This window comes from Arctopsyche grandis, chromosome 6, assembly GCF_051622035.1.
Source record: "Arctopsyche grandis isolate Sample6627 chromosome 6, ASM5162203v2, whole genome shotgun sequence".
NCBI classification, from domain to species: domain Eukaryota; kingdom Metazoa; phylum Arthropoda; class Insecta; order Trichoptera; family Hydropsychidae; genus Arctopsyche; species Arctopsyche grandis.
In genome coordinates, this window is record NC_135360.1 from 9,301,132 (window position 1) to 9,372,441 (window position 71,310).

Genomic DNA, 71,310 nt, shown 5'->3' on the forward strand with positions numbered 1-71,310 from the left:
GTTTCTTCAAAACTTATTCGAAATCTAATATATAATTTCGTAAGAAACTTTGTATGTATGTATAAATACTGAGCTGAAATATAAATACGGAGCTGAAATATAAATACGGAGCTGAAATAACCTTCCAATCCCGGAAGGTTATTTCCGCTTCGGGATTGCGGTGCTGGGAATTTTCGATCCCGGGATCAAATCAAATGTATAAGAAAAAAAAATGTTCAATTCCATATTTTCATATTTCAAAAGCGTTCAATAGCATTATACAAACTATTTTGATGTTTCGCGCAAAAAGTACTACCATGTTGGCGAAAGCGTTCTTGTTTCGAGAACTTGGATTGGAAGCCCTAGTATGTAAGGCTTAATGTATGTATGTATGTAAGATGGGTGGTAGAATCCGTGACGTAAAATTTAATAAAAAAACAATGAATATTCAAATAAATTTCAATAAAATAATACTGTTCAAATAAATTTAATACAATGTTTACTATTAGATTAGACATGTTTAAGCGGTTTATATTACAAATACCGAGCGGAGCTGGGTAAAACCATTAGTTATTTAGAATTCAATATCTTATTTCCATGTAGGGGAAGAACCATAGTGCTTGGCCGGTACTAACAACTTGGTTAATCCTAAATTTAAAAACAAACCCTATAACATTGATGAGAAACTTGTTTATCCACAAATCAACCTCAGATTACAATTATCTACAGATATACATATGTACATAAATATATATATGAAAAAAAACCAAAATACGTATGTGACAAAAAAAACTGGTTATTATTTAAATTTATTAGTCATTTGTTTTCAATACCTACAATAGAGTGATTTTATATGTTGCATATACAAAATCCTTAGTTTTAGTACGAGTCCTACTTTCATCTTTTCTCCAGATCTATGTAAGAAAATACAATAATTTAATATTAAAATATTATAACACTTCCTTGGTTCTCCATTTCAAAATGCATAGTACAGATATATGTATGCATTTTACTTGTATTTACATATATGTTACAACGAATCCATGAAATTGTCTATTACACGCATTCGGCAAGAGAATTGCCGAATGCGTCAAAAATCCGTCGTCCAGTTCACGCATTCGGCAAAATCTTTTAGACAGATATAGGCAGTACTTTAACATTAAATAAATACTTTAAATTTGGTGCATTTCACAGGAGTAGTTAAAGTGTAAAGAATTAATGATAAAAAAAACAATGGCCACTAGAAATAATGTACCATCAATTATAATTGAAATGCATATAGCTTGTGGGTATAAAGGGGAAAAGAAAACCTAAAACAAAATTCCAGAACACTGCAAATATACTGATTGTTATTGTGAAAATGTTTATTGAACAGTGTGTGAGGTCCACGGAGAAAGAAGAGCTCCCAAGCTATGTGGCCTTTTACAGTATCAGTCTTTAACTAAAGAGGACAAATACTTGGTGGATTTCCAAAGTTTAACTATGCGTGACCTGGGCGACGTGCTTGCATTTTTCACGCATTCGGCAATTCTCTTGCCGAATGCGTATAATAGACAATTTCACGGATTCGGCGTTACATATACATACATGTAGATATGTTTGAATATATAATTATAAATTAATTTACACGTTAATTATTAGTTATAATTTAATAATTATACCAGAAATTAAATTATATCATACATTAAAAGTCTCATTTTGTATAATATAAATATTTACTAGACCAAACAAAAATGAAGTAGTAATATAAAAATCTGCGTGTATAAAAAATTAGCGCTTTTACATTGGAAAATGGAAATATTTTATCTACATACATATGTATACAATATATAAAAATGAATGTCAGTTTGTCTATCTGTACCGTATAGGCTGCTAAATAACTCGACGATTACGGTGAAACTTTCAGGATTTGTTGTAGGTATGCATGTCCGGGAAGCTTACTATAAAAAAATCGCCCAAAAACGGAAAAGGAAACGGGGAAAATGGCAATGAGTGGCATTGCAACGCAATAATTTCAAATATTTTTAGGGTAAAAAAAACGAACAATGGAATAATTTCAAATGTGTTCGCTTCCTGCATTTGAATGGGAACGGAAACAGAAACGGGAACGAGAACGGAAACGGGAGCGCAACGGGAACGGAAACGTTACTGTGGTATTGCAACGCATACTGGGTTCAGCTAGTAGCATATAAAAACATATTAAATATAAATAATATTATTTCATTATATAAATTACATATATACAACTAAAATAAAAAATATAGATTAAGATATATATAATATAATTTCAATATATTTCAGTAATTTCAATAATATAATTCAACAATTTCAATAATATACATAATTTAAGCTCCAATATATTTTCCACAGAAAATTATATCATCTTTGTTCATCAACATATAGAAGAATGGATGATCAGCCGTGAAGAATACTTCATCAATTCGAAGTGAAATTAATTGAATTTTAAATTCTGAAATAAAAATATGATTTTTGTTGTATCACTTTTTTTTTTTTTTTAAACTGATGCTTTTATTAAAAATACCAGTAACAACACCAGCTTCAGTTCCATGCTCATTCACTTCAATGAAAGCCTTTTGGTTAGCATCTGATACGGAAACTTGTTCGTGGCTTTTCAATAAATTGTGTAAATCCGCCTTTTGTTCGTTGAAAATCAATTTTATTCCAAGCTAAAATAAAAAAAAACTGAATTACATATATACAATTAATAATAAATAATGAAATCAATTGATTACGGCACACACTTCTGGTAAAACGTGTTTTAGATCAATGGTCGATTCAATCTTGAATTTTGGAATGGCAACATGGACTTCGCTTTCTCTCATTTTATTTAAAACATCAACCATGTTGGCATTATAAATTTTTTCTTCTAAGGCTGCGAGTCCATCAACTTTTTTGGGTAAAATTATGACTAAATATGTGTCGTTATTTTTATAAGGCAATGACAAAATCTACATAATATCAGAAAACAGGAAATAAATATAATTATAATACAATATGCACATTTGCATCCACGCATTCAAGTATATACATATTTATGTATCAAATCGAATTTACAAAATAGTAATTACTTCAGAGTCCCATTCTGGTAGATTGGCGTAAGGGAAATCGTCGGTTTGATACATCATGTCAACGTCAACATTGTCAATTTTATTTTTTGTAAATTTGCTTTTATGTACCGAGTCTTTATTGAATGGTTTTTTCCAATTACCCTGAAAGTAATCAAAATATAGTCCACATACAGAAGATACAATTTAGCTAATAAATTCTTCCTCATTAAGAAAATTGATTTTAAAAATAAATTAAATGTACATAACCTGTAAATATTAATTTGCTTTTTAATACCTGGAAATAAATTGCGTTAATTAGCATAACGCGAGTGTTCTCATCAAATATGTCTGGTGATACAAAATCCTTTATTTTATTATTAGTCTTACTCTCAACCTTTCAACAATTAATAATAATATACTATAACACAATAGCTAAAAAATATATCTCCATAGGTTGGGCATTAAATAATGCAAAATTTACCCATTCATTGATTGTATTAGCCGCTCGAGTGGCTTTTGAAAAATCGATATTTTCAACATCAGAAGAAAATTGATCTACAGCAACGGATTTAAACACAGGATTTAGTTTGAAGGCTTCGCCGTCTTTCACATATACTTTATTAGCAATGTTTAAAACTACTCCTTGAATATTGCTTAGCTTTCCCATTGTAGATTGGAAAGTAGATTTTATCTGAAAAGGAAGAACAAATATTAACAATCATTCAACCAGAAAATTATTTGTTGTTATTTGTAAAATTTCGTTAACTATTTCTGGATCCGGAAAATGTAGAGAATCGCTTATTTCCTTTTGGGTGTCACCACGGGCACTTGTAGACAGAAGTCCAAGGAGTACTTCAGCTGAAAGTGGCGACATTATTAAGTTCTTTCCAGCATTTTTATTTGCAGCCTCCTACATAGAAATAAAAATGTAATTAAATAAAAGTATGGCATAAGTTGTGCATAAATTTATTTTATAAGAGCAAATAAATACTTTATAGAATTCCAATGAAAATCGATTTATTGTGTTGGTTGTTTGTATATTTTTGGTTGGTGTTGATACAACCGACACCACCATAAAGAAACATATATAAGCTGAAAAAAATAGTGTGTTAGTATATAATTATAATTATATTATGTTATAAAGCTACAGTAAATGCTATTGAAAACTATAAAATCTTAAAGTAGTACTTGAAAATGCTCTTAGTTATACACAATTTTCTGTGGGGATATCTAAAAGTTAAGGTCATCTGTATGCCAAGAAATCGCAATCATAACCCTGGAAATGATCTGCCAAATTTGTAAGCATTAGACCGAAACAAATGTGAAATCGAAGAAAATGGCATTCCATGCACTTTTAGATGATGAAATATTTGAATCTCATTTACCATGCCTTTTTAATTGTGTAAATTCTAAAATCCGGGAGGATCTATTGCCTCTATTGATATAATTATTTACCTTCAGATATTTTTTTCATGGTGATATTGACTGGTTTACCGCTTGATGTTAAACAATCAACTACAAATGATGTAAAACAATCAAACAATGTTATACATAGACACTTTGTATATCAGTGCTTCTCATACTTATACTATAATAATATTTAACACTTGCCAACATTGCTTAAGTATTTCGCATTTATTTTAACTTTTTTCTTTCTATGTCCTTTTTTTTCGGTCAACTCAACCGAGTACTCGTCTAATCTTACACAAAGCCAGTACTCCGCTGAAAGAACTGGTCGATAAAAACGGACGCTTACTCGGCTAAGTGCTCGTCAGATGTAAACAGAGCTTTATGTATTTTTTATTGTATCTAAATAGGTAAATAATATTTTTAGTTTTGTTTTTGTTACTAATAATACGTTTTGTTACTAATAATACGCTGCCAGATGAGATTATGTATAAATTAAGGTAATATTGATAAATTTCTGATAGCTCTAAGCAAGCCCGACCCGAGAGTATGTATATGGTGGTCCTAGGCATATTAGTTGTCAGCGCTCCCCCTTAATTTTTTAATATATTATATGTATATATTGTAACATCGCAAACTTTTGTTTACACTTTTTCAGCTTCAATATATTGCTGGAAGATTCTAACTGATAATTTCTGAAATTAAAAATAATTTCTCTAGTGCCATAATTGAGGAAGGGAGAAGTCTAATTAGTTTGTATTGACAAGGCGCTAGTGTCCAGCCCTCTTAAATAATAATTAAAAAATTCTAAAAAAAAAATTGCAATACTTTAAGTATGTGAAAATCGTGATTTCTTCTAATTTTTGAAAGTTTTTTTTAATTTAACACCAACTTAGTGTTAAGTTTATTTTTTTTATTCCCCTTATCGTATCAACAGGGTAATTTCATATAAAAAAATCTCACATGATTTGTACATGTCTATGAATATATTATTATTTGTATATAAAGCTATATTTTACATGCATAAATTAATAAATAAATACAGTAAAAGCCTCAGAAAAAATATTGAAACGAGCTCATTTTTACCAGCTTGTGTATGTGAAAAGCTACACCCCGTTATAACTTTATATTATACTTGTTTATAATATTCAAATAAAAAGATGAAACGTACGCTCTGGGTCAATTCACATTCGATCAACTGTCAAATACTAAATTTGGTCGGCTTGCTATAGGAAAACATCGGGTTTATAAATAAATATTGTACCCACACAATTACGTAAATTTTCTTATGATCCTTATTCATATTTTTAAATTACTGCATACATTTTCCATTGATTTGATTTATTTTATAGGTGAAATTTGGGTGGCGACTGCTCAACTTATTGTAAAACATGGAAAAAATAAATTTTGTTTGCCAAAATAAACTAAATTGACTTTTGACACTGTATTATGTGATTAAAATTGATAAACAATTATTTTCATACTAATTGCTTTCTTATCCATTCTTCGACGTTTTTTGACGAAAAGATACTATAGTTTCATCCAAGGTTAAAATTAATTTAATTTTCAATAAATTAGACAGCGTAGACGGAAAGCCAGGCTCCAGCTGCTTCAAAAACATATGTATTTCTCCAGTGCTAAAACGTTTTTCTAACCACTAAAAATAATAATGAAAAATCACATTTGCCCAGCGTTGCTCGGTGTTTTTTCTTTTGCGGTATTTTAACTCCCAAGCTCCAAGCTCTCCCAAAACACGTGTATAATACTGTTGCGTAGGGGTGGGTGGAGGATCCAAGTAAAAGGCCAAAGTCGTTTCACAGCATTTATTGGTGATTAAGGAGATACACGCACCGGCAGTGCTCCGTCCAGAATGTCTTGATATCGCCTAAGTACCGCCTTATAACGGATAGGTCTCTCAGGGCATCTTCGACGTCCAGTTTGTTTACCTATTGTTATGGTCATGTACTCGGATATATATTCCCACGACACTCAGTCCCACGGTATCGGTCACTTCTGAGAAAGGACCAGTAGCGGCCAATTCGGTGGCCATTGTTTAGCTAACATGCACTAAGTCTAGAGATAATCCTTGAAACCAATTATAACGGTCACACAGTCTCTGGGATGCTACTCGGCCTAATCCGATTGCACTTACTCGGCGGTGTACGTAACAATACTAAGCTACATAAATAACCTTGATATATTAACACACTTGTATAGTGCTAAAAGTCGTTCCCAGGATTTGAGCCTTTCCAAAGGGTTACACGACAATTGGTGCAAGTCCAAAATGTTCAACGACAAAATGTACCCGAAAATTAGTGCACTGACAAAATGTACCCGCGACAAAATGTACCCGCGACAAAATGTAAACGGAAAAAATGTTCAAGTGACAAAATGTTCAAAAATGTTCAAAATGTTCAACCGTATCCAATATTTACGTATTTAAATTGAAAAAAAAAACTTTCCGAGCGTATGAACTGCAGATTACATTGCATTAGTTTATATGGCAGGGCTTCTCAACCGTCTCCAAAATTTTCTTTATTTCAAATGAATAATCTACTTTTCATCGTACACATCGCGGGCGTTATTAAATTAGTATAAATGTCAGGGGTTCTCAACCGTATCCAATATTTTCTTATTTAAATTGAAAAAAAAAACTTTCTAAGCGTATGAACTCCAGATTACATTGCATTAGTTTATATGGCACGGCTTATCAACCGTCTCCAAAATTTACTTTATTTCAAATGAATAATTTATTTTTTATCGTACACATCGCGGGCGTTATTAAATTAGTATAAATGACAGGGGTTCTCAACCGTATCCAATATTTACGTATTAAAATTGAAAAAAAAAACTTTTTAAGCGTATGAACTGCAGATTACATTGAATTAGTTTATATGGCAGGGCTTCTCAACCGTCTCCAAAATTTTCTTTATTTCAAATGAATAATTTACTTTTTATCGTACACATCGCGGGCGTTATTAAATTAGTATGAATGACAGGGGTTCTCAACCGTATCCAATATTTACGTATTTAAATTGAAAAAAAAAAAACTTTCTAAGCATATGAACTGCAGATTATATTGCATTAGTTTATATGGCAGGGCTTCTCAACCGTCTCCAAAATTTACTTTATTTCAAATGAATAATTTAGTTTTTATCGTACACATCGCGGGCGTTATTAAATTAGTATAAATGACAGGGGTTCTCAACCGTATCCAATATTTACGTATTTAAATTGAAAAAAAAACTTTTTAATCGTATTGCAGATGTCATTGAATTATATGTATATATATATATATATATATATATATATATATATATATATATATATATATATATATATACACCACCAGCAGCATAAAACGGAACGCTTGTGAATTTTGCGACATACGTGTTTGTTCTAATCATTACTTCGTTATTTGTAAATTTATCTTAGTTATTTCTTCTGTATATTGGTAAAAAAACGTAATTCTCTTTAACCATGTACAAAATACAGTTATCTTGTATGTATGCAAAATAAAACAGACTTAGGTACAAAAAACCCGTAATATACCTGCTAAGGGTACGCCTTTGTTCATTGTGCGTCAAATGCTTTCAAACATTGAAAAGATCATGCTCAGCTGAGACCTTTTGCTGTATGATTGTTCTAAGGGTAATTATGGGTTTAATAGTTTTTATTTTATAAAATTGATGGATTTAATATTTAATTTTGAATTTTTAAATTAACAATATCGATTCTTCAGAAATTGGTCGCTGCAGGGATATTTCCGCCGAAAAAAAACTTTGATTGCTGCGTATTTGAAAGCGAAGAAGGTGTCCATGCGAAAAATTGCCAGAACAGAGTGTTTCGGTAAACACAGTTTCGAGAGTAACTCCGGAGTTTAGTTCTTGTACTAACTTCTCGGTTTTGGCTTGGAGACCTTGAAGGGCTTTCAAGAACTTCCACAGGTTTGGAAATTGGGCTCCAATTGTATAGCCAACTTTCATATGGAAGCCTTCCACTTCGTTGTCCGTTTTTCCATAATTATGTAATATTCGGTCTCGAACATTCCATATGTCTATGGAAGCTACACGAGGTTCACGTCTGACATATGGCCAAATGCGCAAGTAACGGGTTGCTTTTTCCATCTGTCCCAAAGTACCTACAGAAAAATCCAGGAATTGGGATTATCTGAATTTTACGATAATCAGGAAAATGCAATTAAATTTAAAATGGTATTGGCATTAGCATTTGTTCCTCCAGAAAATGTAGTCGAAAGCTGGGAGGAACTCCTCCAAATTCTCAACCCATGGCTATTGGCACAAGAACGAGAAATCCAACAGAAGGTCGATGATTTCCTCATGTATTTTGAGGTTAATTACATTGGGAAAATCATTTAACCAACCCTAACTACATAAAAAATGTTAAGATTCCTAGAAAAAGATTTGGTCGAAGCATATGCGCTTCAATACTTCGAAGACAATAGGTTATTTTGAGCTGAAAAATAAAATTCGATTTACAATCATTTTATTTTAACCATGCATTTTTTTTCTCAACGTGTGAATTTGATTAGCAAAAAGTTGAATTTGATTTACAAAGGAGTGAATACGTAATAAATAATAAATGTAATTATTTAAAAATTCATCATTATCAGTATATAATAAAAAGAAGACAGTAGACATTTCCATGTTTTAATATTCATATAAATTATTGATATATTAATTATCTATTAACATATGTACAGTCCATCCTAAAATGCCGATGTAACACAAAACCGGACTACGGAATCACCTTAAAAACAAAATTAATTATGGTTGAAAATTATAATACATTGCTTGAAAGATAGTCTTCTTGATAAATATTGTGGTTCTAGCTTATTTGCCATAATTTTAAAGCCTATAAAATAATTTTTCGTAAACTGGTCAAGTACGGTTTGCATATTGCAAGATAAGGTTTTTTCTATATTCATTGAAGCTCAGGGTGCTGTTAGTGCTAAATTAAAAAGAACCAGGTCGGTGTTTAATTTTTACGACCCCCCCCCCTCGGTTTTTTTTTTACTAAAAAAAATTCGGGTGTGACCAACCCATGACTTTATCTATGTATTTGAGGAATATAAGAAGGTAACAAAACAAAATTCGATATTGAACTGATGACTATGATAGCGATACAAATTGAGCGCAAATGTATGGAAACTTGCACAAAACAAAAAAAGTTCTACTTCCGGTTGTCAGATTTTGTTCAAATTTTTTTTATTACTAAAAATCACTATCAGTATTATACTCATTAAATATCAAGAAAATAAAAATAATTTTAAGGGTCAAAATAAAATAATGAAATATTGTTTTAAAAAAAAATACTACTTCCGGTTTACAAATTCTGACCAAAACCCTACCAGCTCTAAGTTAGTACATAAAGGATAGAAATATAAATTTTCAGCTTAATACGTTTAGGGGTGTGGACAGAGTAGTGGGCACAACATTTTCAACCTTTCTAAGAGAAAAAAACCCACTTCCGGTTTATAAAATTTAATAATTTTTTTTTCTTTTCATCAAATTGCTACAAGAATTATACTTGAATTTTTTGTGACGAAAACACATGTTTAAGGGGTCGAAAAAAATAGTGGAAGAAAAATCGTACAAGAGTAAACTACCACTTCCGGTTGAAAAATACTTACTAAATTTTATATATAACTTGGTATTAAGCTTAAACTTTTAGATATGAAATTTCAGTTCAATAAACTAAAAGGTTTCTGAGAAAAACATAAAAAACCTCGATTCTCTAGAGTAAAAGTACTACTTCCGGTTCAGATAGAAATATTTAAAAAATATAAAGTTATAAAAATTATTATTTCTATCATATTTAAAAAAAATTCAGTCTGATTCAGTTAGTGGTTTGGGAGATAATTGAATTCAAAAACTTAAAAAAAAGAGGACACCTATAAGGGGAGGTACCATTTCCGGTCAACTTAAAAATTTGAAAAAAAATTACGACGTGTCGATAAGAATTTCATTAACCGATACTAAGTTTCATTTTGATAGGACTAACGGTGCTAAAAATATCCCCAAAATACACACACACACACACATTTTTTCTAGATCATGAATACGTGATCAGCGATCGATTCTGAGTTCAAATCAGTCAAAATCTCGAGTTCGAATTTTCGTATGATCACAAAACTTCATCTATTGTTACTATGTACATAGATAAAGTAATAAGTTGTATCCTAATATTGGTAGTTCAAATATTTATAAAAAAAATCAAATAATAATAAATATTCTCACTTGAACTAATCTCTTCAACATCTTTGATTTTGCCTAATCCTCTTCAACATCTTTGATTTTGCAAAACCCGTGTTTGTGTGTCAACAGTAACATTTCCTTTTAGCAATTCTAAATCCATGTATGTCAAAAAACTATCAATTTTTAACATGTGAATTTAGAGATCACTATTCATTTAAGCTGAGTTCCCTCATTTTATGTATCCTCAAGTGTGTATGGTCAATAATTTAAAGAATGTTTTATTTCGAAGTTTTGGGTGGTTTTAGATAAAAAAGCCAATAAATTTCACTAAACGTCTTTTAAGTTTTGAATGTGCTCAGATTACTATTCGAGTGTTAGAACGAGATTCTGCTCACAATATTTGGAATACAAAATTTTATGTGAAATTTTAGTCAAAATATTTTTTAATTGTACTCGAAAAACAATGTTTATATCAATCAAAGTGCCAGGGTGGCGATTTGATTTAAAAGTTATATTATTAAACTTTCTAGCCATAACAATAAAACAATAACAACAAAATATTTCTTAACAATAACAATAAAACTTGACTCTTATATATAGTTCAATGCACGACATTTTATAAATTATAAATTAATTACATACATATATGTATATTTTTCTATAATAAATGTGATCGAGCTTATCAACTGTGAATAGCTAAAAATTATTATTCCATTGCTACAAACCGACGTTGAAGAGGACATTGAAGAGATTTCGAACCCACCATTTGCCTATTGTCCTAGGGTTTTACGCAAAGAAAAAAATGCATTCAATAGCCTCTAACATGAGGGTAGTAAAATTTTATAACCCATTTGTCTTTTTACATATTTTCGTCCATTTGTGTAGACAATTCATCTGTCAATCATAGAACTAATTTCAAAATATATTATTGTTTTGCCATCTCTATTCAACGCGCGTGATTTTTTTTACATTTACATTTTAATTGTCTTTTACATGTCAAAATTATGCAACTTTGTATGCAACCCTTACGCATAATAGTTAGTTGTAAATGATGCAATATTAATGTGAAACATAAAGGAGGTATGTAAAAATAATTTTAGCTGTAAATTTCTAATGTCTGCCTTTTTTACATACCTCCTTTTTTCTACAATACAATGTCCGATTCATACATTTGTTTTTTTGCTAAACACTAAGTAAAATCTCTCCATCGTTAATCCGAATAGTCGTAATTCGAGACTTGACTGTAAAATAATACATTAAATTTATCTAAATTAATATTTGATATTCTTGCCTTATAATTGTATAATGAAATATTAAGTTTAAAAAAAACTTTCATTTTACATATAGCTTGCGAATGTACACTAGAAGACTTATTTGCAGAAGAAATAAAATAATTGCATTTTTAAACAAAATTTTGGAAAAAAATTATGTGAATTTGATTTAGAGACGCCGTAAAGGTCACATTCAATGTTAAAACTCGAAGAACACGTGACCGCTGGCTGGGAACTGTTTTATCAAAATAAAACGTGGCGTTCAACGTTTATTTATTTATTTATTATCTTAGCTATAAAGCTAATTTTAAAAATACATCTTAATTACTTAACTCTAAATAACTCTAAAATTTATAATTATCTTATATGTACTGTCCCTCACAGAGGTCTTTGCACCTCTGTGAGGGTGTTAAACTAATTCAATGACATACGCTTAAAAAGTAATTTTTTAAATTTAAATAAGTAAACATTGGATACGGTTTAGAACCCCTGACATTTAAACTAATTCATTGACATCTGCAATACGCATAAAAACTTTTTTTTTTCAATTTAAATAAGAAAAAATTGGATACGGTTGAGAAGCCCTGCCATATAAACTAATTCAATGTAATCTGCAGTTCATACGCTCAGAAAGTTTTTTTTTTCAATTTAAATACGTAAATATTGGATACGGTTGAGAACCCCTGTCATTTATACTAATTTAATAACGCCCGCGATGTGTACGATAAAAAGTAAATTATTCATTTGAAATAAAGTAAATTTTGGAGACGGTTGAGAAGCCCTGCCATATAAACTAATGCAATGTAATCTGCAGTTCATACGCTCAGAACGTTTTTTTATTTCAATTTAAATACGTAAATATTGGATACGGTTGAGAACCCCTGTCATTTATACTAATTTAATAACGCCCGCGATGTGTACGATAAAAAGTAAATTATTCATTTGAAATAAAGTAAATTTTGGAGACGGTTGAGAAGCCCTGCCATATAAACTAATGCAATGTAATCTGCAGTTCATACGCTCAGAACGTTTTTTTATTTCAATTTAAATACGTAAATATTGGATACGGTTGAGAACCCCTGTCATTTATACTAATTTAATAACGCCCGCGATGTGTACGATAAAAAGTAAATTATTCATTTGAAATAAAGTAAATTTTGGAGACGGTTGAGAAGCCCTGCCATATAAACTAATGCAATGTAATCTGCAGTTCATACGCTCAGAACGTTTTTTTTATTTCAATTTAAATACGTAAATATTGGATACGGTTGAGAACCCCTGTCATTTATACTAATTTAATAACGCCCGCGATGTGTACGCTAAAAACTAAATTATTCATTTGAAATAAAGTAAATTTTGGAGACGGTTGAGAAGCCCTGCCATATAAACTAATTCAATGTAATCTGCAGTTCATACGCTTAGAAAGCTTTTTTTTTTTCAATTTAAATACGTAAATATTGGATACGGTTGAGAACCCCTGTCATTTAAACTAATTTAATAACGCCCGCGATGTATACGATAAAAAGTAAATTATTCATTTGAAATAAAGAAAATTTTGGAGACGGTTGAGAAGCCCTGCCATATAAACTAATGCAATGTAATCTGGAGTTCATACGCTTAGAAAGTTTTTTTTTTTAATTTAAATAAGAAAATATTGGATACGGTTGAGAACCCCTGACATTTATACTAATTCAATGACATCTTAAAATGATATTCAATGAGTCACAATGACATTCGCTTAAAATGTAATTGTTCAATTTAAATAAGAATATGTTGGTACGGTTGAGAACACCTTTAATTTATAATAATTTAATAACATCTGCGATCTATACGATAAAAAGTACCATATACATCGATAAATATAATACAATAAAAAGTTACTTTTGCCATTAAAATAGGATAATTTAGGATTTTTGAACATTTTGTCGCTTGAACATTTTTTCCGTTTACATTTTGTCGCGGGTACATTTTGTCGCGGGTACATTTTGTCGCGGGTACATTTTGTCGCGGGTACATTTTGTCAGTGCACTAATTTTCGGGTACATTTTGTCGTTGAACATTTTGGACTTGCACCAATTGTCGCGTCCCCTTCCAAAGCCCATATATGGTACAAAATAAGGTACTATGAAACAGTATAGGAAATTTGATGGTTTTCAGTTGAAAAATGTGAATTTGTATAGGGTTTTAGAAAGGGAAGGATTTTTTCCAAAGTTCGATAAAAAAACTATTCAATAAATGTCCAGCGTTGCTCTTGTGTTTTTTTTTTGCGGTATTTTAACTCCTAAGATCCAAGCTCTCAACAAAACACGATACTAAGCTAAGAACCTTAAGGTATTGAATCACTTATTCCGTAGTGGATAAACCCACTTGTGTAGTACTAAGAGCAACAACCAAGCGATATTAATAACAAACACGTAAAGCGAGAAATTAAACGTACCTATGTACTATGTATGTATGTATAATATGTATGCATATGTCTATGAATACTCTTTATTGAAAATATTCAATATTATTTCAAGTATTATAAAAATTAATAGTAAAAGTTCAGTGAAAATTATCAACTTTCAGTAGATAAACATATTTATTATCACGGGAAGCTCCATAATTTTAAATAATATAATATTCATTATTATATTGCAGATGCACCCTATTACTTGTGAAAAATTATTTTAATCTCCAATATATTTTCCACAGAAAATTATATCATCCTTGTTCATCAACATATAGAAGAATGGGTGATCGGCTGTGAAATATTCTTCGTCAATTCGAGCTGAATCTGCTACAACTCTTAATTCTGAAATCAAAAATCCTTTTTGTAGTTAGTACTTACCTCCTTTTTTACACACGTTAAAAATTAAACACGTCGGTGGTGTCTTCTAGAAGATTTCCCCCCGCCGGAAAAAAAAAAAAGTTAAGGTTGGCCCTATGCATTTAAGATCGGTATTATTCAGTTTCAGTGTCACACGCGAGAACTGAGACAGTGAGACCGCATATTAATAAGGTAGACAAAAGGTGGAAGAGAAAAACATTAAATACGAATGTTAATATTTCATTATATGCATTACAACTAATAATGTTAACATATTGGAGAAGCTACTCTTTAAAGTTATAATTTAATCTCCAATATATTTTCCACAGAAAATTATATCATCTTTGTTCATCAACATATAGAAGAATGGATGATCAGCCGTGAAGAATACTGCATCATTTCTAAGTGACTCTATTTGAATTTTAAATGCTGAAATGAAAATTTATATTTACTGTCTATACTTTGTTTTTTGATACTACAGTTTTTATTGAAAAAACCTGTAACAACGCCAGCTTCAGTTCCATGCTCATTGACTTCAATGAAAGCCTTTTGTTTAGCATCTGATACGAACAGTTGTTCGGGGTTTTTTAATAAATTATGTAAATCTGCCTTCTGCTTATTGAAAATCAGTTTTATTCCGAGCTAAAAAAAAAACAGAATTACATACAAACAATAATAAACAAATAGACCAAGAAATTGTGGTAACACGACACATACTTCCGGTAAAACATGTTTCAGATCAATGGTTGATTCAATCTTGAATTTCGGAATACCAACATGGACTTCTGTTTTTCTCATTTTATTTATAATATTGACCATGTTGGCGCCATAAAGTTTTTCTTCTAAGGCCGCAAGTCCATCGACTTTTCTGGGTAAAATTATGGCTAAATATGTGTCGTTGTTTTTATAAGGTAATGCCAAAATCTAATGTTATGAAGCAAATAATCAATATCAGCATGACATAATATATACCGGTCTCCGTGACGAGACAGAATGTTAAATGACAGAAAACGCCAATATCGGAAGGCAAAGATCGAAAATCGAATGATCTTAAGTCGAAAGATCAAAAAAAAAAGGTGCATGGTAAACGGTACATACTCACTTAATTTGCGCGAGCAGGATACAACAGGAACAAGAGAAACAGGCTTTTCCTCCCGTATTAATGTGCGCGCGCAGAATACGGGAGGAAAAGCATGTTCCTCTTGTTCCTGTTGTATCCTGCTCGCGCAAATTAAGTGAGTATGTACCGTTTACCATGCACCATTTTTTTTGATCTTTCGACTTAAGATCTTTCGATTTTCGATGTTTGCCTTCCGATATTTGCGCTTTCTGTCATTTAACATTCTGTCTTCGTCACGTAGACCCTATATATACATACATATTAATATAAATAATCCAATCGAAATAATTACTTCAGAGTTCCATTCTGGTAGATTAGCATAAGGGAAATCGTCAGTTTGATACATTATGTCAACCTCAACTTTGTCAATTTTATTTTTCTTAAATTTAGTTTTTTGTACCGAACGTTTATCGAATGGATTTTCCCAATTACCCTACAATTAATAAATGTATATAACAAAAACACACACATATGCTATACCTAAATATTCGTTTGTTTCTTAGTACCTGGAAATAAATAGCATTAACCAGCATAATGCGAGTGTTCTCATCAAATATGTCTGGTGATACAAAATCCTTAATTTTATTATTAGTCTTACTCTCAACCTTTAAAAATTAATAAAAATATACTTTAACACAACAGTTTAAAAATAAATCTCCATTAATTGGGCATTAAATAGTGCAAAATATACCCATTCATTAATTGTATTAGCCGCTCGAGTGGCTTTTGAAAAATCGATATTTTCAACATCAGAAGAAAATTGATCTACAGCAACGGATTTAAACACCGGATCTAGTTTGAAGGCTTCGCCGTCTTTCACATATACTTTATTGGCAATGTTTAAAACTACTCCTTGAATATTGCTGAGCTTTCTCATTGTAGTTTGAAAAGTAGATTTTATCTGAAATAGAAGAATAAAAAATATTAACAATCCTCAACCAGAAAATTATATGTCGATATTTATAAAATTTCATTTACTATTTCTGAATCCGGCAAATGAAGAGCATCGCTTATTTCCTTTTGGGTGTCACCACGGGCACCTGTGGACAGAAGTCCAAGGAGAACTTCAGCTGAAAGTGGCGACAATATTAAGCTCTTTCCAGTATTTTTGTTTGCAGTCTCCTATGCAGAAATAAAAAAAATAGTCTAATGTGTAAGTATTGCATAAGTTACGTTTAATTATGCATAATAGCAAAGAAATACTTTGTAGAATTCTAATGAAAATTGGTTTATTGTATTTGTTGTTTGATTACTTGGCGCTAATACAACAGACACAACCAGAAAGAAAAATATTAAAGCTGAAAAATAAAATGGTGTGTCATTATAAATGCAATTATATTTATATTGTATTATAATTATAATTATACAGAATTCAGATATCTTTTTCATATTGATAGTTTCTGGTTTCAGCGTCTGTTCACAACTGATGAAAAATAATCAACTAATGGTATACATGGACATACATACATATGTAAGTTCAAATCAGTGCTTCTCATACTTATTAACAAAAACCCTGTCCGCTGTTCTTATTCAAAATATTAGCCATTTGCTTTCATAAAATTTTAGTATGAACTTTAACAAATTATCATTACTACAGTCTCTATTCTGAGACTTTGGAAAGCACGGCACTAATTAATTGCTGTCAACAAAAATAATTCTATTTTGACTTTTGAGACTGATCATGTGAGGCAACGATTAAAATAATTTAACGAATGTTGTTTCAAAAATATACATATACAATATACAATAACATAACAACATGTATTCATATGTATTTATACTTATAATACTTACATATATTTCACAACTATACATAATAATATAGTTCAAGCTACACTTTAAAGAAGCTCCAATATATTTCCCACAGAAAATTATATCATCTTTGTTCATCAACATATATAAAAAAATGGATAATCAGCCGTGAATAAAACTTGATCATTTTAAGTGACTCCAGTCGAATTTTATATTCTGAAATGAACATTAACAAATTTACTACAATACCTAATCTGAGACTTTGCACACCAACACGTTGGGAAGCATAGCGCTAGTTAATTGTTGTCAACAAAAGTAAATCTATTTTGACTTTTGACTCTGACCATGTATGGCTACGATTAAATTAAATAGATACATATTATGTCAATGACCACATATGTATGTAATTGTATTGAAAATATTACAAATCTCCTGCAAACGACGCGGCTGCATGCTCATTTCATACTTTTGTCTCGACTTTTGCCTTTTTAAACATGTCAGAAAGATCCAACTCAATTTTAATAATTGCCAATCATCAATGCACATCGAAATGTCATCTGCGCAACCCAGTGCATATCTCGTCTTTCGTAGTCTTAAATTCAAACAGTCGCGAATTTCGCTGGATGCATACATGCAGGCGCGTTGTTTGCAGAGATTTGAAGCAAAACTAAATATCGTGGGTGTGTCTGTGTGGGTGTGTATTTTGGGGATATTTTTAACACCGTTAAACAAATTTTTTTCAAATTTTTAAGTTGACCGGAAATGGTACCTCGCCTTATAGGTGTCCTCTTTTTTTAAGTTTTTGAATTCAATCCCAAACCACTGATTGAATCGGACTGAATTTTTTTTAAATATAATACAAATAATAATTTTTATAACCTCATATTTTTTAAATATTTCTATCTGAACCGGAAGCAGTACTTTTACTCTAGAGAATCGAAGTTTTTTATATTTTTTTCAGAAACCTTTTGTTTTATTGAACTGAAATTTCATATCTAGAAGTTTAAGTTTAATACCAAGTTAATTATAAAATTTAGTTAGCATCCGTCTACCGGAAGTAGCAGTTTACTTTAATTTTTTCGACCCTTTAAACATGTGTGTTCGTCACAAAAAAATTCAAGTATAATTCTTGTTGCAATTTGATGAAAATGAAAAAAAATTATTAAATTTTATAAACCGGAAGTGGGATTTTTTTCCTCGTAGAAAGGTCAAAAATGTTGTGCCCACTACTCTGTCCACACCCCTGAACGTATTAAGCTGAAAATTTATATTTCTATCCTTTGTGTACTAACTTAGAGCTGGTAGGGTTTTGGTCAGAATTCGTAAGCCGGAAGTAGTATTTTTTTAAAAAACAATATTTCATTATTTTTTCATTATTTTATTTTGACCTTTTAAATTGTTTTAAGCTTCTTGATATTTAATGTGTATAATAAAAATAGTGATTTTAAGTAAAAATAAAAAAAAATTACTTAATTTAATGAACCGGAAGTGGGATTTTTTTCCTCGTAGAAAGGTCAAAAATGTTGTGCCCACTACTCTGTCCGCACCCCTGATCGTATTAAGCTGAAAATTTATATTTCTATTCTTTGTGTACTAACTTAGAGCTGGTAGGGTTTTGGTCAGAATTCGTAAGCCGGAAGTAGTATTTTTTTTAAAAACAATATTTCATTATTTTTTCATTATTTTATTTTGACCTTTTAAATTGTTTTAAGCTTCTTGATATTTAATGTGTATAATAAAATAGTGATTTTAAGTAAAAATAAAAAAAAATTACTTAATTTAATGAACCGGAAGTGGGATTTTTTTCCTCGTAGAAAGGTCAAAAATGTTGTGCCCACTACTCTGTCCGCACCCCTGAACGTATTAAGTTGAAAATTTATATTTCTATTCTTTATGTACTAACTTAGAGCTGGTAGGGTTTTGGTCAGAATTTGTAAACCGGAAGTAGTATTTTTTTTTAAAACAATATTTCATTATTTTATTTTGACCTTTAAAATTATTTTTATTTTCTTGATATTTAATGAGTATAATACTGATAGTGATTTTTAGTAATAAAAAAAATTTGAACAAAATCTGATAACCGGAAGTAGATCTTTTGTTTTGTGCAAGTAACGGATTTGAACACTGGAGCTAGTTTGAACGCTTCGCCGTCTTTCACATATACTTTATTGGCAATGTTTAAAACTACTCCTTGAATATTGCGTACCTTTCCCATTGTAGATTGGAAAGTAGATTTTATCTGAAATAGAAGGAAAAATATTAAAAATCCGGTCTCCCTCACGGGACCGAAAGTGAAACGCCCAAAAATGCAAATATCGGAAGGCACAGATCGAAAATGAAAAGATCTTAAGTCAAAAGATCAAAAAAGAAAGGGTGCACGGTAAACGGTACTATGTATATATAATATATATGAGTGGCATGCGGTGAAATTATCTCTCTTTTTGTCATACAGCCTTGTTTAATGTGCGCGCGCAGAATACGGGAGGAAAAGCCTGTTCCTCTTCTTCCTGTTGTATCCTGCTCGCGCAAATTAAGTGAGTATGCACGACGGGGGGAGAGACCCTTTTTTTATCTTTCTACTTAAGATCTTTCGATTGTCGATCTTTGCCTTCCGATATTTGCGTTTTCGGGCGTTTCACTTTCGGTCCCGTGAGGCAGACCCCTTAAAAATCATTTAAACCAGAAAATTATTTGTCGATATTTGTAAAATTTCATTAGCTATTTCTGAATCCGGCAAATGAAGAGCTTCGCTTATTTCCTTTTGGGTGTTACCACGAGCACCTGTGGACAGAAGTCCAAGGATAACCTCAGCTGAAAGGGGCGACATTATTAAGTTCTTTTCTGGATTTTTAATTGCAGCCTCCTACACAAATCAAAAATATAGTAAGAAAATATAAATATTTTATAAGTTTTATTTATTTATTTTATAATTGCAAATAAATACTTTGTAGAATTCTAATGAAAATCCATTTATAACATTTGGTGCTTCTCTTTCAGTAAAAGGCGTTGATACAACGGACCCAACCAGAATGAAAAATATAAAATCTGAAAAAAGCAATAATGTCTGTGATTTCTTTATTCACTAATGTGAAATTTCAAATATCATCACAAGTATTTCATTGTAAATAAACACTTTTTATATATAATTCAAATAAGGATTGATTAGTTTTGATTATATGTAAACAAAAAAATACACTAATTTAAATTTTTCTCAGAATTTAATATTACAGAGTGCGTATATTTTTTTCATGGTGATACTGATTAGTTTTTCGCCTTGTGTCAACTAAAAATAAATTAAAAAACAATGTTATATATAGGCACCTAACTAAATCAGTGTTTCTCAATCTAATTCATTCTGTAAACCAAAGTGCTTCTAACCAAGGATTTTTTTTCAACTCACTTCTTGTTCAGTCTTTTATTATAAAAAAATATTTTCAAATTATATTATACAAGTTGTTTTACCAGGTTTCGCTCAGTATTTGTAATATAAACAGCTTAAACATGGCGAATCTAATAGTAAATATTCATTTGTTTTTTTATTAAATTTATTTGAATCGAAAAAAAGATCGAATCGTCGTCATAGAAACTTTCCCAACAGTTCCCAACCGAAGTTAAAAACAAACCTACTTACATACATACAAAGTCTCTTTCGAAATTATACATATATTAGATATAAGTAACATATTATAACAGAGCCACACAACCCTCACACGCGATCTCGCTCACACGCGTTAGATATATAATACATCAGTCACCGTCACCGCATCGAATAGTAGAAAAATTGAAAATGTTCGTTTACCATGAATACATATGAAAAGCGGGTAGTATATATATATATATATCAGTGGTGTGCGGTAAAACTCTCTCCCCCGCCGTATAGCCTCACTTAATTTGCGCGAGCAGGATACAAGAGGAACAGGCTTTTCCTCCCGTATCCTGCCCGCGCACATTAAGCAAGGCTGTACGACAAAAACAGAGATAATTTCATCGCATGCCACTGATATATATTATATATACATACATGTACATACATACATACATATATATATATATATATATATATATATATATATATATATATATATATATATATATATATATATATATACATACATGTAGTACCGTTTACGACAGTCAACGTCACCTTGCGTCAAAGTTGACTTTTCGACCAACTTTGACGCAAGGTGACGTATGCTACGTGACGCAAGTCACCAGTGCCGGTTGCCTTGCGACAATTATTAAGCGTCGGCGAGTATTTAAATCTGGTCGGAGCTTCTTTAAGCCGTGGCAAAAGTTTATGGCACTCTCCTTCTTCCCATCGTGACTTAGAAATATCATGCAGCCATAATCTTTTGGGTTTTCTGAGCTGTTCTTCTTCTTCGCATATCAGCGATACTATGATTGCGTCTGTTGCGTCCATCTCGCTCCAGGGTACCGAACGAATGATTGACATAATTTACTGCAGAGTGACGCATTGCTGTCGTTCATGTGCGGTTTACCTAATATTGCCGCACGCTGCCGTTCGTGTCGCAGACGCATAGTGCGGTCAGACCTTTAAGATCTTTCGATTTTCGATCTTTGCTTTGCGATATTTGCTTTTTCGATCTTTCGACTTTCGATGCCGTGATGTGGACCCATAATATATATGTGGTGCTATAGGCTTCTACATACGTCTGTCGCAGCACACAAGTAGAAAAAATTGCGGCCTTAGTTAAGAAACCCTGCTTGCATAATATTTCGTGGACCCCAGTGAGAAAATCATAAAGGCACAAAGAGTATCAAATAAATTTATTCGAATTTTATGAAATTATTATGTAGATATGGCGGACAATTTCAATAGAGTAATTATTTTCGAAAACGCATTTAAAACATTGATTTTGCGCTGAATTGTTGATGCGCTGAATTGTCGTCCGCTGAGTTGCCAACCTTCCCCATCTCTTTAATGAAAATATGATTTTCGTATAAATATTTAATATATTATTACTTATTAAATGGTTAACTCATCAAAAAACATTTATATTATTTTAATTAATCTTTTATTCACAAAATGTGAGACTTTGAATCTTGAAAATCAAATATTGCTCGCACGAGCCACAGCACCCCAATTCATTTTATCGGGCTGCTAATAATAATAACAAACAAAAATTAAAATAGCACAATATTCATATATATTTAAAATGAATAATATTCATATATATTTAAAATGAATGTCATACATAGTCAAAGTGAAAATAAATAGTAAACAGTATATTCATAGTTCAAGCTCCAATATATCTTCCACAAAAAATTATATCATCTTTATTCATCAACATATAGAAAAATGGATGATCAGCCGTGAAGATATGAGATTCAATTAATGACATCGGCACTGCTTTTAAATCTGAAATGAAAATTATATTGCATTGTTGATACATACTTTATTCAATTAATTTATTTATTTTTAATTCAAAGAAATTGTATCAAACATGTAACAACACCAGCTTCAGTTCCATGCTCATTAACTTCAATGAAAGCCTTTTGTGTAGCATCCGATATGAATATTTGTTCGTGGTTCTTCAATAAATGTTGTAAATCTGCCTTCTGTCTATTGAAAATCAATTTTATTCCGAGCTAAAATTAAAAATAATATGTAATATATCAAACACAATAATAAATCGTGATTGTAATAACACGAAACATACTTCTGGTAAAACATTTTTCAGGTCGATAGTCGATTCAATCTTGAATTTCGGAATGCCAACATTGACTTCTGTTTTCCTCATCTTATTTAAAACATCGACAATGTTGGCGCTGTATATTTTTTCTTCTAAGGCTTCAAGTCCATCAACTTTTCTGGGTAAAATTATAGTTAAATACGTGTCGTTGTTTTTATAAGGCAATGACAAAATCTAAAGTTTGAAAACACATGTTGAAAATATCAACATTATATAATATGTATGCATATGAATGACTAAATTAAAAAAAAACTACCTGAGAGTCCCATTCTGGTAGATCGGCATAAGGAAAATCTTCATTGTTATGCATCATGTCAATATCAATTTTGTCAATTTTATTTTTGTTGAATTTACTTTTTCGTACTAAAAGTTTATTGAATGGATTTTCCCAATTTCCCTGCAAGTAATCAAAATATTATACATACCTGTTGGAGTTCAATCTTCATATAGTTTGACTTATTAAGTTATCAAACATCAATATTAGAAAAATACTTATTCAAAATAAAAAATAAAAGGTGCATTTTTCATAAAGATTAAATATACATATATATTTTTTAACGATGCGGTGCAAACGATCGAAAAGCGCCAGACAGACTGAACCACAGATTAACGACACGTGTACCTTATGCGTGCGCACTGCTCGCACTTACACTAAGCGAAATCTACCCGAAGTCCAGACATACCTACCCTGTATACGTTCTGTGCTTCTGATACTTTAGTTCTGAATTTTGCCTTATTAAACTCGACAGAAAGATCCAACTCAATTTTAATAATTGCATCTGTGCACATCGAAAGGTTACTCGTCATCTGATGTGCAATCTATCATTCGTGAAGTCGATAATTGCGTTTAAAGCAGCCATCCAGTTAATCTGTGGTTCAGTCTGTATGGCGCTTGTCGATCGTTTGCACCAAACCCATTTTTTAATACCTGAAAATAAATAGCATTAACCAACATAACGCGAGTGTCCGGATCCAATGTTTTCGGCGATACAAAATCCTTTATTTTATTGTTAGTCTTACTCTCAACCTATCAACGTACAGATATTTGGAAGTATGAATATGTAATTTTATTGGTACTGAATTTAGAAACGTAAACTGATTATATAATATTTTATTCATATTATGTATATTAATAAAATCTACCCATTCATTGATTATACTAGCAGCCGCTTCGGTCTTTGAAAAATTGATGTTCTCGACATCAGAATAAAATTGGTTTACAGCAATGGATTTGAACGACGTAGCTAATTTGTATGATTTACCTTTTTTCACATATACTTTATTAGCAACGTTCAAAACTACTCCTTGAATATTTTTTAACTTTTCCATTGTAGATTGGAAAGTTGATTTAATCTGAAACAATACATAGAATAGGTATTAAAAATTATTAACCCGAATTTTTAGTTAATATCAACAGGAATTGTTTACTATTTTTGAATCAGGCATACGAAGAGCGTCATTTATTTCCTTTTGGGTATCACCGCGGGCTCCTACAGATAAAAGTCCAAGAAGAACTTCAGCCGAAAGCGGAGACATTATTAAGTTCTTGTTAGCATTTTTATTTACAGCCTCCTTCACAAACAAAAAAAAATGTAATTAAACAACTATTACTTAGCGTATTATAATTTATTTATGATAATAAATACATACTTTATAGAATTCCAATGAAAAACGATTTATAATGTTAGGTGTTTGTTTCACTACAGTGGGCGGTATTGATAAAACGGACACAATCAAAGAGAAAAATATAAAAGCTGAAAAAAAATAATCCTTAAGAGGGCTGTTCACCCGAAACCTTAATTTTGTTGCCGTTCCTTTCTTCGATATATATATTGAGTGAATGTATATATTGAGTAAATGCGACAATATATATCAATATATATATATATATATATATATAGTGAATGCGACAGTTGCGCTTCGACCAGATAATACGTATTTCAAATCGACAAAATCGAGGTTTCGTATTCTCCTATTTTCTCCTTCAAAACTGGACCAATTTAAAAAAAAAATTCATCATTGGTATTAGAAAGATATTTATTAGCAATTATGCGCGTATTTTTTTTTAAATCGACCGTTAAATAAGCACACTGGACTCTTTTCGTGGGTGTAAAAAAGAGGCGATTTTATAGATGTTTGGCGGCTCCTAGCTCCTATAAAAAATAACTAATCGAAAAAATAAAACGATAAATGCATTCTAATGGTGGATATCCATAGCATATTAAAAAATAATTTCTCTAGTGCCATAATTGAGGAAGGGAGAAGTCTAATACGTTTGTATGGACATGGCGCTGGTGTCCAGCCCTCTTAACTCTAATTAATTTATGCAGCAATTGCAAAATCATAAATTCCAGAATCATTTTAAATATTCACATATAAACATATATTGAAAATAAACTTTAATTAAGTTCTTTTCAGTAATATTTCATGCATTTTATAAAAATAATATCAAATGAAAAAAAATAGACCATTTTTTGTATATGTCCGATGACCTCAATGCTGAAGTCATTACATATCTATAGATAAGTAATTACTCTATAAGTAATCTACATATATACATAAAGAGGTCAAACAACTCAATTAAGATTAACTGTTTGTTTTTAGCAGTGTTTCTCAATCATGGTCCCTGCAGCCCTTTTGGTGAAATATTTCAAGATGGTCACAGCCCTAAAATCATTGTTTTGGAAGCCACAATCAGCTATATACATATGTGGGGAGGAGGGCTACAGTCAGAATTGAAATATTACTTGAAAATGATTAAAATTCAGTAAGTTAATTGTAATACATGTGTTATAATAATACGTGTGTTAATGTCGTAGTACGGAACAATGATTATTTTTCCACCTTCATAAGGATCGATTCAATTATACATATTTAAATATTCCATATTGGGTGTAAATGTAATTGATGCTAAAATTATATTAAAACAAAGTCTCATAGAATGAAGGGTACGAATGCTCAAGTTAAATATTAAAAAAGTTTAAATAGCATGAGTAATGAAGTCGTAAGTACATATATTTATTCTATAGCTCTGGAAGAAGGTAAATTTATATATGCATTTCCAACATCTTGGTAATTCATCTCGTAACAAACTTTAATTTTCCCTCGACTAACTATGGGATGAAGGAGAAGGGCACATAAAAATATTGTATCAATATTATATTCAGAATACGGTGAACTTATTTCCCAGGACTCAAAACACAAAAAAAATTATGTGCCGCAGGCTGATTTTTTCCTGAAAGGTTGCCTGATGACATCACTGTTGGGTTTCGTTCGTTTTACGATCGAGCGATGTTGTACTATTTTTTCTGGAATGGTCAAAGGGGACATTGCCCTTGAGCTATGCATGTTTGTACAGGATCGATGATGAGATCACGGGTTTTGATTCGTAATAGCACAAGTCGTGCTATATTCCTACATTTGTTAATATATATTTATATGATGATATTTGTTTTTATATTTATATAATGATTTGGAAAAATATGGAAATATGTATAATATTTGTTTCGTACATCAGGGGATGTACAAAACGGGACAAATGAAACAAATTTACGAAAACGACAGGACGAACGCAAAGCACGCAAAAACGCGAGAGTCCCGGCCATAAAGGGACGTATGGTCATCCTAATTAAGAACTTAAATATATCAGGGGTCAATATCAAAATTTTGAGGAAAAGGGAATCGGGCCATACCAGGTTTATATACATATGTATATATTATTTTATATTCTAGAAATTTGCTGGAGCTTATGTTTGCTCTTTATAGTTTTTATAAAGATTTGAGATTCGTCTGCGAGCTAGACAAAACGCAGCCATGGGCCTCATTCTGGTTCACTGGCCGAAATTTGGGGACACCTGATCTACATATGTACATACACATTTCTACTAAAGCAAGCGAAAATAAATTGTAAATTTAATTTTTAATTCATCGTTCTAAAATCTAAAAGGGTATTGTTCGTTTTTATTGAAAATTAAAAGTATAAAAAAGTATTAAAAAAGTATTACAAAGTATGTGAAATTCCTTTTCCATTGTGGCTGATGGCAGTAATGATGGGTACTGGTGTGCTGTTTGGACGCAACTAATGAAGTTATCTATTGTGAACCACGATATTCTTAAAAATAAAATAACTCGGCCAATAAGAATTTCCTCATTTTCAAAATATGTACAATATTAGTGTGTTTTGTACATTAATATACTATACATTCATTTGTTCATTTGTATCAAGTGAATAAATTTTCCGCATATAAATCAGGTAAATTATATGAAAATATACTCATAATAATACATCCACAATCATGTGCCTCAATCCCAAGGATCATGATTATGATTAGTCATATAGTACTTTCATATGTACATACATATATATACATACATACATTAATTGAATATTATCGTAAAATAAATTATAATAATACAATATATATATTTTCCAAATATATATTATGTCATTATATATAAATTTTTTTTATCTAAAAGTCTAAAAGTTTATCAAAATAATTTAATAATAATAAAATTAATTCCCGACCTAATTTAATCATTGCAAAATTATCTCAGAGTTTAAAAGTTTATCAAACATTATTAATATTTCTTCCTCATGTATTTTTTTTTATGTATCTACATTTATGTAATGGCATACAATTTTATAAAATAATAAAAGCATAAATAAATATGTAAATGTATCATCATATCACCTGATAAACATTATCAGGTGATATGATGATACATATTGTTGTCAAGTTTGGCTAAAATTAGGGTGAGCATATTTCACAGGACTCAAAACGGGACGCTCCACAAAATAAATACCCCCCCCCCCCGCCCTTATATAAAATAAAGTAAAAATGTGTTAATTTATTTTTCCCTCATATTAATACGGTAGGAAAAGCCTGTTCCTCTTGTTCCTGTTGTATCCTGCTCGCGCAAATTAAGTGAGTATGTACGTGAGTATGTACCGTTTACCATGCACCCTTTTTTTTTATCTTTCGACTTAAGATCTTTCGATTTTCGATCTTTGCCTTCCGATATTTGCGTTTTCTGTAATTTAACATTCTGTCTCGTCACGGAGACCGCTTACTTTGATATCTTGTATTTTCAATAATAACATGTTATATTGTTGATATTTACTATATGTATTTTAATAAATGTTTATTGCCTTTTGACCCACGTAGACTTGTGATAGCAATTGATTGCTGGTTTTAATTTAATGAGCAACAAAATTAACTTCCTTTATTTTCACCTACTCAGGGTTATCAATATTTTTGTGATAATTTTGCTCAAACAGTGACAACTTTTCATTTTTCATGTTACACGTTCAATATGTAACTATTGATTTGAGGGAATTACATTAAATGTACAATATATGTACCTATACTTAAACACAAACATAAATATCTATTTGTATTTACATTTGAAAATTATACATATAGAAAAAAATGAAAAACCGTAATTTTTATGAAAGGTTTTAATATCCGAAAATCACATATTTATTTGTACATATTAAACACAAATTTTAATTTTTCAAATTATAGAATTACAAACAATCAAATTTTGGTGAAATATTCATTCAAATATAATTATTAAAAATTTTATTCATAAGGAATATGTTGAGTTGTAGTCTGTGCAATTATTATTAATATAAAATCTGTACAATGTCGTCGGTAGTCAGAAACTGAAAATCAAAAAAAGAGACATTCATATGTATTTATTTAATGATATTAATTATTTTGAAAACTTACCAGTCGTTTTATATTTCCAATTTAAGCTCCAATATATTTTCCGCAGAAAATTATATCCTCATTGTGCATCAACATATAGTAGAATGGATGATCGGCAATGAAGTCTACTTTCTTTGTTTTAACGTTACTCGATCCCCGTGTCATTTGAAAGTCTAAATTGAACACAAATTCACTTAAAAATGTATCAACAAATATAAAATTCTATCTAATTACAGTCCATGTCCTTTACCAGTGGCAGCACCAGCTTCAGTACCCAACTCGTTTACTTCAATGAAAGCCTTCTGCGTAGCTTTGCTTACGTACACACGTGCATGGCTCTTAAGTAAATGATGAAAATCTGCATTTGCACTAAACAGGGTTTTCATTCCGAGCTGAAAAACAGCAAAATACGTGCACATAGACGATATCAATTGATATTCAAACTCTGATCAATTCAATAAATAATACGGTACATACTTCTGGTAAGAGAGTTTTCAGATTAAAAGTTGATTCGATTTTAAATTTCGGAATGCTGACATCGACCTGCTTTGACTCCATCATGTTTAAAATTTGGTGAATTTCACAATTCAAAATTTTCTCCTCTAGCGCTTTGAGACCGTTCACCGTTTTAGGTAAAATTATTATTAAAGATGTATCACTATTCGTGTAAGGTAATGATAAAATCTGAAATTGCACTTAAATATATTAAAAAATGTCTTCTTCATTAAGAGGGCTGGACACCAACGCCTTGTCCATACAAACATATTAGACTTCTCCCTTCCTCAATTATGGTACTAGAGAAATTATTTTTTTATATCCTATGGATATCCACCATTGGGATGCATCTATTGTTTTATTTTTTTGATTAGTTATTTTTTATATGAGCTAGGAGCCGCCAAACATCTATAAAATCGCCTCTTTTTTACACCCACGAAAAGAGTCCAGCGTGCTTATTTTACGGTCGATTTAAAAAAAAAATACGCACATAGTTGCACAGAAAATATCTTTCTAATACCGATGATGATTTTTTTTTAAAAATTGGTCCAGTTTTGGAGGAGAAAATAGGAGAATACGAAACCTTGATTTTGTCGATTTGAAATACGTATTATCTGGTTGAAGCGCAACTGTCGCATTAACTCAATATATATATTGATATATATTTACTCAATATATACATTCACTCAACATATATATCGAATAAAGGACCGGCAACAAAATTAAGGTTTCGGGTGTACAGCCCTCTTAAGCATGTATTTGCTTTAAAAATCTCATCGAATTATTGAAAATTAAATTACATCAGAGTTCCATTCTGGTAATTCAGCATGGGAAAAATAACCTTTTTGACACATAAGATCAACGTCAACCGTATCCTTTTCATTTTTGTTGAATTTTTTCTTATGCGTTAATTTTTTGTTGAACGGTTTTTGCCAACTTCCCTGTAAATTTTAAATTTAAATTTTTATTTTTATTACAATAATTATTTAGTTTCTGTGATAATTTATGAGGAGGTAAAAAATTCAATATTTCTATTACATATTTATCATAAACATAATATTTAATAAGTTAATTGATATTAAACCTGAAAGTAAATCGCATTCACTAGAACAAGTTCGGTTGTTTTATCGATTGTTTTTGGAGGAATGAAATCTTTGATTTTATGGTTGGTCTTACTTTCAACCTAAAAACATAAAACAGCATAATTTAAAAAATTACACCAAATATGTGTATACCTGTATATAATACTATTAAAATTAAATTCACCCATTCGTTGATAGCTCTAGTAACTTGTTCACTGTGTGAAAAATCAACATTTTGAACATCTGAAGAAAAGTGATCAGCAGCAACGGATTTGAAAGCAGGAGATAGCTGAAAATTTTCACCATCTTTCACATATATTTTATTGGCAATATTCAGTTTTATGCCTTCAATGCTATTTAGCTTGGCCATAGTAGCTTGGAAAGTAGATTTAATCTGAAATATTAGTATTAATGTAATCACACATTAAACAAGATTGCAAATTCAAATTTATGGATGTTTATTACCATTTCTGGATCTTGCAATTGAATGGCATTGTTTATTTCCTTTTGGGTGTTGCCACGAGCACCTACAGACAGAAGTCCAAGGAGAACCTCAGCGGAAAGAGGAGACATTATTAAGTTCTTATCAGCATTTTGAAGTGTCGCTTCCTTTATAAAATACACAAAATCATACATATCATGTATTTACATATATAAATATACAGATCAATTGAAATAATATAAATAAAATTTTATAAACAATAAATACCTTGTAAAACTTCAATGAAAATGGATTAATAATATTTGGATGTTCATCTACATTAAAAGATGTTGCTAAAATAGGTAGTAAAAATAAAGTAGCTGAAAATAAGAAAGAAAAAAACAAATAAAATGACTAGTCTTTCAACTTTCTGAGAAATAAAATATATTTAAAACAATTTATATAACTTATCTAACAATAAAAAAATATATAATGATAACATATCTTAAAATGCCAATGCTAGTGAAAGTTACAATTAAAACAATATTGTTAGCATTATGCACAGTGCCGGTTTTAGGGGGGGGGCTGGGTCGGGCGGCGCCCGAGGGCGCCAAATAAATTACGGCGCCGCTCGATGCGCTTTAAAATTTAAAATTAGAGCGTCAAAAGCCATACAAAATTTTAGATTAGAGATTATTAGATTTTTTTCTAAAGGTGTTTAGAAAAAATTGCCCGAGAGCACCATTGGGTGTAAGGCCGGCACTGATTATGCAATGTAATACATAATATAATATCTATTTCAAATAAACTGTATGAAAAATAAAATAAAATGAGTCTTGAAATATTAAACGAATTATAAAATACAATTTTTTTCTACTAATTATAAAATAAAATAATATTTTTAATTACTGAGATAGCTGGTGAAAAATATCTCTCAAAAAAAAAAATAAAAATAGAAAGTAACTGATATCTTATCTTACTAAATACATATACCATGAGAATTTTTCTGTTTTTTTATTATATTACCATATTCAAAAAAAAATAAATGTATTGTATGAAATAACGGCAGGTAGTCAAAGTATAGTAATATTTTACAATTGCAGAATATTCGAATTTAGAAAATTAAAATATAATAAATTCACTTTCACTTGTATCAGGGACATGGATTTTTTTTCAAAATCGATCAAAATATAAATTTATTTCAGAATAATATCATATTTTGTCAATAGTTGATGTAAGAAACGATGTTTAAGGCACATCGATAATTACCTGGAAACGCGTTGATACTGGCGTTTGAGATACACGCGACAAAGTTTTTTATTGTAAAATAATTCAGTTTATATGATATAATATAAATAAAAATAAATAAACTACTTAAACGATGTATAAATTAAAAACAACCCTTCGAAAATCGGTTAAAATCAAATATGTACAAATAAACAAATATTTTTTTTTAGAATTTTAGTATTATTTTATTCGGATTTGTTAACATCTCAACCATTGGGACATGACAAAATTCCCAAATGCGTCTCTACGATAAATAATGTACAATAGTAAAAAAATTATAATATAAAAATCGACAAAAATAAAAAAAAAGTAAATCATAAAAAATAATGCCAATAAAAAGCATGGAAAAAAAGAGACTATACTATACAGAAATAAAACAAACAACGAAATAAAAGAAATCATAATGTTCTCGATAAAAATTATCTATGAATTTATTAAAATATACTCGAACGTGATGTGCCAGTGTGCCAAGGATAAAAAAGTACACAAAATTTAGACAAAAATTTTAGTTCCTCAAAAATTAATAGAGAGACCTTTTTTTCTATTAAGAAACACTAATTATAGTAAAAATTAAAAAAAAAGACGGCAAACAAACTAAATATTCAATAATAGGTAGAATTTAACAAGACATCATTCACAATAATTTAAATAATTTTATATAATATGTACATATATAGATGCTTGGAAACACAGATAAATTGGTATAGATATAATATTTACAGAAGAGAATATATATATTCCCCATGATGATGGATGATGTTAACTAGTTGGATGTTCGTATGCGACTGCTACACAATCATATACCGAATTATTTAAATATAATATATGTATGTACATGCATACATGATGATAACCAATATCATTTAAATATGAATGTGAGCCAGATTAAAAATAAGTATGTATTTCACCGGTCTCCGTGACGGGCTCGAATGTGAAACGCCCGAAAACGCAAATATCGGAAGGCAAAGATCGAAAATTGAAAGATCTTAAGTCGAAAGATAGTAAAAGGGTGCATGATAAACGGTACATACTCACTTAATTTGCGCGATCAGGATACAACAGGAACAAGAGGAACAGGCTTTTCCTCCCGTATTAATGTGCGCGCGCAGAATACGGGAGGAAAAACCTGTTCCCCTTGTTCCTGTTGTATCCTGCTCGCGCAAATTTAGTGAGTATGTACCGTTTACCATGCACCCTTTTTTTGATCTCTCGACTTAAGATCTTTTGATTTTCGATCTTTGCCTTCCGGTATTTACGTTTTCGGGCGTTTCACATTCGGGCCCGTGAGGTAGACCCGTATTTCACATATTAAAATATTTTTATCAGTTTATTTTTTATTTATTAAAAGTTCAGTTGACCTTAGATTGGGTGCTATAATTTACATAGTTTAATTTATAATGATAAAATTAACTCATTTGGCATATTCTACAAAATTTCAACCGTGTGATGTATCAAAACAGTACCCTCAGTAAATTTCCAAACTTTTACCTTATTATAATAGCAATAATAAAACGATACAGGGATTAAATAAATTGCAAAAAATATAACAAGTATTTTTGTAAAATCTAAACAATTATTTGTAAGCTGAATGGTTAGTTTATCACATAATACAAACTTTGAAGCTCGAACAATAGGAACTCTTACGTTCTTATGCATTCGAAACAGGAATTTTTGCAAATCTATCTAAAAAAAATTTGTTATTTAAACTCCAGTATATTTTCCACAGAATATGATCAAATTTTTTTGTTTTATTATGAAAAAGAAAGGATGTTGGGCCTTAAATTCCATTCCTCGTCTCGGCAATCTTTCTTCTCGAGATTTTCCTAAAAATACAAATATTATTTCATCACATTATTTAACCGATATACATATATGCATAATTTTATTATATAAATACATACCAATAGCAATATCCATCTCAATACCCTTTTCATTTACATCAACAAATGCTCGTTGTACAAATTCAGAAATGTAAAGCGTTTCATTGCTCTGTATCAAACTACTCAAATTAGATTTTTTGGAATCAAAGATAAGATTTATACCAAGCTATAAAATCGAGGTTTATTATGTAAATATTTTTTTTGAAACTTTTGATGAACGAACAAATGCATATGTATTATATACAATGTACCTGTGATAATAAACTATTCAATTTGGTTTGCGATTCTATTTTAAATTTTGGAATGGTGACTTTGACCTCGGTTATTTTTAACCTATTGAAAATCTCATCGATATTACAATTTTCTAATTTTCGCTCTAAGTCTGATAAGCCATTCACAGCATTTGGTAAAAATATCACCATTGACATATCTTCACCCAAGTAAGGAATTTCTAAAACCTGCGATTGATTTCTAATTAATACAATAGTGATTAAAACTTATATATATTAAAGGGTATTATATAATTTTCTGACCTTTGAGTTCCATTCTAATATTTCAGTAAAGCGGTACATATTCACACTACACATTATATCAATAATTATGTATTTTTCGGGATTTACATGGAATCGACTTGTTGATGTTTCAAAAGAGATCCTCCAATCACTCTTCAATGTTGAACAAGTATGTATGTTTTTTTAATAATAAATAAAAAATCGAACTGTTATATGATTATAGCCCAGAATTAAAGCACAAAGATTTGGACCCCAAATAATATTATGATATTATATTCAAAACCATTCCGAATTCATGCTTGAAATTTTCCATATTTTTTCTGTATGTATACAGAACTATTACTTCGTATTTGGGGTTCAAATTATTCGGCTAAAAATACACAGAAATAAATTAAAAATAAGTATACCATAAAATATATAGCATTTACGATGATCATACTGGCATTTGAGTTGATTGTATCGGGTGATACTAAATTCTTTATTTTGGTATTTGTCTTGTTTTCAACCTTAAACATGAATATGTATATATAAATATCAACTTAATTGAAAACAATACAAATTCAACTCACCCATTCGTTCATTATTAAAGTGACATTTTTGCCAGATTTAAAATTAGCATTTTCAATCTCAGAGAAAAACACATTTTCCGTTAGTCTTACAAAGTTTGATTTAAAAGCAAACGATGTATTATCTTTTACATATATTTTACTAGCAATATTTAAAATTATATTCCGTGCAGAATTCAGTCTAGTCAAATGTCTTTTGAACGCCAATTTTACCTGCAAAGACATTGACAAATGAAATTTAATAAGGTTGTGGCTATTTGCAGGTACTGTATCTGTGAATTATTGGCTATTTGCAGGTACTATAGCGCAAAGCTTTCTGCGCATGCGCGTGAACTTATAATCCGATTATAATTTCTTACATTTAATGTATGCTAGACTTGCTTAATCAATCGTTCATTATACTTGAGGCAAATAAATTTCGCACGTTATTATAATAGATTTATATCATTTAGCTAGTTCGCGGCTTGTACTTATATGTAGGTATTATACGTTTTATATGATAATAATTTTCTAACAATGATTAATATTAACTAATTTGGATTATATTTTTTACTCTACGTCACTTTACGAGTTCGAACTAAATTATACGAGGTTTAAAACAAAATTTTAACAGTAAACACGCTGACAGTGACAGTTCACGCACATGCGCAGAAGGCTTTGCGCCTGTCGCAGATATAGTACCTGCAAATAGCCAATAATTCGCAGATACGGTACCTGCAAATAGCCACAACAATTTAATAATACCTTCTAAATGAAATTCAATATAAAAGTAATAAATGTCAATTTGTTTAAACGACCCAACTCGACATTTTTTTTTTTTAGTATGGGTATCTTATTATAAATAAAAATGTCGTTATTACCGATAAAGCATTTGGTATGTGTAAAACATTGTTTATTTCATGTTTAGTCAGTCCCCATGCGCCGAGAGATAATAGAGCCAAAGGTATCTCAGCCGAAAATGGGGATACTACGAAATTTTCGTCACCGACTTCATTTGCAGCATTCTAAAACAAAACAATGTGTGCAATGTGAATGTATTCTATGTAATATATAGGAAAACAATTTAAAATTATTATTCACCTTATAAAGCTCCAAGGAGAATTGATTAATAGAATCTGTAACTAATTCAATATCCAAATTGTGCTCTTGCTTGGTGGTTGTAATACTCGTCAAGATTAAAAACAAGATTAGAAATTCTGGTAATCACATAATTTCATATAATAGCGTATCTCAGAGGTGTGTGTTTTATAAAATTAAAATTTATACGAATTACCATAACACATTGCTGTACAAGTCATCGTTATCTACAATGTTAACAGTTCAACAGCAAAAGTACATATAAATGATTAAACACATTTTATCCTTACGTAGTTTTGATAATAAAGATTGTTATTAATAAATATTTTGTATTTCAACACAAAAATGGTCATTGAAAATACATTTGATATATTACACTATTCTATCAGAATATTCAAATGCATATATGAATATATTTTCATGGATATTAATTTGATATCAGAAGCTAACAGTACATCACAACCAAATTACAATTCAATATTTAATTTAACAACTAAACCATGGTATGAATATGAACAAAGTTTGGGAATATGTGGAATAATCAAATATGATAGTAATGTTACGTACGCCGTGGATTGAGCGAATTGTACTTAGACCAACGGATATCTGTTATCGAATTAACTAAATGCATGCACTTACTTCCAAAGATTATATCTGGACTCTAAGTGCATTTAGGCTAAACAATGACCGATATTAGTTATTTCTCAGAATCGGTACGGGGAGACCCAATATCGGGGAAATACATATCCGAACACGTGACTATACAACAGGTAAACAGATTAGGCGTCCTGAGAGATCTACCCTTTATAAGGCGGTACGTAGGCGATATAAGTCATTCTGGACGGAGCACTGGCAATACGTGTATCTCCTGAATCATCAATAAATGCTGTGAAACGACTGTTGGCCTTTTACTTGGATCCTCCACCCACCCCTACGCAACACTGGTCGTCAGAAGTGGGATCCAAGATGGGCCGTGGAACAAAGTCACCAGCGAAGGAAGAGAAGCTACAGCGAAGCCATCCTCGGGAGCTGTAGGAGAGAGTTCGAGCCAAGGAGACACGAAACAAAAAAATGCAGTTTTCACTGCAACACACAGAATCGGTCATCACATTTTCGGTTGTCGAATTGCAGTTATCACTGCAACTCGACTTTGACATTATCGGCGGTGGCCGCCAAGAAGTCATCGGGATGACGGAAGGAGGTTACGAAACGGGAGGTTTCGTACAAGTGCTGCCGGGAGAGGACAACTTGAGGCGTTGTCAAGGGCAACATCGGAGAGCAGCATCCGGCAATTGCAGAGTCATCCAAAGGGCGACCGGGACGAGGGCAGTTCGCCAATTCGCCGCAAGTAGCAAGAATTAGCGGCTGTAGGTGACGACGATCCACGGGAAAGCATCGTCGTCAGAAGAGGAGCGGAGATCAGGAATGCGGAGGAGCAAGAATTCATCGGGATGACGGAAGGAGGTTACGAAACGGGAGGTTTCGTACAAGTGCTGCCGGGAGAGGACAACTTGAGGCGTTGTCAAGGGCAACATCGGAGAGCAGCATCCGGCAATTGCAGAGTCATCCAAAGGGCGACCGGGACGAGGGCAGTTCACCGGTCCACTTACGCCGCAAGTACCAAGAATTAGCGGCTGTAGGTGACGACGATCCACGGGAAAGCATCGTCGTCAGAAGAGGAGTGGAGATCGACTACAACTGAGAGATGTCGATTACAAGCCACTATTCCCTTCAACTGTTTGTTGACGGCAGATGTCAACAAACTGGGAAAAAAAATCTAATAGGAAACTAGTTAACTACCTGTTATGTCACAGGTGGCATCTCGCAAAGAGTCGGAAAGTAAATGGAATTCAATCGGAACCATGCAACGGCAGAGAGGCACATCTATCAGATTGGATAAATGTTGGTTGGTCAGTCGGCGGAGTCAATCAAGTCACTTTTTGGAGGATAGAGGCACCGCTTCAGAGGGAATGGCAACGGAAGCACGTTCTGGGTGGAACGTTGGTCTGCAGCAGGATGCTGGGCCACATGACCGGAAGACGGAGCCACCGCAACAAATTTGGACGTTGGGGAAACGAGCGACTTGGATCAACCACGTGAGGGCATTTGAAACCGAAGAAACGCCAGATCGCGACTTCAACGAGAGAGAGCGGAACAATTGATATACGTCAACATCGAAAAAAAATCTAGTTGGAAACTAGTGGAAACACGAGTACCTGAAAAAATACATGGACAGTTGCAGCAGTGTTTAGATCATCTCGCAGATGTAACGGGAAAATACATCAGAAAGAAATGGATTTCAGTTGGGTCAATGGAACGGAAAAGAAGCACATTCAACAGAGTGGCAGACTGTTGGGTGCACATTTACCAAGGTCAATGGAACGGAAAAGAAACACAACCAGCAGAGTGGCAGACTGAGGTGTGCACATTTTCCAGGGTCAAGGGAACGGAAAAGAAGCACCACCAACAGAGTGGCAGACTGAGGGGTGCACATTTTCCAGGGTCAACCGTCATTTTTGTGAGGATGGTGGCGATTCTTGTGGGACATGGCTTTGGAGCACGTTCTGGGTTGAACGTTGGTCTGCAGCAGGATGCTGGGCCACATGACATAGGAACACTGGGCCACCGTAGCAAATTTGGACGATGGTGACACGAGAGACATGGACCAAGTCACTTTTGTGAGGATGGGAGCGATTCTTGTGGGACATGGCTTTGGAGCACGTTCTGAGTTGAACGTTGGTCTGCAGCAGGATGCTGGGCCACATGACAGGAATACGGGGCTGCCATAGCAAATTTGGACTTTGGTGATACGAGCAACATGGACCAAACACGTGAGAAGTTTTGGACCGAAGAGCTAACAAATAATGATTTCCAAATGTAGAACATCGGATGACTAATTTTAGGCGAGTAGAAATGTAACTGTAACTGTTTCCATTGTAAAGGTGACGTAAAGTGAAGTGTAACGAAAGTTTAATGTAATTGTTTCCATTGTAAAGGTGACGTAAAGTGAAGTGTAATGAAAGTTTTTATGTAATTGTTTCAATTGTAAAGGTGACGTAAATTGAAATGTAACGAAAGTTCAATGTAATTGTTTCCATTGTAAAGGTGTCGTAAATTGAAGGGTAACGAAAGGTTAATGTAATTGTTTACATTGTAAAGGTGTCGTAAATTGAAATGTAACGAAAGTTTAATGCAATTGTTTCCATTGTAAAGATGACGTTAATCTAACTGTTACAGAATTTAAATTGTAAAGGTAACGTTAATGTAACGGTAGTAGAAATTAAATGTCATTGTTTTCATTGTAACTGCAAAGATAACGGCTGTAATTGTAAATGTAACTATGACTGATATCGGAGATAAATGTAACTACTGTAGATTTATCAGTTATGATTTGTTGGTCAATCGGGACGATTTGACCTAAGAGGGAGGCAATGTTACGTACGCCGTGGATTGAGCGAATTGTACTTAGACCAACGGATATCTGTTATCGGATTAACTAAATGCATGCACTTACTTCCAAAGATTATATCTGGACTCTAAGTGCATTTAGGCTAAACAATGACCGATATTAGTTATTTCTCAGAATCGGTACGGGGAGACCCAATATCGGGGAAATACATATCCGAACACGTGACTATACAACAGGTAAACAGATTAGGCGTCCTGAGAGATCTACCCTTTATAAGGCGGTACGTAGGCGATATAAGTCATTCTGGACGGAGCACTGGCAATACGTGTATCTCCTGAATCATCAATAAATGCTGTGAAACGACTGTTGGCCTTTTACTTGGATCCTCCACCCACCCCTACGCAACAGTAACATGCCTTCTAATCAAATTGAAAAGGAAAAACGTATACATATGTACATAAATATAATTAAAAAAAATTGTAATGCTGAGAAAAAATTCGTATATTTTTTACCAAAGAATTTCACTTTTTAATGTCATTTTCGCTCATAAGCATTAATAAAAAAAGAGAGAGAGAGAAAGAGTCATTATTATTATTGGTAAACGGACTACTTACTAGTCATGTGTGAACCAGTCACAGGACAACCGGTCGCTCTAGATCGGTCACACGTGATCACCCGTCACACTAAAACTGGTCACGTGAAAACTGATCACACTCTAAAACTGGTCACGAGAAAACTGGTCACACCCTAAAATTGGTCACGAGAAAACTGATTTTCTATTTTTTTCATATTTTTCATTTTTGTGCTCCGGGCGCCGGAGGCGTCTGAAGCACTGGGAGCGAAGGCCCCGGGGCGTCGGCGGCGCTGGGGGCCAAGACTCCACGGTGCCAGGGGCAACGGGGGCCAAGCCCCCGGGGTGCCGAAGGCACCGGAGGCGCAGGGAGCGCCGGAGGCGTTGACGGCGCTGGGGGCGAAGGCCCCGGGGCGCCAAGGGCACTGGGGGCGAAGCCCCCGGGGTGCCGACGGCATCGGGGGCGCTGGGAGCGCCGGAGGCGTCGGCGGTGCTGGGGGCGAAGGTCCCGGAGCGTCGTAGGCGCCGGAGGCGATGGCCTCGGGGTGCCGGAGGCATCGGGGACGCTGGGGGTGTCGGAGGCGTAGACGTCGCTGGGGGCGAAGCCCCCAAGGTGCCGAAGGCATCGGGGGCGCTGGGGGCGAAGGCCCCGAAGCGTTGGAGGCGCCGGGGGCGAAGGCCCCGGGATGCCGAAGGCATTGGGGGCGCTGGGGGCAAAGGCGTCGGGGCGTCGGCGATGCATAAAACGTAATTCGTAATTTGTCATTCGTAATTTCTAATTCGTGCATCAATTTTTTTCCGAAACCAGTCGATTCAATGTCTTTAACTTTATTTTTATTTGAGTTTCAATTCCTTTTCGAAAGCATCCGGGCCCAACACTAGTGTTAAAATAATATCCGATAATCTACGCTCACCGAGGTGGAAAATATCGCATTCAGCTCTTGGTATATGAGCCATTCGAAAAAGAAGTGTGCGAGCAGGAGATACAACCATTAAATGATGATATCTACCACGCACAAAATTATTAGGTACATAAAGTCCCAAATATATGATATATCATATAACTTTATATTATTTATTTATATATACATTCGGAAAGGAATTGATACATGAATTAAAATAAAGTTATATGTTATATCATTTATATAATGTAAACCATATATATATATATATATATATATATATATATATATATATATATATATATATATATATATATATATATATATATATATATATATATATATATATATATATATATATATATATATATATATATATATATATATATATATATATATATATATATATATATATATATATATATATATATATATATATATATATATATATATATATATATATATATATATATATATATATATATATATATATATATATATATATATATATATATATATATATATATATATATATATATATATATATATATATATATATATATATATATATATATATATATATATATATATATATATATATATATATATATATATATATATATATATATATATATATATATATATATATATATATATATATATATATATATATATATATATATATATATATATATATATATATATATATATATATATATATATATATATATATATATATATATATATATATATATATATATATATATATATATATATATATATATATATATATATATATATATATATATATATATATATATATATATATATATATATATATATATATATATATATATATATATATATATATATATATATATATATATATATATATATATATATATATATATATATATATATATATATATATATATATATATATATATATATATATATATATATATATATATATATATATATATATATATATATATATATATATATATATATATATATATATATATATATATATATATATATATATATATATATATATATATATATATATATATATATATATATATATATATATATATATATATATATATATATATATATACATATATATATATATATATATATATATATATGGTTTACATTATATAAATGATATAACATATAACTTTATTTTAATTCATGTATCAATTCCTTTCCGAAACCACCCGTTGAAATTAGCATAACACAACACTAATAGTCACCATAAAGTTTTATTTTACAAAAAAATAATAAAAAATTGCAAATATAAAAAAAAAAAACACATGTGTGCGCTAGGTCTAATAGGCAAAACCACGCGAATAATTTTGGATTGTGATAAATAAATTTGTACTGGGATTGTGATTGTGAATGTGTTTGGCGTGAGCAGTTGTCGGCCTGCAGCCGATCCGTTGTAACCGAAACGGCCGTTGCGTTTGAACCGATCGGCTGACGGGTCGGCGATCAGTGACGGACACAGCCGGTAGAGATTCGTTAGCGCAGTTCGCGCTTTGACTCCCGCAGACGAGAACTGCTGGCATTCGAGGACTTCGAACCTCGACCCTCAGCACCCTTCGAAGTCTCGCAACTGCAACTGACCATGGAAGCCGCTCGTCGCCCTACCGCCCGCGCCCTACCGGTCAGTATCTCTCGCCACTCCTATTACACTTATTGTCACACACCTCTCACCTCTCCATGCAACAATAACACCCCCATTTTTTCCCGCATTTTTGTACGTCCATACCTCGCGATATGCAATTGGACTGATGTTTATACATACATATGTGTGATATATACATATGCTCTAAAATAAAAAAATACGCATACAGTAGTATTGATTTTCCGATATTTTTCAACTAATACGTAGTATGTATGTGTGTATATATGAAAATAATAAGTCGAAATTCTCATCGAGCAAACTACTGCACCGGTAGGTAAAGCATTGGTGGGACAGAGTTGTGAAGAACAGATGATGTCAAGTGGGGGCAGGTTACGATATCTCCTGATGATTTGTGGATAATAAAGCAGAACGTGGGGAGAACTGATACTGATTTTTTATATACACATGTTATAGTGGAAGCATTACCGTAATGATAGGTTCCAGTGGCGGCTCGTGAGAATTCATAGAGGGTTGGTTGCAGAGACTTATCCAGCTGTAGTAGCTCGTTGACCATGCCGGTGATCAAATGCAGACAAAATAGCATGCATATGTACTATACTGGAAGGTCTGCAGTCCTACAGTATATATGGACGGCAAAAATAACATGCATTTGTATTTTTGATCAAATGCAGACAAAATAGCACGCATATATACTATACTGAGAGGTCTGTAGCCCCGCAGTACATATAGACAAGCCACCACTGATATGTTCTTATTTAGGGATTGTAAACCCAATTGTGGATGGTGTGAAAGAATATGAATAAGGTGGGAAGGTAAATGCTATTGATTTAATCTGAGATTGGTTTCAATTATGTATATTTCAAAGTCCCGTTAGTTCTATTTGTAAAGAACAGATGGTTTTGTAGTAGTGAAAACTCATCTATATATATATATATATATATATATATATATATATATATATATATAGAATTTCCTTTTCCCCTTTCCTTTACTCAATTCTTATCTTATAATAAACTTTATCAATACAATTATTTGTCAAATACTAATAATCGTATTCTTGACCTAGCTATTAGTAGTTTCCCCTTATATATTTCTCGTGCTGACTCTACGCTAATCCATGAAGATTCTCATCATTTATCCTTTTGCATCTCAATAATTTACAACAAATCTTCACCCTTGAATTATAATTATAATAAAACTTTCCTCTTTAGAAAAGCTGACTATGCTACAATTATTCCAATTTTAAGCGATATCAATTGGAATTCACTTTTGTCCAATTTAAATATTGATTTAGCTTGTAAAAAATTTTACGATAACTTACAAAATATTATTGAATGCCACGTCCCTTTTACTCTTAAATCTAAGCGTACCAAATATCCCCCTTGGTTTACATCGTCTCTTATTAAAATAATAAAAGAAAAAAACAAATTCCATAAAAAATTTAAAATTTATTCAAATCCCTTAGATTATCAAAGTTTTTCACTATTAAGAGCTCGAATTAAAAAATATTCTTTAATCTGCTTTAGAAATTATATTTCTCTTATTCAAAATAATATTAAAACTAATCCCAAATCATTTTGGTCATATATAAATTCAAAAAAAAATACCTCCTCTTCATATCCTTCCGTAATGTATTATGGAAATAAGTCGGCTTCACATGGTTCTGAAATCTGTACCATTTTTGCTGACTATTTTGACTCCACTTTCAATAGTGATTCTACCATTAACCTTTCTATCTCTAATACAGATACTTCTTCTTGTAACTTATCTACTTTTCATTTTGACTTATCTACTGTACTCAGTCACATCAACTCTCTCAATGTTAATCTTGGTGCGGGTTGTGATGGTTTGCCTTCTTTTTTCCTTGTTAAATGTGCTGTCCCATTATCTCTTCCCATAACAATCCTTTTCAATCTTTCTATGTCGAACGGTAAATTTCCTGACTATTGGAAATTATCTTACATCACCCCTATTTTTAAAAAAGGTGATAAGAATCTTATTGAGAATTACCGTCCTATATCTAAACTATCTGTCATTAGTAAAATCTTTGAAAAAATTATCTATAATTTCCTTTTCTCCAATTTCAAAAACTACATTATACCTGAACAACATGGTTTTTTTAAGGGGAGATCGGTAGAGACTAACCTGCTTAATTTCACTAGTACTCTCACATCTTATATGGACAAACGAATCCAAATAGACGTCGTTTATACGGATTTCTCTAAAGCTTTTGATAAAATCAATCACAACCTTTTACTCAATAAACTTTGGTCCCTTGGAATCCGAGGAAATTTATTTCGTTGGATCTCTTCGTATATACTAAATCGTCACCAAATCATAATTCTCAATGGTTTTAGATCATCACTTAGACATATTCCTTCCGGTGTCCCACAAGGGTCGCATTTAGGTCCCTTATTGTTTTTACTCTATATTAATGATATCTCATACATCTTCAAACATTCCTTTATACTTCTTTACGCTGATGATTTAAAAATTTACAAACCTATATACACCATAGACGATTGTCATAAGATACAAGAAGATCTAGATAGATTCTCTATATATTGTTTAAATAATGATCTTTTTATTAATCTAGAAAAATGCTCTATTTTAAATTTCACTAGAAATAAGTCAATTATTACTAATCAATATCAATTAAATCATTCAATCCTTAACACGTCATCTTCTATTAAGGATCTTGGTGTAATACTCAATAATAAACTAGATTTCTCTGAACATATTTCTTTTATTACCAACAAAGCATTTAAATCTCTTGGATTCCTACTCCGCTCAACAAAACCCTTTAATGATCCTTATGTACTAAAATTACTTTATTTTTCCTTTGTAAGGTCTCACCTTGAATTTGCCTCAATTATCTGGTCACCTTTTTATTTATCCCATATTAATTGTATTGAGAAAGTTCAACTTAAATTTATTAAATCCTTACGCTACCTTTTTCCTACCTATACCCATTCTACTGTTTCCGACATTTTAAAAATCCTTTCTTTTAACAATCTTTCTGTCAGGCGACGACATTCTGATGCTATATTCTTCTTTAAGCTCATAAATGGTTTCCTTGATTGTTCTGATTTACTGAATAAGGTTAATTTCAGAATCCCAGTTCGATACCCTAGACGCGTTACACTCTTTTCACTTGATCCTTTCAATACTAATTCCCAAAAATATTTTTATCTGCAGCGCGTTTATCGTATGTTTAACGGAGAGCTGAATGAGGTTGATCTGTTTGGTATTTCCCTACATCAATTCAGGTCTAACATCAAGAGAATCTTGACCGATTGATTCATTTTTTCTTCTATTCTATTTTTCCAATATTTCCATTATTTTTATACTTTAGTTTAGTTATGTAATGTGCTATTTAATCATATTATAGCTTTCATTCCTTTCCATTTCATTTGTTTATTTTGTATTTACCTTTTTCATTTGTTTTTTATATTTGTAAATTTCAATTTCTTCTTATATTCTATCTTATAACCTTTTCCAAATATTTTAATACTATAGTTTAATTATGCAGTGTACTACATATTTTGTCATGCCTTTATTCTTTACTTTTTAATTTGTTTTCCTTATATTTATCTTTTTCATTTTTGTAAAAATCTATTATTGGACTCGGGTGTTACATATATTATTTATTTACTTTTTGTGTTTTTTATACCTATCTCTGTACATCCTGTCTGTTGATTTTTCAATTAATAAAATAAAATAAAAATAAAATATATATATATATATATATATATATATATATATATATATATATAAATGAATGTCTGTGTGTCTCGAATAGGCTCCTAAGCCACTGAAACGATTACGATGGAACTTTCAGGTTTTTTTGTATGCATGTCCAGGAAGTGAATGAGTGTCATTTCAAATGTTTTCGCGTCGCAACCAACGTGTTCGCTGCATGCGTTCTTCCGACAATTGGGAACAGGAACTGGAATTGCATGGGTTATTGTGGCATTGCAACGCATGCGGGGCTCAGCTAGTTAAATATATAAAATCGAAACTTTATTAACAAGCCTCTTCCGAGAAGTATGAGTTTCATCATTTGTAAGAATTGAAAGGTTAAAATGGGTAGGCCATGTGGCAAGAATAGATAATACCCAAGTATTAAAGAATGTCTTGAATGCAGAACGATAGATGTAAGCTAAGGTGGATGCATTAGCGGACCAAGAAAATGGTCAAGGAGGGGGCCATTTAAATTGGAAATATAATACATGAAAAATATCCTGGGCCATAAATTTTAACATGTGGATTTGGAAAAATTAAAACGCATGTTCATATGTATGTATATTTATGAAATTAAATTTTTCCTATGGGGGTCGTGGCACCCCCTCTTGGATCTGCATATTATCAGAAATGTGAGGATGGTGTATGTATCAAACTGGAGGATACGGTTTCCGGAGGAACCCAAATGCACTGCAGTCTCGAGAAATCCTAATCTCGAGAAGAACTCACCCAATAGAATTCCACAAAATCAACACCCTTGGATAACATAGAAATACCCTTTGACACATTTTTTTGTGGAATTCTATTGCGTTAGTTCTTCTTGAGCACCTTTGAAAATTAGGATGTCTCGAGGGTGCGGCTCTCTTGGGTGCATTTATCCGACCACTTAGTCCGATGTAGAGGATGATTTAGGGGATTCTTAGATTGTCAATTCATTTAGTAAATAATAATAGAACAAAACTTTACAAATCGAGAATGGAGATACTTTATTTGTGAGATGTATTTTATCGATTGTAATTTTCAGGCAATGAACATGCAAGAAAACATGTTTGTCAATAAGGCTAAGTCAGCTCTGTTGGCGAAAGACACGCTCACCAATGGCACGACGAAACGAGCTGTCTTGGGTAACCTCAATGGAAACATTCGCACACAGCCTATTGCAGCCAAAGGGAAACCAGTGGTTGCAGCGGAGAATCAAAATATGGCAGTGTCGAACTTGAGACCCGTCACTCGCAAGTATAAATTCATTTGAAACGTTTGTTTGATAAATATTTGAATTTGTTTTACGACTAAATACTAATAAATTGCAATTTTCAGTTATAAAAATGTAAACGCCAAAGTCGATACAAGACTTCCTGTTAAGACTACCAATGGAACTACGAAGATATACGATGAAAATAATCCAAAGTTGTTACGTCGAGAGGAAAGCATGTCTTTGGTGGCAAACGCCGGAGCACTTGCCACCAAGCTCAAGCAAGCAAAGGTTAATATAAATCTTTGATATTCACATCACATTTAACATGTTTTTGTTTTGATTTGTATATAAAATTTACCTTCATTTTTTCAGATTTCAAATATCTTAACTAAGAAGACATCGTCGAAGGAGAATTTATTACCAAACGAAAATGAAAAAGCTAAATCTAAATCAATCGACAGTAATCATGCACTGAATAGTAAACCTGCGAGTAAAGAATCAAAAGTAATTAGTAAAAAGAAGGAATCGTACTCGGCGGAGTTGTTGGAAGGAGTCGAGGACATTGACTCTGGAGACGGGCATAGTCCAACTTTAATGGGAATTTATATTAAAGACATATACAATTATCTGATGGAACTTGAATTGATGTATCCGATTAAGGAGCAACATCTTAAAGGACAAGTAAATACCCTTTTATATTACGATCCCAGGATCAGACTGTTTTTTTTATCATGACTTTTATTATAATTTTATATTATTCGTAGGCTTTTCTCACTCCGAGCATGCGTGCAACGCTCATCAATTGGCTCATAGAAGTTCACCACCAATTTAATCTCACATTGGAAACATTACATTTAACAGTCGCCATAGTCGATCGCTATTTCCAAGTAATGAAAATATTAACAATATATAAGTATTGGAATGTTCTTTACGCTCTTATCATTATCTAACGTATGATTTTAGGCTGTTAAAACCATCAAAAAGACACAAATCCAATTGGTCGGAATAACAGCTTTATTCGTTGCTAGCAAGTACGAGGAAATGTACGTTCCCGATGTTCAAGATTTCGTCTTCATAACCGATCACACTTATACAAAACACGAAATATTCCGCTGCGAGCGTTCTATATTAGCTGAAATTAAATTTAGCCTCGGCAGACCTTTGCCGCTTCATTTCGAACGAAGGTAAGAGTAGCGGTGAGCCGTCACAAGACAGGAAGTATCCAGTTTTTATGGAACCAATAACTTAATACGTATCAAATTTGCTCTTTTTTTAGATTCATCAAAGCGGCCGGTGCACATTCGAGAAATCACTGCCTCGCCAAATACTTAATCGACCTATGCTTAGTTGAATATGACATGGCTCATTATAGACCTTCCGAACTGGCGGCCGCCGCCGTCTGCATCTCCGTTTCGATCTTGCCACCTATGAATTCGCCTGAAAAGTGCTGGACGCCGACGCTTACGTATTATTCCGGTTACAAATTCAGAGACATCCAGCCGATAATGACGAAGTTGGCCAGTATTGCTATCTTGGCTAAAACCAACACTCATATGGCCGTAGTCAACAAATACAATTCGTCCAAATATGGACAAGTGCCATCGTATCCCGAACTCAAGGGGACGGCGATCAGAAACATTGCGAAAGATCCACAAGACTCTTGAGACGGGTGTGATTTTGTGTGATAATTTGAATTTTGAGACTTATTTCATGCAGTGAAATATGAGTGATATTTCATATACATTAGTTGCATATCGACAAGACTTATTGTATTCATATTATTTTTATTATTATCAATTTTTAGTGTTAATTTTTTTTTTGTGGTTTTTATTAATTATTTCAATTTGACATAATGTTTGCACATTTAAAATTTCCATTCCTTTTTTGTGCTGTTTTTTTTTTTTTTGGTATTTTTGCTCACTTGAGTGAACACAGCTTTGAATTGAAACGCCTTTCATCTTATTCTTAGTTTGTAGATGCATTTTTTATTTAATTCGCAATTTTTTTTGCTAAATTATAAATGCTTTTGTATTAAAATTAGGACTAGTATCTGATTATAATTGAAATAAAAATGTGTACGTTTAATACACATTAATATTAACGTGTTAATTATCATCAGATACTGGTTCTAATATCTATATAAAATGTATATGTATGTGCGGGTGTTGCTTTACGTAATGGAACTAACTAGCAACATGTAATTTCCCAACATCTGCTATCTTTGTCTCTACAATATATAAAAGCAAACTTGTTCTATTTGGTAATAGTAGGCAAAAACAGAGACATCATACTATTCACTGTCTAAAGGTAATAAAAGATTTTTTTTATATTCTAAAAAAAATATTGATGAATTAATGGATCAAAATTTCATAAGCAAGAGTTACATATTTATAGATATTGTGAATATGTTTGGGTTAGAAATAAGCAAAATGCATCTGCAATCATCTAAATATGGGATTGAAACAACTTAGATTCATAGTTACACATGTTTTACAATTATTCAATTTATATAAATATTGTCTATATATTTAACATAAGCAAATGTTGTGTAATAAATGGCAAAACGAAATTGTAGTCGTATTTTTAGTGCTAATTGGTTTCGGAGATTCACCATGCATTTTACATTATAAAAAAAAATAACAATTTTTCAATTTCTATTATTTTATTTATAATTAAATGATTTATTTAATAACTTTAGTGTACGATTATATTTTACATGTTGACCTTGTACCAAATACTGGAAATATTACTATTTTATAATCTGTCGATTCTTAACGTATTTTAAATCAACAATACGAAAGTTACATATCATCCAAGTAACATGAAAATCCATATTGATATTGTGTTATTTTAATTATAATGTGTGACAATAAATATTTCATTCCAATTAAAATTTTTGATTTTATTTTTGTATACGCAGATGTGTTGGAGTTATGACGTAGATAAGATGCTGTTTGCTGTTTAAAGGTTACGGCCTTTGATCCCTTTATGTAGTATGCGAGCATGATTCACATTCATATTGCTCTTCTTTCAATTAAGTTCAATACGCATTCGATATGAAGCAGACAATTTTGACATTTGTATTACTCGTGCTGCACTCTTTCAATGTTTTGGCTTCCGGTGGTAAGTATTCTTCATTAGTTTTGTTCCATATTGAGATAATTGGGTTTTGGTGTGAAGTTTATATTGCGATATAATCATTGAATGACCAAGGAAAAATTTATTTTGTCTAAAATGGCGCCTATAATAATACACATGTCAAATTTACAATGTTACAAAATATATATATGTAGGATACAGATTCATTTAGAACTTATAATTTTCTATTAGCTAAACATTCTTCCACGTCATATCAATTCTTCAATTATATTGGCTTCAATTCTTATTCTTCACCCACGTGTTTATTTTTCTTAATCACTTGCTAGGCCTAATTCACATAGAAATTTGGGCACAAAAGTCTCCATTATTTTGTGTGTCGTAGCGGTTTCTCCGACTTCTCAACCTGTCATAACACAATAATAATTGGATGGGTTATCCTTTTGTTCGTTGCTGACTTTTGAGGACTCGATAAATATTAAGTAATGTAAATTATAATCACAACACTCATTTTAACGATGAACTTTAAGATATAACCTTGAAATCACATTAAATAAAAGAAATTTTGGTTCAATAAAAAAATTTTAAAAATGAAGTTAAGAGATTTGTTGCTCATAAGGTCTATCATAATGCTTTTAGCTAAGATAAATATAAGAATACATTATATAAGCAGTGACACATCTGACAGCAAATCTCTCAGTGAATGCCCACCTCAAATTTATATAACACTATTTCACTCTCTTTAGATTAATAATTGACCAATTGCTTTTTAAAGTTTATTGTAAAGTCAAATAGTAGTTGGGTAAACACAACATTTTCCACATATGCTAGATTATACATAACTCTATAACTCAATCGGCCAATTATTATAAGCTATTACCAGTCAATTCCTGTGGTTTTTCAATGATTTTGTGTTAGTAAATTTCCTTCAGATCGATTTTCAGTACACATCGTTCAATATAAGCTGAAAAATAATTTTTATTTGATAGAAAATGTCGAAATTGGGCAAATATCGGAGGCTGAAAAAAAGTTAGCCAATCAAATTCTGAAAATCTTGGAACACTACAAACAAGAAGATCCTGTTGGTGTTCCCGGTGCTGAAATACCTGATCCTATGCCAATTCCTAAGATGAAGCATAGCTTCCCTGCCGCCACAATGACATTCAACGATGTCAATGTCTATGGTTTGAGTAAATTTCGGATTATGTATGTAAAGTCAGAAATTTCAGCTATGGAGGTACTGTTTTCCTTATCTGTATTTTGATTTTGTCACGTTCAAACTGATTTAAGAAATAATTAAAAATGTTTCCAGGTGAATGCGGCGTTAAAAATAAAAAATCTTCAAGTAATTGGTAACTATACTATGTCCACTTGGATCAGCAGATCTCAGGGTCCATTTGTTGTAAATTTAACGGATGTCTATGTACAAGGATTGGCAAATTTGGCCATCGAAAGAGACGGTCGTCTTCAAGCTCAAGATATCAACATGGATATAACATTTAGTAATATCGCCATGAAGTTCGATAATTTAGGCTTTATGGGGTCTATATTCCAGGGTATACTCAATTCAGTGGGAACTTTCCTTTTTGAATCAATCAAACCGTTCGTTTTGAAAGAGGCTTACACCAAGATCAGAGATGAAGTAAATAAAAACCTCGAAAACTTAGCTGGAGAGATGCGATTTCCAAATTCTCTATCGCCGCTAGACATGGTGATTGCTGACACTCGTACAAAGGTACGACAGATGAATTTAGATCCGATGCTGATACCAGATTATAATCATGTTACACCGTTTTATAGAGCAGATTTGTCGCATACTTGGGTCACAGGAATTTCGTCATTTTATCGTATGGGAAATATATCACTGTCGGTCGAAAACCACACGTTGATTGCCGACTTTGAAATAGGAACGCAAAAGCTCGAAGGGAAAACCCATTGGGATTTAAGTTTCGTCGGCGGTCTCGTTTCAAGGGCTGGAACTGCTTCGTTTTCAGTAGATTATTTCACAGTTAGGGTGGTTTTGGCCCAACCTCTGGATACTAGGAAACATCCTCAGTGTCGAGACTTGCAGTTGGAACTGGGTAACATCCAGGCGAGGTGCGACGGAGCGGGTACTATTGATTATGTGATCGAATTTGTCGTTAATATATTGCCTAATTTATTGCGATATCAAATCATGGATGCCATCGAAGGACCAATAATGGAAAAAGTACAAGAAAAATTCGATACAATCGAAGTGGAAACAATTATAAAAAGTAATCTTCTGAATATGAAAAATATTCAGATGCCTGATTTACCAATAGCACAGTTTCGAAGACCAGAACCACCTCCGGAAGAAGTTGTAGAAGACGATGAATTTTGGAAATTTGATTAAATAATAAACGAAATTGTGAATGCGATTATATTGATATTCAGTATGTATGTAAAAACTACTTTTAGAACACAATTGAATTTGTTTAATTCTCAAGCAAAATTGAATAATCTGAAATAGAAATATGTAAAAATTAATGATTGTTTCATTACAACAAAATCGAATAATTGAAAATAAATCATACCAATTATATGTACATATGTATGTGAAAGCTAAACTTAAGCGCCGATAAACTTTCCACAAAAAATAATATTTTCTTTGTTCATCAACATGTAAAAGAATGGATGACTAGCATAGAAAATGTTGTCCGGACCCATTCTTGTTTCAATTTTCATTTCTGTAATCATCAAATCATATTTTTATTGTGTAATTAAAAATTGAAATTATAGTGCTTTTATCATTTTAAGGCAACATACCACTGAGTGCACCAGCTTCGGTTCCTTGTTCATTGACCTCAATAAAAGCTTTCTGTTTAGCCTCTGATATAAATACATTTTCATCACTTTTTAATATGCCTTTTAAATTGGCCACTTCACTTTTGAAAATAAGGCTAATCCCAAGCTAAATTAAAAATATATATACATACATATATTTGTATTTAACAACACAAAAGCAATCACCAATAAAATATTTTAACATGTAATACTTTTGGTAAAAGATGTTTCAGATCAATCGATGATTCAATTTTAAACTTCGGAATGCCAATTTCCACTTCCTCAATTTTCATTTTGCTCAAAACGTCAGCAATATTTGCACTGCAAATTTTACTATCCAAATCATCAAGACCATTGACTTTATTAGGTAGAATTATAACTAAAGCCATTTCTTTCATTTCATAGGGTAATGCTATAATCTATTCGGGAAATATTTGGAGTTACATATTTTAATTAATAATTTTAAGTTAAATATATAATATTACTATTATTATATTATATTATTATTATTATATTTAATTTAAGTTAAATATATAATATTACTTTGGCTTTCCATTCTATTAAGTCGGCATATGGATAGTTGTCTGTCTGATACATCATATAGATGTCTACATCTTCTTCTTCGTTTATGTTGAATTTTCTTTTAAATATGCCATTCGGAACAAATTTCTTATTCCAAGTACCCTGCAAATATTGTTTAAATTATTTAAAATGCATAGGAATACGAGTATTTTTTGTTGAATGTTACTATTAGATATACTTTATATTATGAGAAATACATACATTTGGCTTTGAATTATATTACATACAAAATAATGTGTATTATTATTAATTAATGTACACCTGAAAATAAATTGCATTGATCATAATGATGCGAGTCTCTTTATCAAGTGTATCAGAAGTAACAAAGTTATGGATTTTGCTCTTTGTCTGATTTTCAACCTTAAAAAATGTTTTTAGTGAATTCAGTGGTTAACGTTAAATATTACATATGTACAAATATATAAAATATCAAAGGCATTATAATACCCATTCATTTATAGTGTCAACGGCGTTTACAGTATTAGTAAAGTCAATATTTTGAATATCAGATGAAAAGTCCTCGATAGCAATATTTTTGAATTCAGTAGATAGATCAAATCCTTCACCATGTTTTACATACAACTTATTGGCAATGTTTAAAATAACCCCACGAATATTATTAATGTTTTCTATCGTCGATTTGAAAGTGGATTTGATCTAAAATAGTGAAACTTATATAAATTATGAAATGTTTGTCAATACATATTTTGTTTAATAAAAGGAATGTATGTATTTTTACTAATTCTGAATCATTTAATTGAAGAGCATCATTCAATTCTTTTCGGGTGTCTCCTTCAGCACCCATGGACAAAAGTCCTAAGAGAATTTCAGACGATATTGGAGACACTATTAAATTCTTTCCGACATTTTGGTTTGCAGCTTCCTTCATGCAATACACAACAAAATGTATCAGTTATTATTTTGTTAATATAAGAAAAATTCTTCACCATGTAATAAATAAATAAATACTTTATAGAATTTTAATGAAAACTGGTTAAAAATATCAGTAATTTGATTCATTTTAGTCGATATTGAAGTTACATATATGTAGGATTGGATGAAAAAGCTAAAAATAGAAATTTGTAATTATTCATCTATTATTTTCATTCTATACTAAATATTTTGAATATACAAAGCAAAAATTCTTACTCAACCTCAGTAGATTAGACTAAGTTGATTTATTTGCAAACGAAAAGTCAGAGCAAGCTGTTTGTCAAATTATTTATAAGACTGACATCGACATCAAGTGTCGATAAAATAAAGCTCTGTTTTATCGTTATAAATGCTGAAATGTTTATTTTTTATAAAACGGTCATAGTTAATTTAGCGGTTATAAATAAATTTAATAATATAACCATATAAATTTCTTGATTTATTAAAAAAAAACAATTATGAAATAGTTTTTATTTCATTATATGTATGTAATTTCAAAGCACGCTTATATATTTTTTCAATAGATGTCACTTTTCAATTGCATTTTTTTTTTACTTTAAATATTTTGTGTAGTAGCTTTTACCCAGAATTGGATGGTGCACAATGGCTTTAAATGATGATGATAATTCAATTAAATATGACTGGATCTTCAAAAAATCGGTCTCAATGATGTTTAACTTTATTCTAACATAAAAATGATTAAAACATTAATGTTTCCTTATTTCTCAAGAGTAAAATATATACAGTGTTGAAAATAGACGTAAATTTATAAATGAATACATTCAGAGGTATTTGAAATAAATATTAAATAAATTGAAACTCATTTGTTTAGAAAGCTTGTATTGATTAGATTCATTGCAATGTTTATAAATGTATGTATTATAAAAAAATATAATTATAAATGCACATCAATTGATTACGTATTGAAATCATTTTATTGTTAATGTTTATCTATTTAAGTGAGATCACTATCAGATTACAACTTAAGCACCAACATATTTTCCACAAAAGAGGATATCATCTTTGTTCATCAACATGTAAAAGAATGGACGATCGGCAGTGAAGTATACAATGTTATCATTAAGAGAAGTGGGTACAGCTCGTAATTCTAAAATTAATATTTGATTATAGACAGGATAAAATAAAAGTATAATATTTATTGTTAATTGAAAATCATCTCTTTACCAGTTACAGCCGCAGCTTCTGTGCCGTGTTCGTTGACTTCAATGAAAGCCTTTTGTGTGCCTTCTGAGATATAGACTTGTTCACCGCTCTTCAATAAATTGTGTAAATCTGCTTTAGCTGAATCGAAAATAAGTTTGATTCCGAGCTAAAATGTTAAATAAAAATTCCATGATATATACATAATTAACAGTCGTTTAAGCTAATAGTATTATAATACATACTTTTGGCAAAATTTGTTTCAAATCAATTGTAGTTTCAATCATGAATTTCGGAATATTGACATTGACCTCACGTTTGGTCATTTTTTTAAAAATATTTGCAAAATTGGCATCATAAATTTTCTCCTCCAAAGCCTTCAGGCCGTTAATTTCTCTTGGCAAAATTATGGTCAAGTATGTATCGTTGTTTTTATAAGGCAATGAAAGAATCTATAAATGCATTGAAAATATTATAGGAAAATTGTAATTAAACATATATTTTTGACAATTTAAAATGAATTGAAGTTAAATACTTCAGATTCCCATTCCGGCAGCTTAGCATAAAGAAAATCTTCTGCTTGATACATCATATCCACATCAATGACTTCATTTTGATTTTTGTTAAATTTAGTTTTATGTACAAATCGTGTGTCAAACGGCTTTTCCCAATTACCCTACACATTATTAATAAAAGTATAAAATGTATTAGTAGTGCCTTAGCAGAGAACAATAGGTGTTATATAATTTTTTAAATGATACAAAAGTGATGAATAATTCAATCTAAGTATAAAAATAAATGATAATTGTGAATTTACCTGAAAATATATTGCATTTACTAATATGACTCGAGTTGCTGGATCAATTGATTGTGGTGATACAAAATTTTTGATTTTATTGTTTGTTTTACTATCAACCTTAAAATAAAGATTAGTGAAATCAGTGCTTATAATGAAACAAAATCATACACGAATTGCAGAAACTACGTATATATATAATAATTTACCCAATTATTGATAGTGTTAGCAGCGCTGTCAGCATTCGAAAAGTCAACATTTTCAATATCGGAAGAAAAATCATCATTAGCAACAGCTTTGAAATCTGGGGCCAATTCAAAGCGTTCGCCATTTTTCACGTATATTTTATTGGCAATATTTAAAACTACTCCTTGGATGCTATTGATTTTTCCCATTTGCGATTTGAAAGTAGATTTGATCTGTGATAGTATTGGGATTAGAAATATTATTTGATATTCACTATTTCAGTGTACATACATATGTGACTTTATTATTTACTATATCTGTATTTGGCAAGTGAATAGCATCGTTGATTTCCTTTTGAGTGTCACCATCTGCACCAAAAGACAAAAGTCCCAAGAGAGTTTCAACAGATAAAGGTGACATGATTATGTTCTTTTCGGAATTTGAAGCTTCCTTCGAACAAAATTAAGTACAACTTATAAAATTTTAAACAATGTATTATAAGCGATTCAAAAATGATAAATACTTTGTAAAATTGTAATGAAAACTTGTTTATAGTGTTTTCTTCCATTTTAGCTGGCGTCGATGCCACCGACACAGTGAGAAATAAAAAAGCTGAAAATATAAATACAAGATTGATTATAAATATTAAATAATGCAATAAATGGTAAAAAATGTATATTTTAAAATTGAAATCTATGTATGCAAAGATAACATACATTTAGTAGATTATTTATTCAAAGCGTTTTACATATATACATATTTCTGAAATTTAGCGTCGATTTAAAAGCAACCTACTTTATCGACATTACAACAATGAGAGGAAATTAATTTTCCATAAAATTTCCCTGAAATCTAGAATTTAACTAATAAACTTACATGTCAATAGTTAACACTTTTAAAATATGCCAATATTGTGTTATGTAAATTTGGCATTGATAAAAATCTTTCAAGCTTTTTTGATCAATATCATTAAATGATTTACTATTTTGTTTGTTAATGACCTTTTTAAGTAAAATATAGGTGTTTCGTTTCATTGCCTTTATTTATTTTTTATGCGAATGTGATGACCTCGATTTTGAGGTCGTTGGCCATCCAATAATATTCTCATATATGAATTACATAAAGTCATGTAGGAAAATTTCACTTTTCGCATGAAATGGCGAATAGTTAGGACCCAATTAAATATAATCGGTGTATTACATATAAGAGACGTTGCCAAATTATTATATTTTTCTTTTTAATATAGTTTCTAACATCACGGAGTAAATACATAACAAGATAAACCTGTTCTTTGACATGTATGTATGTCCTATAACAAGATAAACCTGTGTGTGTGTTTTATTATACAAAGTTTTTGGAATGCAAATTTTAGATTTACATCTAAAATTTCAATTCTGATTGCATTTACTGTAAATAAAGCAGTATATATTTACAATAAATATCTAAATTCATTCGAAATACATATGGATTATGTATTTTTAGTACAAATCAGTAAATTAAAATTTTATTTTCATATTGATATTTAGTTTCAGTCACTTTAATAATTATTGTGTATATATATTATTTATGTATATGTATATATAATAGTATCGAGAAATCATACCCCATTTAAATTCAAATGCAATCATTTTGGACGAGTTGTTATACGTTTTACCAACGGAATGAAACTGATTACTGTTGTTCTAGAATGAACTTTTATCCCAAAACCAGATATTTTTTTAGTCAAGTCTTCTTGTTAGAAAAAAAACAGCATAGCACATGAAAAACTACCCAAACTTCTTTATTGTGCAAATGTTTGCTTAAAAAAAGTTTCTTACACTTGACAACTCTCGGTCTTCTTTTTAGAAATAATTTTCATGTCGAGTATGAATGTTTTTAATTTTGTTTATCACATTATAAATAAATCTTCTTTGTATATAAATAAAGACGGTTTAAAATAAATCTTCACAAGAAAAATTGTGAATTTCCAAATAACATATTTTGTTTACTATGCCCGCAAGAGATGAGATTCGTTCGGTTCGTATTGCAATCTCATACGACATTTTTAGAGAAGACCTTCAAAATACGATAAAGAAATTTCATTCGGAAAAATTCTAATTTTATATTAAAATAAACTTAATATTCAATGTTGAAAGTGTCGTCATACCATACGAGTATGCAAATTAGATGCTTTTTTTTTTCAACTGATCCATCACGTTGACCGACGATTTTTCCACGTTTGAAGCATCCAAAAATGTCGTCTCACATTCTCACACTCGCAGCGATATACATATGTACATATGTAATGACGAAATTCAAATTTCGACGATGAAAATTTGGGAATATTTGGTAATGTGCCGGCCACATCATAGACATATCTAATGGATGAGAGTAATTAACACATGTATGTACATACTACATATTATAATTAATGCAATACAGGTGTGTATTGAGAGAATATGCTCCTGCAAATGACATGATGTATTAGAACTAAGGCCGGTAGACAAGATGCACGATGGCTAAAAAAAATGTTTCACTATTGTTAACCATTTTTTTTGTACTCTCTGCTTTCTCGGACAATGGAGAGGTCTATTGTGATTTTATGGCGGCAACTCGACTACCGATCTCTAATTAGAACTACAAGTATACCTCATTTCAGTTAACTTGGCAGTAGGAAAATTCTAGATTACGATTCCTATTACATGGATATATTTGAAATTTTCTATAAATCTCTAAATACACGATTATTTTTGGTCAAAACATCTTAGCATATCAATAGGAATCGCGTATTTTTTTTTTTCATTGTAAAGTAACTGAAATGAAGTACATATATGTAAGTAGGACTGTAGGGGTATGCTTTATGGACAGGCCCCAGCTTTTATTGTCCCCCTGGATAAAAATTCTTTTTGCCCCATTTTATATATTTTTATTTTAACCATTTTTAATGGGGAATTTTTGTAGGTGTTTTTAAAATGTAAAAACCTCATAAAAATAAATAAAAAGTATATACAATGTATATAAAAATAACAGAAAGATAAAGATATCAGAAAAAAGTATATTACCCTTATACACCTCGTCGATTATTTGCAAATATCCGCATCGGTCTTTAGCGGCTCGGAACAAATCTTCGGCGCTCATATCTAATGTTGTAAAATTTTCTGTAATAATCTTTTGGAGAATATTCTCCAAACCGAGAATTTTCGAGAATATTCTTTTTTAGAGCATCTGGAGGGCTTCAATACTATTCCGTTGAAATTTCAAAAAATGGATAAAGTCATGTGAACGGTAAGATAAGGGAAGACATGAATAAAATTAATTAACTAATGCAAAAAACTAATTAACAATAATTTTCAACATTTTGCATTTCATGTGTACATAGAGAGGGTAAGCAAATGTGACTTTTGAGCAGTTGGCGAAACACAACAGAAATGTTACGTCTATTATGTAGTTTGTGTTAAAAGATTTAACGACTTTGGGGAAAAACTCAAAGCTTTATTTAAAGATCTGGAAGCAAAAAAAAACCGACTGAAATTTTAGTGTTAATGGTAACTCGCATTGTTTATTTACCAATTTTTATCGTTTCTAAACTTGATAAATTTACGTTTTCATATTATGTAATGTGTTTTAAAAGTACGCACTTATTTTAAATAATAATTAAAATACCCGAACTCATACAAAATTTGTGTTAAAAAAATATGTATAATGTATTGCTTCCAGAGTTAATAAGCATTGCATTCCTGTGAGAATTTCGCGGAAAACGTTCATGGTGGTAGTGCGCGTATGTTAAAATGACGAAATGACCCATTCAGTGTCGTCAGAATGAAAAAATGTCATTCAAAATGCTCTCAGACATTCTAGAAAGTCCTATTTCTCTTATTAAGTCCTGAAAATATCCTAGAATCATCTAAAAAGCTAATAAACTATCTATGCATACTTCAAATGTTCGAGAGAGCATTATGCATGTTTTACTTTTAATACTTTTGAGTACTGAGAAATTGACCGATCAAACGAAATTTTCGGAACCTTACAAACACTTTTTATTACTTTATTTTCATTGTCTACTAAATATGTGGATGGGAAAAATCGTTCATCATAATTAGCTTGTAAAAACATTCGGATACGAGATGGTGTTCAAAATCGAAAGCAGTCGAAGCAGTTCACGATTAATATGAGGACATATGTATGTATATACATATGTACTTTCAGTTTTAAATATTATAAAATACAATCATAATTTTGCTAATTCACATTCACTTGCGACCCCATTATACTTTCAAATACACAATTATAAGTTTCTTGAATTTTTAAATCTTTGGAATCTCATACTTGCTAAATGGTATAAGGTTTACACTGCACTTCAGCAGAAAGAACAGGATATTTATAGATCATCGTTGTTAATTCAGGGGTTTGATAATGATTTTAGGGAGTTTCGAGAAAATAGTTTAGATGACATTTTTGTAAAAGTTACTGAACATTGCACTAAATTGAATTATAAAAATGTAGGACATTTATAATATAAATAATGATAATTGTATTATTAGTCATATTGCGATCGCCCAAAAGATAATTTTTGCCATGAAAATCGCGAATACGGAATATTTAGCACTCGAGTTCTCGTTAGTATGATAGACTTTTCGGCTGCCAGATGTTCCGTTATAGAGATCTTAGTGACTTTTAGTGACCAATAATAATCACCGAACCATAAATAATACCCCATTTTTTTTTAAATGTTTGATTTAAATATTTCAATAAATCTTTATTTTTTATATGAAATAAATTCTTTAAATCTAATGAAAAAATATTAAAGGGGCGAAAAATTTGATATTTGCCAAGGGCGCAAAAAACATCGCCATGGCTCCGGCTGTTGTTAATTTAGCCAGCAGCATGGCTCGGTGGTTGGGCTTTTGCCTAGCACCGAGAGGCGCCGGGCTCGATCCCGTGATTTGACCTCGATTGAAAAGAATTTATTCTGAGTATATTATCTGTAATGCTGCCGGTCAGAATTGGATATTTGTGACTCCAAGTCGATCGTTTCCTATCAGAGTTTGCCTATCAGATTTCATTATTGAAACGGTTCCTCCATTAAATTGGCTAAAAACCATCCTACCTACTTTGTCACAAATATTTTAGTATGATTTGTGTACAATAAAATTTATATACAAGTTTAAAATTCATAAATGTCTCGTTAATTTCGAGTTTTTCAATGTCTCGTAATTCAGCGAGCTATGTAATAAAAATGCTCCATTGTTTGTAATTGGCCAGGAAGGCGCATTGGGGTTTACCTGTTAAGAGGGCTGGACACCAGCGCCTTGTCCATAGAAACGTATTAGACTTCTCCCATCCTCAATTATGGCACTAGAGAAATTATTTTTTAATATGCTATGGATATCTACCATTGGGTTGCATCTATCGTTCTATTTTTTTGATTAGTTATTTTTTAAAGGAGCTAGGAGCTGCCAAACATCTATAAAATCGCCTCTTTTTTACACCCTCGAAAAGAGTCCAGCGTGCTTATTTAACGGTCGATTTAAAAAAAAATACGCGCATAGTTGCACAGAAAATATCTTTCTCATACTGATGATGAAATTTTTTTAAAAATTGGTCCAGTTTTGGAGGAGAAAATAGGAGAATACGAAACCTCGATTTTGTCGATTTAAAATACGTATTATCTGGTCAAAGTGCAACTGTCGCATTCACTCAATATATATATCGAAGAAAGGAACGGCAACAAAATTAAGGTTTCGGGTGTACAGCCCTCTTAAGCCTTCCTGATATATATGCATATATGTATGTATGTAATAAGTATTTTTCCTTTGAATAAATTTGTAGATCTATTGTTAATCAATTCCATTATTAACTGATGATCGTCCTTTAAAATTATATCACTGAAGGATCGCCTATCTTCATAATTACCAAAGATTTCTTGAAAATGTACGATACCGTTGATGTCTGATTTTTTTTTTATAAATTTTATTTTTTCTCTAGATCAATTTTTGCCCAGAAATCTGCCACTTCGGGCAGATGCCCGGCTTGCCCCCCTGTATTTGGCCCTGTTTATGTAACAGGAGGCCTCAGATTTAAGGTTTGGCAACTGGCCACACTTTAAACTTTTATACTGTGTGCGTGATTACAATATTTATTATGGCAAATTTGCAGATTTATGCAATGTCTTGTTACAAACAGCTCACGCACCACTTTCCCCTACTGTTACTGAGCGTGTATGTCATTAGTGTTCACAGTCGAAAAATAAAAGTCAACGTGAAGGCATTTCTCTATTTAAAACTACTGTGAACTCACACACACACATAGGAATAGAGGCAAAAACTTTGCAAAACGCTTCTTTGAAAATCTTTTGGTCTCTAAAGTTTATTGATTTTATTTATTAGCCGTCTCGAAAGACTTCTTCCTACTACATATGAACCGAAATCAGCTATTGAATACGTAAACATACATATCACCATTTCATCCGACTCGTTACGAAACAGAAACTGCATTGTGCAATAAAGTGGGTCGATTTTTTTACCCAAGTCGACATAAAAGGTGGCCGAATGTTTGTAATGTCGTTAGAATGTATTGACACGTTCAACTTCTGACAACAATTCAGCATGAAAATCCACATAACGGTAAAATTTTGCACTTTCTTTCAAGTACCAATTTATGTGTGTTTACAAAGATTAATAACCACTGTCGATTTCAGTTGATATGCATCATTGGTTTGACTCTAACCCAAGCTAGACCATTTGGTTTCAAGCCGAAAGTGTTCGACGGCTGGTGGGACAAGTGGCAATCGTTCCAATCTGCTCTAACGTTTGTACAAGCACTGGCATCTTTGGCGAGCCTTTCCTCAACCGCATCTAGGACAGAGCAACCTATGATCGATACTAAATCTGAAGTGAGATTTTCAGTTGAAGATATAGCTATCACAACATCCACGAGTACAGCCGCACCTCCAGCTCCTGAAAGCATCTCAATACCAATACCCCAAGATGAAAACGATGATTCGTCTCCGACGACCACTTCAAATCCAGACCCCGTGCCTCTTTCTATGTATGGGTCATATTTAGACCCGGTTGATGGAATGCTTCCGACTTCGACGTTGGAATCATCTACCGGAAACGTTTTTCAAGCCTCGTCTTCTAATAACGAAGTACTCGACGCTGATCTGCTCAATCGTTTGACTCAAATTTTGTACCGAGACGAAGTTGAAAACAACCAATCAAAGCAAAACAGAATTGTAGGGGTTAATTTTGATGTTCCTGTTGCTTCCCTGAGCTATTCAGACCAGTCAATTCCAAGTCAAACACAAAACGTACAAAGTCAAGGATATTATTATGCAAACGGTAACTTAAATTCGGTCTAAGGCTATTCATATTATATTTCTTGAAATGTAATATGAAAATAATTGTGATACGTTTACCTATACATATGTACCTTTATCAATTTTTATATTTTTAATAATTTATAAGTAAGTCAAATAAATTATACATTAGGAGTGTTGAAGACTTTTTTTACTTAAAGTTTGAAAATCGGTGGTTTTTTTTTTATTTAAATAAGTAATTTTTATTGGATATATCAAATTATGAATTTATAAAATTGAATAAATACATTATATTAAGAAATACTTGACAAGCAGTAAGTAAATTTGAAATTTCACAATTCTTGTGAGGTGCAATTTGAGATAAAACATCTAATTGCACATATCAATACCAAAGTAATGAAATAAAGTTTTATTTTCATGCTTATGATAAAATATATATGTATGTATCTATGTATTTATGTATGAAAAATGTAAATACAAATCTGTTCACCTGTTAAATTGAACGATATGACATTTCCACAAGTAGAAGTAGCTAAATATTTGGGTATGCATCTGGAAAAACATACATATCTGGACATAACGTAAGCAATTAAGTATTTAACTCAGGAAGCACTGCTGGATAATCGGAAAGAACTCAACACTTACCACGGATTACAAACTTTTAGTACATATACATACATATTAGGGGTGACCGTGAAAAAGTCGAAAATATTCGTTTATCATGCATACATATGAAAAACGGTTATTATATGTGCCCATAATTATGAAAGTGTTCGATTGTGTAATTATGAAAAATAAGAGTTCTACATAAAAATATTTAAAAAAATATTAGTGTATAAAATTTATTATTTCTATTACATGTAAAAAAGTTTCAGTCTGATCAGTTGGACGGTTGAGGAGATAATTGAATTCAAAAAATTAAAAAAGAGGAGATTATTAAGGTCATATAGTACCACTTCCGGTCAACCTAAAAATTTGAAAAAACTTTATGTCGTATCGATAAGCAATTCAGTAACCGATACTACAAAAGTTTCAGTTTGATAGGACTTACGGTGTTCAAAAAATCCCCAAAATACACAGACTCACATATACTAACAAACACAAATAATGCTTTCTAGATAATGATAACGTGATCAGTGATTGATTCTGGGTTCGAATCAGTTGTAATCTCGAGTTAGAATTTTCGCATGATCGCAAAACTTCTACTATTGTTACTAAATAAATACGTATGTATGTACATATATTTATGCAGTTATGCAGTTATGTGTATGCAGTTATGTGTATGTTTATATGCATATATCTATTTTCATTTATGCATATGGATATTTATATTTATATCAGTACGTGCTCTATCTACTTCCTTTTTTACAATGTCTTCTAATCGTCTTGTCATTTATTATCAAAATGTCAGAGGTCTCCGAACTAAATCTGACTCTTTTCTTCAAAATGTATTAGTTAATAATTATGATATTATCTGTCTATCAGAAACTTGGCTAAATGACTCATTCAATAATAGTGAGTTTTTTGATGCCAGATATCAGGTGTTTCGACGTGACAGAGATTATTCTCTTCATAACCAAATATTTGGTGGTGGTGTAATCATAGCTGTGAAAAATAATCTACCCTCTGTCATTCAAAATAATTGGTTAACTTCCACAGAAGACCTTTGGATTACTATTACCACTAAATTTTTTAAACTAAATATCTGTACTGTCTATATTCCTCCTGGTAATTCTCACCAAACTCTATTAGTTACCCATTTAAATAAAGTATCTGATCTAATAACCAATTATCCAGAGGATCGATTCATTTTACTCGGTGATTACAATCTTCCCACTATTGATTGGACAAAATACGACTCAAATCTGCATCTATTTCCTTCCAATTGTATTAATTTTTCTTCCCTTTCCTTTACTCAATTCTTATCTTATAATAAACTTTATCAATACAATTATTTGTCAAATACTAATAATCGTATTCTTGACCTAGCTATTAGTAGTTTCCCCTTATATATTTCTCGTGCTGACTCTACGCTAATCCATGAAGATTCTCATCATTTATCCTTTTGCATCTCAATAATTTACAACAAATCTTCACCCTTGAATTATAATTATAATAAAACTTTCCTCTTTAGAAAAGCTGACTATGCTACAATTATTCCAATTTTAAGCGATATCAATTGGAATTCACTTTTGTCCAATTTAAATATTGATTTAGCTTGTAAAAAATTTTACGATACCTTACAAAATATTATTGAATGCCACGTCCCTTTTACTCTTAAATCTAAGCGTACCAAATATCCCCCTTGGTTTACATCGTCTCTTATTAAAATAATAAAAGAAAAAAACAAATTCCATAAAAAATTTAAAATTTATTCAAATCCCTTAGATTATCAAAGTTTTTCACTATTAAGAGCTCGAATTAAAAAATATTCTTTAATCTGCTTTAGAAATTATATTTCTCTTATTCAAAATAATATTAAAACTAATCCCAAATCATTTTGGTCATATATAAATTCAAAAAAAAATACCTCCTCTTCATATCCTTCCGTAATGTATTATGGAAATAAGTCGGCTTCACATGGTTCTGAAATCTGTACCATTTTTGCTGACTATTTTGACTCCACTTTCAATAGTGATTCTACCATTAACCTTTCTATCTCTAATACAGATACTTCTTCTTGTAACTTATCTACTTTTCATTTTGACTTATCTACTGTACTCAGTCACATCAACTCTCTCAATGTTAATCTTGGTGCGGGTTGTGATGGTTTGCCTTCTTTTTTCCTTGTTAAATGTGCTGTCCCATTATCTCTTCCCATAACAATCCTTTTCAATCTTTCTATGTCGAACGGTAAATTTCCTGACTATTGGAAATTATCTTACATCACCCCTATTTTTAAAAAAGGTGATAAGAATCTTATTGAGAATTACCGTCCTATATCTAAACTATCTGTCATTAGTAAAATCTTTGAAAAAATTATCTATAATTTCCTTTTCTCCAATTTCAAAAACTACATTATACCTGAACAACATGGTTTTTTTAAGGGGAGATCGGTAGAGACTAACCTGCTTAATTTCACTAGTACTCTCACATCTTATATGGACAAACGAATCCAAATAGACGTCGTTTATACGGATTTCTCTAAAGCTTTTGATAAAATCAATCACAACCTTTTACTCAATAAACTTTGGTCCCTTGGAATCCGAGGAAATTTATTTCGTTGGATCTCTTCGTATATACTAAATCGTCACCAAATCATAATTCTCAATGGTTTTAGATCATCACTTAGACATATTCCTTCCGGTGTCCCACAAGGGTCGCATTTAGGTCCCTTATTCTTTTTACTCTATATTAATGATATCTCATACATCTTCAAACATTCCTTTATACTTCTTTACGCTGATGATTTAAAAATTTACAAACCTATATACACCATAGACGATTGTCATAAGATACAAGAAGATCTAGATAGATTCTCTATATATTGTTTAAATAATGATCTTTTTATTAATCTAGAAAAATGCTCTATTTTAAATTTCACTAGAAATAAGTCAATTATTACTAATCAATATCAATTAAATCATTCAATCCTTAACACGTCATCTTCTATTAAGGATCTTGGTGTAATACTCAATAATAAACTAGATTTCTCTGAACATATTTCTTTTATTACCAACAAAGCATTTAAATCTCTTGGATTCCTACTCCGCTCAACAAAACCCTTTAATGATCCTTATGTACTAAAATTACTTTATTTTTCCTTTGTAAGGTCTCACCTTGAATTTGCCTCAATTATCTGGTCACCTTTTTATTTATCCCATATTAATTGTATTGAGAAAGTTCAACTTAAATTTATTAAATCCTTACGCTACCTTTTTCCTACCTATACCCATTCTACTGTTTCCGACATTTTAAAAATCCTTTCTTTTAACAATCTTTCTGTCAGGCGACGACATTCTGATGCTATATTCTTCTTTAAGCTCATAAATGGTTTCCTTGATTGTTCTGATTTACTGAATAAGGTTAATTTCAGAATCCCAGTTCGATACCCTAGACGCGTTACACTCTTTTCACTTGATCCTTTCAATACTAATTCCCAAAAATATTTTTATCTGCAGCGCGTTTATCGTATGTTTAACGGAGAGCTGAATGAGGTTGATCTGTTTGGTATTTCCCTACATCAATTCAGGTCTAACATCAAGAGAATCTTGACCGATTGATTCATTTTTTCTTCTATTCTATTTTTCCAATATTTCCATTATTTTTATACTTTAGTTTAGTTATAAAGACGTTAGTGTTTTAAGTAAAGTAGATATAGGTAGCGATCACAGATTAGTCCGTGCCAAGATGGCCATTAATATAAATTGCGAACGTAGGAAATTAATAAAAGGATGCAGTAACTCTCCAGATTTCGCTCAACTAAGGTCTAGGAAAAAGGAATTCGAACTCGAACTTGGAAATCGATACGGGAAATTAAACCCAGAAGCAGACATCGAGGAATTGAACACTGTAATTAGTTCGGTTCTAACCTCAACAGGTAAGAAATTAGGTGGATTCAGGAAACAGATTAAATTAAGCAAAATTTCAGCGGAAACAAAAAACCTAATTAAGCATAAAAGGAATTTAGATAGGGATAATAATAAGCAAGAATACAATCTAGTAAATAAGGAAATTAAGAAGAGAATAGTCAGGGATATCAGGGATTTTAATAGCAAGCTAATAGAAAATACCATTAAGAATAACCGTAGCCTGAAAAAGTGCAAACAGGATCTTTTCTTAGGCAAAAACCAAATGATCGCAATCAGATCAGAGAGCGGAGTAATAATTAGGAATAGAGAAGAAATCATAGACAGAGTTTACACGTTCTATGCAAAACTATACGAGAACGACAACGGCCAATTCCCCACTCTGGAATCGACACACGGCCAAAGGGTTCCTGCAGTATTGCCTAGCGAAGTAGAGGCCGCGCTAAAAACTGCAAAGAATGGTAAAACCCCAGGGGAAGATAATATTCCCATTGACTTACTAAAATGTGGCGGCCCCCCCCTAATTAATATCTTAGCTAGGCTTTTCAGCAAATGCATCCAGAACCAAGCTATACCAGAAGGATGGAATAACGCAACTATCATTTTAATACACAAAAAAGGCGACAAAAGCGATATCAAGAACTACCGACCCATTAGTCTACTTTCAGCGGTCTACAAGCTCTTCACGAAGGTTATTACAGAAAGGCTGAAGAATATCCTCGACGAGAACCAACCTATAGAGCAGGCAGGGTTTAGGGCAAATTTCAGCACAATGGACCACCTCCAAGTAGTTGGCGAACTAATCGAGCGCGCCAACGAATATCAACGGCCATTGTGCCTAGGTTTCGTCGATTATGAGAAAGCCTTCGATACAGTTAGTCATAATGCAGTACTTAACGCTCTAAAAACACAGGGAGTGCCGGAACCCTATGTGGGACTGTTAGCTGCAATATATAAGAATGCCACAGCTTCGGTTAAAATTTTTTCAGGTACAGATAGATTTAGCATAGGAAAAGGAGTAAGACAAGGAGATACAATCTCACCCAAGTTATTCAATGCGGTGCTTGAGGGAGTTTTCAGGAAATTGGATTGGGATACAGCCGGAGTAAGCATCAATGGTCGCTTTTTGAGTCACCTTCGGTTCGCAGACGATATAGTTTTAGTAGCTCGTGATTCAGCTGACCTACTTATCAGACTAACACAGCTGGATAGGGAAAGTAGAAAAGTAGGATTAAAAATTAACGTAGATAAGACTAAACTAATGTTCAATAGTTATTGCATGCCTGATAGCATCCCCTTAGATGATAAACCAGTAGAAGTAGTAAATAGTTATTTATATTTAGGTCAAATAATTGACATGTCTGGTAGTAAAAATGAAGAGATAAAGAGACGTATGAAATTAGGGTGGAGTGCATTTGGACGGATGAATGCTGTTTTTAAATCAAAAATGCCACTCTGCCTGAAGAAAAGGATCTTTGATCAATGCGTTTTGCCAGTGATGACGTATGGATGTGAAACTTGGACACTGAACGCCAAGATGCAAAATAAAATCCAATGCACTCAAAGAAGTATGGAACGCTGTATGCTTGGCATAACGAGGAAAGACAGGAAGCGGAACACGTGGGTGAGAAATATGACAAGGGTAGTGGACATAGTGAATAGAGTGAAGAGATTGAAATGGCAATGGGCGGGTCACGTAGCTAGGAGGATGGACGACAGGTGGACAAAAGAAGTGCTTGAATGGTACCCGAGAGAAGGCAAAAGAGTAAAAGGAAGACCGCAAGGAAGATGGGTGAACGAAATTAGGAAAATGTGCGGAATGAGATGGATGAGTGTTGCGCAAAACAGAGACGAGTGGAAGCGTGTTGGAGAGGCCTTCATCCAGCAGTGGATGGCGAATGGCTGTAAATGATGATGATGATGATGTAATGTGCTATTTAATCATATTATAGCTTTCATTCCTTTCCATTTCATTTGTTTATTTTGTATTTACCTTTTTCATTTGTTTTTTATATTTGTAAATTTCAATTTCTTCTTATATTCTATCTTATAACCTTTTCCAAATATTTTAATACTATAGT

General features: G+C 31.6%; 9 protein-coding genes across 13 annotated transcripts; 3 read left to right on the top strand and 6 right to left on the bottom strand.

The window, feature by feature from the left end:
• Positions 1-2,246: 2,246 nt before the first annotated feature.
• On the bottom strand, positions 2,247-4,607 carry LOC143913672 (antichymotrypsin-2-like). Its single transcript, XM_077433630.1, has 9 exons — positions 4,503-4,607; positions 4,039-4,139; positions 3,814-3,957; positions 3,529-3,738; positions 3,343-3,441; positions 3,069-3,209; positions 2,742-2,948; positions 2,522-2,666; positions 2,247-2,449 (listed from the first exon to the last, which is right to left on the bottom strand). The coding sequence occupies exons 1-9, from the start codon at positions 4,519-4,521 to the stop codon at positions 2,325-2,327; spliced, it is 1,191 nt and encodes a 396-aa protein (XP_077289756.1). The 5' UTR covers positions 4,522-4,607; the 3' UTR covers positions 2,247-2,324.
• A 9,794-nt stretch (positions 4,608-14,401) lies between these two features.
• On the bottom strand, positions 14,402-20,903 carry LOC143913673 (antichymotrypsin-2-like). Of its 5 annotated transcripts, XM_077433631.1 has the most exons (11): positions 20,853-20,903; positions 20,569-20,669; positions 20,344-20,487; positions 19,831-19,863; positions 16,851-16,994; positions 16,564-16,773; positions 16,379-16,477; positions 16,165-16,305; positions 15,470-15,676; positions 15,250-15,394; positions 14,402-15,181 (listed from the first exon to the last, which is right to left on the bottom strand). In XM_077433631.1, the coding sequence occupies exons 1-11, from the start codon at positions 20,872-20,874 to the stop codon at positions 15,057-15,059; spliced, it is 1,371 nt and encodes a 456-aa protein (XP_077289757.1). In that variant the 5' UTR covers positions 20,875-20,903; the 3' UTR covers positions 14,402-15,056. The 5 variants fall into 5 exon arrangements, with proteins under 5 accessions (XP_077289757.1, XP_077289761.1, XP_077289759.1 ...); XM_077433635.1 differs by lacking the exons at positions 16,165-16,305; positions 16,379-16,477; XM_077433633.1 differs by lacking the exons at positions 19,831-19,863; positions 20,344-20,487; positions 20,569-20,669; positions 20,853-20,903 and adding exons at positions 17,076-17,170; positions 17,240-17,322.
• Positions 20,904-22,772: 1,869 nt separating this feature from the next.
• LOC143913675 (serine protease inhibitor 3/4-like) lies at positions 22,773-27,412 on the bottom strand. Its single transcript, XM_077433636.1, has 9 exons — positions 27,343-27,412; positions 24,989-25,092; positions 24,767-24,910; positions 24,482-24,691; positions 24,267-24,365; positions 23,595-23,735; positions 23,306-23,512; positions 23,090-23,234; positions 22,773-23,004 (listed from the first exon to the last, which is right to left on the bottom strand). The coding sequence occupies exons 1-9, from the start codon at positions 27,365-27,367 to the stop codon at positions 22,883-22,885; spliced, it is 1,197 nt and encodes a 398-aa protein (XP_077289762.1). The 5' UTR covers positions 27,368-27,412; the 3' UTR covers positions 22,773-22,882.
• A 1,373-nt stretch (positions 27,413-28,785) lies between these two features.
• On the bottom strand, positions 28,786-33,267 carry LOC143913676 (antitrypsin-like). The gene is made up of 10 exons (XM_077433638.1): positions 33,055-33,267; positions 31,336-31,427; positions 31,092-31,235; positions 30,811-31,020; positions 30,629-30,727; positions 30,345-30,485; positions 29,527-29,733; positions 29,300-29,441; positions 29,071-29,222; positions 28,786-29,003 (listed from the first exon to the last, which is right to left on the bottom strand). The coding sequence occupies exons 1-9, from the start codon at positions 33,077-33,079 to the stop codon at positions 29,092-29,094; spliced, it is 1,191 nt and encodes a 396-aa protein (XP_077289764.1). The 5' UTR covers positions 33,080-33,267; the 3' UTR covers positions 28,786-29,003; positions 29,071-29,091.
• Positions 33,268-33,677: 410 nt separating this feature from the next.
• On the bottom strand, positions 33,678-36,633 carry LOC143913677 (serine protease inhibitor 3/4-like). Its single transcript, XM_077433639.1, has 9 exons — positions 36,566-36,633; positions 36,373-36,488; positions 36,153-36,296; positions 35,296-35,505; positions 35,134-35,232; positions 34,748-34,879; positions 34,466-34,672; positions 34,236-34,380; positions 33,678-34,157 (listed from the first exon to the last, which is right to left on the bottom strand). The coding sequence occupies exons 1-9, from the start codon at positions 36,588-36,590 to the stop codon at positions 34,036-34,038; spliced, it is 1,200 nt and encodes a 399-aa protein (XP_077289765.1). The 5' UTR covers positions 36,591-36,633; the 3' UTR covers positions 33,678-34,035.
• A 569-nt stretch (positions 36,634-37,202) lies between these two features.
• On the top strand, positions 37,203-40,333 carry LOC143913678 (uncharacterized). Its single transcript, XM_077433640.1, has 2 exons — positions 37,203-39,365; positions 39,583-40,333. The coding sequence occupies exon 1, from the start codon at positions 38,175-38,177 to the stop codon at positions 38,529-38,531; it is 357 nt and encodes a 118-aa protein (XP_077289766.1). The 5' UTR covers positions 37,203-38,174; the 3' UTR covers positions 38,532-39,365; positions 39,583-40,333.
• Positions 40,334-42,705: 2,372 nt separating this feature from the next.
• Positions 42,706-49,640, top strand: LOC143912877 (G2/mitotic-specific cyclin-B-like). Its single transcript, XM_077432320.1, has 7 exons — positions 42,706-42,923; positions 47,674-47,885; positions 47,967-48,132; positions 48,217-48,525; positions 48,609-48,731; positions 48,808-49,028; positions 49,121-49,640. Exons 1-7 carry the CDS (start codon positions 42,885-42,887, stop codon positions 49,506-49,508), a joined length of 1,458 nt encoding a protein of 485 aa, XP_077288446.1. The 5' UTR covers positions 42,706-42,884; the 3' UTR covers positions 49,509-49,640.
• A 1,122-nt stretch (positions 49,641-50,762) lies between these two features.
• LOC143913375 (uncharacterized) lies at positions 50,763-53,818 on the top strand. The gene is made up of 3 exons (XM_077433107.1): positions 50,763-50,967; positions 51,930-52,177; positions 52,253-53,818. The coding sequence occupies exons 1-3, from the start codon at positions 50,901-50,903 to the stop codon at positions 53,312-53,314; spliced, it is 1,377 nt and encodes a 458-aa protein (XP_077289233.1). The 5' UTR covers positions 50,763-50,900; the 3' UTR covers positions 53,315-53,818.
• Positions 53,324-59,066, bottom strand: LOC143912572 (uncharacterized). Its single transcript, XM_077431861.1, has 19 exons — positions 59,007-59,066; positions 57,927-58,015; positions 57,716-57,853; positions 57,427-57,636; positions 57,239-57,337; positions 56,957-57,097; positions 56,667-56,873; positions 56,446-56,590; positions 56,256-56,368; positions 55,816-55,937; positions 55,297-55,393; positions 55,067-55,210; positions 54,775-54,984; positions 54,589-54,687; positions 54,289-54,429; positions 53,958-54,164; positions 53,728-53,872; positions 53,496-53,648; positions 53,324-53,422 (listed from the first exon to the last, which is right to left on the bottom strand). The coding sequence occupies exons 1-18, from the start codon at positions 59,029-59,031 to the stop codon at positions 53,530-53,532; spliced, it is 2,451 nt and encodes an 816-aa protein (XP_077287987.1). The 5' UTR covers positions 59,032-59,066; the 3' UTR covers positions 53,324-53,422; positions 53,496-53,529.
• Positions 59,067-71,310: the final 12,244 nt, after the last annotated feature.

Coding starts and splice junctions, on each gene's coding strand:
- LOC143913672 (XM_077433630.1), bottom strand. Junction 3,958..4,038: donor TTTCATTGGAATTCTATAAA/GTATTTATTTGC, acceptor ATTTCTATGTAG/GAGGCTGCAAATAAAAATGC. Junction 2,949..3,068: donor TACCAGAATGGGACTCTGAA/GTAATTACTATT, acceptor GATATTATGTAG/ATTTTGTCATTGCCTTATAA.
- LOC143913673 (XM_077433631.1), bottom strand. CDS start 20,874: ATGAAAAAAATATACGCACTCT. Junction 16,995..19,830: donor TCCAATCTACAATGGGAAAG/GTACGCAATATT, acceptor ATTTCTGCATAG/GAGACTGCAAACAAAAATAC. Junction 15,395..15,469: donor TGAAACATGTTTTACCGGAA/GTATGTGTCGTG, acceptor TTTTTTTTTTAG/CTCGGAATAAAACTGATTTT.
- LOC143913675 (XM_077433636.1), bottom strand. CDS start 27,367: ATGGAAAAGGAATTTCACATACTTT. Junction 24,692..24,766: donor GTATGCCTGATTCAAAAATA/GTAAACAATTCC, acceptor GTATTGTTTCAG/ATTAAATCAACTTTCCAATC. Junction 23,513..23,594: donor TACCAGAATGGGACTCTCAG/GTAGTTTTTTTT, acceptor TTCAAACTTTAG/ATTTTGTCATTGCCTTATAA.
- LOC143913676 (XM_077433638.1), bottom strand. CDS start 33,079: ATGGGGAATATATATATTCTCTTCT. Junction 31,236..31,335: donor TTTCATTGAAGTTTTACAAG/GTATTTATTGTT, acceptor TATTTTATAAAG/GAAGCGACACTTCAAAATGC. Junction 31,021..31,091: donor AATTGCAAGATCCAGAAATG/GTAATAAACATC, acceptor CTAATATTTCAG/ATTAAATCTACTTTCCAAGC.
- LOC143913677 (XM_077433639.1), bottom strand. CDS start 36,590: ATGACTTGTACAGCAATGTGTTATG. Junction 35,233..35,295: donor CTTTAATAATGAACGAATGG/GTGAGTTGAATT, acceptor TTCATGTTTAAG/GTTGAAAACAAGACAAATAC. Junction 34,381..34,465: donor TGAATAGTTTATTATCACAG/GTACATTGTATA, acceptor TCGATTTTATAG/CTTGGTATAAATCTTATCTT.
- LOC143913678 (XM_077433640.1), top strand. CDS start 38,175: ATGTCACAGGTGGCATCTCGCAAAGAGTCGGAAAGTAAATGGAATTCA.
- LOC143912877 (XM_077432320.1), top strand. CDS start 42,885: ATGGAAGCCGCTCGTCGCCCTACCGCCCGCGCCCTACCG. Junction 48,732..48,807: donor TAGTCGATCGCTATTTCCAA/GTAATGAAAATA, acceptor GTATGATTTTAG/GCTGTTAAAACCATCAAAAA. Junction 49,029..49,120: donor CCGCTTCATTTCGAACGAAG/GTAAGAGTAGCG, acceptor CTCTTTTTTTAG/ATTCATCAAAGCGGCCGGTG.
- LOC143913375 (XM_077433107.1), top strand. CDS start 50,901: ATGAAGCAGACAATTTTGACATTTGTATTACTCGTGCTGCACTCTTTC. Junction 50,968..51,929: donor CAATGTTTTGGCTTCCGGTG/GTAAGTATTCTT, acceptor TTTATTTGATAG/AAAATGTCGAAATTGGGCAA. Junction 52,178..52,252: donor CAGAAATTTCAGCTATGGAG/GTACTGTTTTCC, acceptor AAATGTTTCCAG/GTGAATGCGGCGTTAAAAAT.
- LOC143912572 (XM_077431861.1), bottom strand. CDS start 59,031: ATGATTGCATTTGAATTTAAATGGG. Junction 54,688..54,774: donor TTGACACTATAAATGAATGG/GTATTATAATGC, acceptor ACATTTTTTAAG/GTTGAAAATCAGACAAAGAG. Junction 54,430..54,588: donor TCAATGCAATTTATTTTCAG/GTGTACATTAAT, acceptor CAATATTTGCAG/GGTACTTGGAATAAGAAATT.